Source organism: Macrosteles quadrilineatus, unplaced genomic scaffold (assembly GCF_028750875.1).
Source record: "Macrosteles quadrilineatus isolate MER2022 unplaced genomic scaffold, UCM_ALF_1.0 Scaffold_2__2_contigs__length_208266976, whole genome shotgun sequence".
NCBI lineage: Eukaryota > Metazoa > Arthropoda > Insecta > Hemiptera > Cicadellidae > Macrosteles > Macrosteles quadrilineatus.
The window spans coordinates 105,632,838-105,704,926 of record NW_026542595.1 but is presented as its reverse complement, the minus strand read 5'-3'; the positions used below and the strand labels follow the sequence as shown (position 1 = coordinate 105,704,926).

The following is a 72,089-nucleotide window of genomic DNA, read 5'->3' as shown; positions in this document are numbered from 1 at the left end:
ATTTACATTTTTTTATTTTTATTATATGTGCTAAGAGAAATTAAAAAGATACCTATTTAAATTCAACAAATAATATGAACAAGCAGTGTAATTGTTATGGATAGAATGAAGAGATTTGCCATATTTTTTATTATAAGGTATTTACTTTTTTAGTAATGTTTTTTATTTCATATAACTGTATTAAATAAGAATCTGTTACATAATCATATTGTAATAACCTAGAACATTATAATAATTAAAATTGGATTTGTAGTGGTACTGTATTATGCATTTGATTGCGGCGAAACCCCAAGTATTATATGTAGTTTGGAGGCCGTGTTTTACATTTTCAACGAAATGTATTCGTAATAATATATTTTTTTCTTATAAGAAAATGCATCTAGTTAATATTTAGCCGAGTAATTAAGTAATTACACTATTATTTATCAACAATCCATAGGATTTTCGAAAAAAATAGCTGTACGATGTAGATTTTGTTAAACTTATTATTGTTATAACTTTTTTATTAGTTAAGATACGACTTTTTATCCAATGACCTTTTCTATTGGTAATATTTTTTGGATTAAAACTACGTTTTAACCGATGTCCTATCTCGTACCGTTCTCGAGCTACAGTCATTTCGATGTATAGCGCGTTCCGCCATCTTTGCCCCCCTCCCCACAAGTTCTCGACCACCTGAAAAGTAGGCGACATGCGTATTTTGTATCACCACAGTCCAAATTACAACTATCAGCAAAGATATTTGATATTACTTCTTTGCGACACTCACAAATTAATTCTACTTTCGGTAAAAAAAACTACACGAAAAGTCCATTTTTACATATTTTATACAATAACTTGTTTATTTATAGAGATACGACCTCGGACTCAATGACCATTATTGTTGTCCACATTTTTAGGATTACAACGACGTTTTAACCGATGTTCTATCTTTTACCGTTTTCGAACTATCAGCGTTTTAACGCATAGCGCAAAGCCGCCATGTTTGCCCCCTCCCCCCCACCTTATTGACCACTTTTGAAATAGGCGACATACGTAATTTTGATCACCACAGTCCATATTACAATAATCAGCAATAACATTGCGTACTACTTTCATGCATGCTCAGCCCCCCTCAGCTCCTGGACTAGGAGGGGGTATCAGGATGGGTTCTCCTTGGGGCGCGCCACATTCACCTCCAGTAATCCCTGTCTGCAGTTCACCTGTTGAGCAGAACCATCAGCAATCTGGTGGATACACAGCCCGTGTTGGTCTCCCTATAGTGGATCTGCAGTCTTCAACAATCCTGTTTTCCAATGACACATCACATCACCAAAAAAACTCCCCTGTGAAGCCACAGGTACCAATTACATAAATTTTAAAAACTTTTGCGTAATGTGTAATTCAAATCATGGTTCTTATTTAAATAATAATAGCAGAAAACCCAAAAAGAAATCTTTTGTATGGCCTATCTGTGAGGAGGCTAGGTTAAGTAAAAAATATGCATGGTTAATGCACTTGAATATACAAGGAGGAATTACAGATAAAAAAAATGAATTGGACCTACTTTTGCTTGAGTCTAATATATCTGTGCTTAGCTTAAATGAACATTGGCTTAAAAAAGATCAAATTAATATTTTAAACGGTATAGAAAATTACACAGTTGCTGCTCATTTTTGTAGAGAAAATACAGCTCATGGAGGCTCATGTATATTAATAAAAAATAATTTGAATTTCTTTGAAAGAAAAGATCTTTGTATATTCAGTGATGAGTTAGTTTTTGAAATGTGCTGTATTGAGATAGTTTGTTTCAATTCAATTATTATTTCCATTTATAGAATTCCATGTATTTCAAATTTTAGAACTTTTTTAAATAAATTAGAAAATGTGTTTATTTTACTGCAGAAAGAGCTAGGTTTTAAGGATGTTTATATTGTAGGTGACTTTAATATTGACATTTTAGATACATGTACTTTTCCACAACAGAGATTGGATTTTTTGAATTTGTTAGATATTTTTGGTCTAGGTATAAATATAGAATCACCAACAAGAATTACGCCGAACAAAATTTCATGCATAGATAATATCATAACATTCAAAATTAAGCCAATTGATACAAAAATCTGTATGAATATTGAAACTGGTCTTTCTGACCACAGGTCTATTTTTATTTCTTTACAGGGAAATGATGAGGATAGACAAAAATTACACACTTCTTTTAAGCAAAGAATTTTTTCTGAAAGAAATATTAATAACTTTATAAACTCTATCAGCAAAATGAAATGGTATATTACAAAAAATAACGACCTTTTTCTAAATAGTAATAATTTTTTTGGTTCTTTTCAAAGAATTTTTGAGGAATCTTTCCCTTTCAAACCTGTTAAAATTAAAAAGAAAACAGTAAATAAAAAATGGGTAACACAAGGTATTCAAATTTCTAGTCAAAAGAAAAGAATGTTAAGCAACTTAGCAAAGAGTTCTACTGATGTTAACTTTATTGGCTATGTAAAAATGTACAAAAAGTTTTTAAATCTGTTTGTAACCTAGCAAAGAAAATGTATAATTGTAGTTATATAAATAAGGCTAGTAATAAGACTAAAGCAGCATGGGTTGTGGTTAAAGCCGAACTTGGTTACAAGCCAATCAATAATTCTTTTCCTGATTTAGTTATTGATAGCAAGTTAGTCTCAGATGGCACAGTTATTGCAAGTCACTTTAATTCTAAATTTATTGAGGTGGGGAAGGATTTAGGGGTAAATTTTTCCAAGAGTAAGGCAATGGAACTAGTAAAAAAATCAATCACACATAGGCCTGATATTCCAATTTTTAACTTTAGTTTAGTTACACCTCAGCAAGTTATCAAAATAGTCAAGTCACTAAGTGATAAAAAAACGGCTGGTTGGGATGGGATTTCAACTACTATGTTAAAAAAAGTAATTAAGTTTGTTGCTGAGCCATTGTCCATAATCATCAATCAGACTTTAACCAATAGCACTTTCCCTAATCATTTGAAGTATGCAGAGGTGAAGCCATTACTTAAAAAAGGTTCTAAGAGTAATTCAGATAACTACCGACCTGTTTCTGTCCTACCTTCTTTTTCAAAGATATTTGAAAAAATTGCATTCAATCAAATGTCCTATTTTCTGGAATCTAATAACTTATTAGTTGATGAACAGTTTGGTTTTAGGAAAAATCAAAGTACCACTTCCACTGTGGCTCATTTTGTAAATTCAATAACACAGAGCTTGGATGGGTCACAGAGCACTATTGGCGTGTTCTGTGATCTATCCAAAGCCTTTGATAGTGTACACCATCAAATTCTTCTTGATAAATTATCCTCCTATAGATTCTCAGAATCAGTTATTTTGTGGTTGAAATCATATTTAAACGATCGCTTTCAAAGAACAGTTATTATTAAAGAAAACATTAAGTATGCTTCTGAATGGGAAAAGATTGTTATGGGGGTGCCTCAGGGCTCTATATTAGGACCGTTATTGTTTTTGATGTACATAAATGATCTACCTAAGAATGTTAAACCTAGTTTGTTGTTATATGCTGACGATACGACAGCCATCATTAAATCAAAAGACAGTCATGAACTAAGTTTAGCCTTGAATCAAGCTCTTCAAGATCTGTCAAAATGGTTTAAAGTAAACGGTTTAAAAATGAACCACATTAAAACACAAATAGTAAAATTTCAAACTGCACAGTGTAGGGACGATCTTGAAGGCTTTGTTTATTTTGATAATGAAAAAATAAATCTTAGCAACACAGCTAAATTTTTAGGAATTGATGTAGATAGTTTATTGAATTGGAAGAATCACATTCATAACACCTCTAAAAAGTTAAATTCAGTATGTTTTCAAATGTTGGTCTTAAGAAATGTTGTTGATTTAAACACTAGACTAATGATTTATCACGCTTTATTTTCGTCAATTTTACAGTATGGAATAGAGCTTTGGGGCGTCACATCTGATTCGTATCAACTTTTTAAACTTCAAAAAAGAATACTTAGAACTATGACTTTTAAACCCGTAAAACATTCTTGCAAACAACTTTTTAAAGAACTAAAGATTCTAACCGTCCCTAACTTGTATATTCTTAAATGTTTATTGTATGTGAAATCAAATTTTGAAAAACTCCACAGTGAAAATAATCGACACAATTATAACACTAGATTTCATAGAGATTTTCAATATCCTATACACAGATTAAATCTTGTGGAAAGGACACCTTCTTATATGGGTAAAAGATTTTTTAACAATTTGCCTGGGTACTACAAATCTATAATAGGATTAGTATCTTTTAAAGAAAAAATTTTTGAATTTTTATTGGAAAAGAATTATTATAGTATTGGTCAGTTTCTTGAAGATAAATCAATGTGAATTGTTTGTTTTGTTACCTACTATGTATTTATTTTTACCAATATAAGCTAGTTTATTTTAGTATAGTTTGACAATGTCACCTGTTTTGTCTGGCTGTGCCAGAGCATAAAAAAAAACGTTTTGTGACAATAAAGATGACTTTGACTTTGACTTTGATGCTTTGGACATTCCACTTTACATTGAACAAAAAATATTTAAATAAGATGTTCAAAGGTTAAGATTAACTAAACCTTTTACATCTATGGCTTACCTATCTATGTTATAGACAATAAGCTTTGGTCGACCCTGCTTGCTCTTACAACATCTCAACTCAACATGTGTGCATCTCAACATAAATTACCAACTTGTAGAATATTTAGCTGAATAATTAAGGTAGGTGGTTTTAAGGAGCTTTTCAGATGCAATCCATCTTTAAGGTTACACCATAGACAAATAGAATGATTATAGACTGTCAAAGGAAGGATCTGTCATCTGTGATATGCCGCTAGGAGTGCTGTGTAATTAGGGCGCACACCACTGCAGGCGAGGAGCCGTATATTGCCAGCAGCGATACGGCACTCCTAGCGATGGACGCCGGAACATGATAACCGCAGCACTGCTTTCTGTCCATATTTATTCTATTTGTCTATGGTTATCAACTATTTAAGATGAGGACCCCACACTACATGTGCGTAATTTAACCCAAATATGAGTGAAGGATGAGTGGCGCGATCTTGTGGACTTGTTAGTGACTAAGGTCGACATATTCCTTAGACACAGCTGTTAATTAATAGCCCTTACAGCTACTGGCAACTAAGGGACCTACAGTTTATAGTGGAATCTAAACCACAATTTTGCCTTGGTATTAACAAATTGGTCTAATGATCAGGATAGTACTGCGGATAGTCGTAATACTCACTAGTGCGGACATTAACCACAATTCGTGACCTCCTAGTAGCTGGATTACAGGATGACACCACCGTCCTAGTCATAATATACTTTATCATAGCAGTATAGTAATATAGGGCTTTTTGTGACACCCCAGAGCGAATTCAAGGTGAGGATGGTTATAATGGTAAGTGTTGAATAAATATTATCACCTTTAGTTTTGTCTGATTGTGAAGTACGGTAAGTAAAATTACGTCTAATAACACTAAAACAGTATATAAACTTGTTAACTAACAAGACAGTAAATATGTAACTTAAACGATGGCAAGGGGTTATCAATTAAATTGATAACCTCTTACCATCTTTTATATGTATTTAGCATCTTGGGTTATCAATTAAATTGATAACCTCTTACCATCTTTTATATGTTTTTAGCATCTTATGAGGTAATATGAGTGTAAATATTTGTTTCAAGTGTTGTTGGACATATTTTTATTTACTTTCTTTAAGTTTAACCATAAACAAAGAGAATTAAATATAGACTGTCAGCCGTCCTGTTTGTTACCATAGTTTCTGGCGCAGACCGCTGGAAGCGCCCGTGTAGTTACATAGCGTGTATGCCGTAACTACATGGCGCTACCAGCGGTGTGCGCCAGAAACTATGGTAACCGCAGCACAGCTGACGGTCTATATTTAATTCTTTTTGTCTATGGTTTAACAAACCCAACATGCCCTGGATATTGGACAAAATAACTTCTCAATTAGCATAGTATAAGTATGTGTTAACGAGAGGTTATTTTATCTGATATCCAGGGCATGTCGGGTTTGTAGATGAATAGATACAAAATTACACACAACTACAACCTACAACCATCAAGGTTAATTGTCCTTCAACCATCAAGTGTATGTTGTTTACAAATTTGTTTGCGACATTTTCAATCACAGTGGTAAAAAAACAATACACAACGTTTCGGGATCTGGAATCTGATTAATACTTTTAATACTTGATCGTGTCCTCAGGTGAAAAAACTTAACTGACACATTACAACTAACAATACACAAACGCCCAACCTAAGTTGGAATACACTACAGAGAGTAGCAGTCAAGTTCGGTATATGCACAGTGTGTTTAACAACATCAACTCATTATCACCAAGAATGAACTTCAAACAAAGTATGTATGTTTGTCTTCCTACTTGACAGTCTTGGATATTATCAGACAAAAAAGGTGAGTGAAACCCTCGAAATATCTCACCCTGAAAAATACCTTGCTTAAATTAGCTTTTCATTTCAAAACACGATAGCTAACGGTAAACATTTCCAGTAGTAAGTACCCTTGAAACTAATCGACTAGTTAAAAGGTCAGCCTGTAAACTAGATTTCTTGTGCAAAGTTAGTGACGAATATGGTCTGCATCTAATGAAGCTTAGGTGTGCGAGTATGGATCTCTTACATAAAGTTGGTTAATGTTAACTAGTAAAGTTGCTGACTTAAAATGCCAGTAAAGTGATTACTCATTTCCAGAGTCGGCCTTAGACACGTGCGAAAGGTGCAGCGGCAGGCTTGGTGTAAAATACAAAAGAATTGTGAAAAGTCAGTGAATTTTACGTCAGTTATGAAAAAAGAAAAAGGGTGAGTATAAATATACATTGGTATTTTGTTGGTCTTGATGGGATAGTACCTTTTTGCTAGTACGTGTAAGGGGCCCGACACCACCTACTAGTATAGGGCTGGCTCCGCTCATTTCTCCAAAACAGAAATCAAAATTCCATTGTGTAAAAAAGAAGAAAAATAAGAAATCAATTGTGTAAAAACTCATCTTTTCAGAGGCCAACCTTAGAGAAAAAGTGGATTAGAAAAAATAACCCTATTCATCCCTAAGAAAGCTTAAATTATTTTTAATCTTATTTTTATAAGAATCTAGATTTCAAAGGGACAGTCCAAATATTTTTTTCTTATGCCAGAGTGAAGCTTTTAACACTTCAACGTCAGTATACAGGGTGTCCGGTGATAAGTGTTAAATAAAATTTTGCATTAAACTACATGGTAATGGTGACAGAATGTCGCAAATTTGAGGTTCCCAACTTCAACAGTTAGAGAATAACAAATAAATTAAGATTTTTCAAAAATTATTGTAGTTGTTATGAAAAAGGTTATTTTACTCTGTTAAAAATGCACTTACCGTCAACTTCAATGACATTTTCAGAATCCTCACAAAATTTTAAATAAATATAACACATAATCGTTGGGGTACGTAAAAATATTCTATTTAAAATTCTTCGTTAAACAAATTATTTTTATATCGACGAAAATGTAAATAACATTCAGCAGTTTATTTCTCGGTTGTTGAGTTCCGGCGAGGTTATCAAATATGACTAAAAATTTCCTTATTTAGAGGGCTTTACAATGGTGTATAATAGTTTTTACCGCATTTCAAATATCCTAATGTAATTCGATCATTATTGTGAAAAAACATGGTAGGGCAAAGAAAATCTATTGTGAAGAATAATACATTTAAGTGCAGGCAACAAATAATTTGTATTTCTTTCTCGCATGCAACGCTTTGTTTATAACTACCCAGCTAAGAAAAGAAACATAGTAGTAAAATGTGTTTGTGATAAAGTTACGGTTATCGTATAATTTTCATATAAGATTTAAATTATCTCCCGGAATTTCTATTTTGTTGAATGGATTTAGTCAATAGATTCAGGTATTTTACTGATAACAATACTTTATCCAAGCGATAAGAAAACAAAGCGAACCAGTAGTCATATTTTAAAACGATCTATCAGTCACATGTGGACAGTGATCGGTCAACTATGTCTTTTTCGATTCGGGAGTATGTTGAAATGCATTTTATTTATGGTTTGTGTAACGGTAATGCGTCGGCTGCTCAGAGAGAGTACCAGAATCGGTATCCTGATCGACATCCGTTTCAATCGCGGATTACTCCTCTCCAATGCACATGCGCAAACAAACTGTTCCATGGGACTATGGGAGCTGTAACAAGTGACACGCGTTCGATGACGATGGAAGGAACGGATACTGCAACCGGTTAACCTCACTTTGTTCTCCCAGTCAAACAAAGCCAACGCCAACTCACTCAACTAGGGTTCACCCATGGTGGAAGGAAAAAACAGGGTTCACCTATATAGATCCTATATACTAGATACCGTAATGTGGAATTTAGGTTATTATTTTCCTTAGTTGTAAAATTTCTATACATTTTTATTTCTATACATTTTTATTTCTACTTTTAACCTAACCAACCCATATTAGTACATTGATTTTTTTTTTTTTGTACAGTATTTATTTCTGGTTCAATGTAGACATTATACACAGAAGTGTTAACAAAATTAAAAAGAAATTAACTATAATAACATCGTGGGTTCGCCCAAACCTGGTACACCCTGTAACATAATTAATTTAGTGAATAATTTAATCGTCTTTAGGCTTCATTCATCCAATAGATCTTGAGGAAGCCTTCGACGTAGCCTCCTGTTCTCAGTTGCTTCACCAAGATGAAAAGTTAATGCACCAGGAACATCGTTTAAAGATTTTAGAAATTTTGAGGTGGTTTTTTCAATAAAGGCCGAGATAGACTCCACTCCTAGTTCTTCATGTATATGCCTGTTTCTAACAAACCAGGGAGCATTCACCGCTATTCTTAGAATTTTGTTTTGAATCACTTGAATTTTGAAGAGTTTGTTTTTTGATATAGCTAATCCCCAGATAGGAGATGCATATGTAATCAAGGGCCGAATTATTGATTTGTAGATTAGAACTGTACAAGCTGGCTTCAGAGTAGATTTCCTATTGATTAAAGGGAAAAGCTTTGCAAGGCGTGCATAACCTTATTGGGACAGTTTTTGATTAACGTGGTAGTTCCAATTAAGTTTTTTGTCCAGCCATACTCCAAGATATTTTATGGCCTGGTCATCAGGGTTCCAAGGTAGAAAGTTACCATATATTTGAATTTCATGTGGCAATGTATGTTTTTTCAAGGAAAATATTTTTGTCTCACATTTAGTTGAATTTAGGCGAAATTTCCACTTGTAGAACCAATCAATGAGAAGATCCACAGAGTATTGCAGGGAATACGTGGCCTCGTGGATGTCGGAATGTTGGCACAGGATAGCAGTGTCGTCGGCGTAGAGAGCTAATGAGGCGTCTTCTGGAAGAGGGATGTCTGCCATGTATAGATTGAATAATACAGGGCCCAAAATTGAACCCAGTGGAACTCCTGCATTGACTCGTCGTACAGATGATTTGGAAGAACTAATTTTAACAGAGAAGGTCCTGTGACAGAGAAACGATTTTACAATACTGGTTAAATATTTTGGAAATCCGAAATTAATCAATTTAAAGACAAGACCGTCATGCCATACCTTATCAAATGCCTGAGATATGTCAAGAAATGCCGTTACTGTGTGCTGTTTCCTCTCAAACCCTTTGACTATCGTTTCATATATTCGTAGGATTTGATGTATGGGCGAATGTTTTGGCCGAAATCCAAATTGATGAGCAGGAATTATATTTGCAGCATCCATGTAACAGGCAATTCGTTTCAAGATGATTTTTTCAAAGACTTTAGAAAGCGTAGAAAGTAAGCTGATTGGACGGTAACTCGATGGAGAAGACTTCGGTTTATTGGGTTTATGAATAACTGATATTTCCGCGTGCTTCCAAATAGAAGGGAAGTAAGATTTAGACAAACATGCATTAATAATTGATGTGAAATATGAAAAGCCTTTGTTGGTGAGATTTCGCAAAATAATATTAGGAATAAGGTCATGGCCAGGTGATTTACGGAGTGGAAGTTTTTTAATTACTGCTTTAATTTCAGATTGGCATGCAAACTTTATTGGTAGTTCAGCAGATAAAAATTTTCCATTCAAAGTTTCTTTCACCATCTCATCGTCACCATAATCAGCAAGATCAGTGGGTTGAAATGTAGTTTCATAAAAATCTGCCAACAGTTCACACTTCTGTGAATCAGTCTCACAGATTAGGTTGTCTTTTTTCAACGTAGGTATGATCGAAGGAGTACTTAAAAGACGTTTAGTTGCTTTCCACATATTTGGGTCACTCGGATGAATATCAGAAACATACTTCTTATAGTTGTCTATTCTAAATTCCTCGAGTTCTGTTTTCACTCGTCTTCCCAGTTCGTTGAGTTGCCTTTTAAAGTGTGGTAGACGGTATCGCTGCCAAAGTCGTCTAACTTTATGTTTTTCTCTAATCAGACGCATTATTCTCATCGGAGGATGATAGTAGTCGTTATTTGGCGTGGATCGTGAGGGATTTAAGATAGCTTTCCTGGCACAAGTTTTCAATGATTCGGTAAATATTTTTACAGAGTTTTCTATTTCGATGCAAGACGATAATTTAGGCATACCTTCTAAACATTTATCCAATTCTGCACTGAAAATTTCCCAATTTATCTTTCCATTAATTAATCGTTGAGGTGGACAACTAAATTGAGGTTGCGTGAAGAAGGTTACTATAACGGGAGAATGGTCAGAGTCCAGCTCGGGTAAAACATTTTGAATGATTGGAGCTGTAAAGTTTTTGTGCAAAACCAAATCTAGTATATCTGGTTGATAATTAGGTTGCCATGGGAAATGTGTTGGTTCTTGTGGCGCATCAATCATTACGTTTGAGTTATTTGTGAGTCGTAACAAACGGTTTCCATTTGGGTTTGTGGTTCTGCAGCCCCATATCTGATGTTTACAATTTAGGTCCCCCATAACAACAGTCGAACAATTTTCTGCAAACAGCACCTGCAAGTCATTATTGTGTAGCCGTTTGTTCGGGGGTTTGTAGACAGAAATTAAGCGAAAGTCTGCACCATGACTTAAATTAATTTTTACACCAACAGCTTCTACCGAAGATAAACGAGGTAAAAATATATTATGATGGTCCAAAGTTCTTCGCACAAAGATTGCAACGCCACCTGAAGCTATTGGATTAGGCCTATCTTCCCTGTATATAGAATACCCATTAATTTTTTGAAATTTTCCACATTGGTCAGGTGTGTCTCAGTAATGCACGCAATATCGATGCTATGTCTAACCATAAACGCGATAAAAGTAGCACGTTTATCTCTAAGCCCATTGGCATTCCAGTTAAAGAGGGTTAAATTGTTAATTTGAAAATAATTGACCTGATCCATTTGAGAGAATAGAGCAAATCACATTACTTATTATCTTTTTGAGAGTAGGAATGAACGATTGCACCACATCTAGGATTATTTGTTCAAAGTTTTGAAACACAGACGTATCAGGAGCATCATCAGATTGTTCTTGTGAGAATGAATTATTAATATTGCGGCGGCTCGTAGCAGCAACTTTAGCAAATGAAACTCGTGATGTGGAAGGTTCCTGAGGCGAAAGTTTGTATGAATCTCAGGAAAATGAGTAGCAGAATTCAAATCAGGGGGAGAAGGAGTATTTTCTATTTTCTCAGTAGCGTTGTGATGGCGATTGCGAGGACTACCCCGATTGTGATCCTTGTTGGTTATTTTCTGGTATACTTGACAGCCTCTGTAGTTAGCTGTGTGGCTTTCGCCACAATTAACACATTGAGGAGCTGCAGTTTTTTGTTTAGGACATTCAGAGTAGTGATGTTGACCAGTGCACCGCACGCACCTTGGGTCCAACTTACAAAAGTTCTTCGTGTGCCCATAGCGTTGACATCGAGTGCATTGGGGAATTTGCCTAGATTTTCTTTTCATTTCGACACTTACAACTGCAAAAAATATATTGTGGTTAAATTAAAGATAGCTTTGCCGTCGTCGTTGTTTTCCAAGTCTACCGCACAAAGAGGGAGTGGAAGTTTGTTTTTGTTGAGTAACCTAGTGACTCTAATGACAGGATAGTTTTGATCCGTTAGCTCAGTTTTAATTTCATTCTCAGATAATGATGTAGGGACGTTCCTGACAATCACTTCTAGTTTTTTGTCATGTAGGGGTTGAAAAGTATGATATTTAATGTTAGAAGAATCATAAAAGGCTGTCAAATTTCTAAAGTCATCTATATTAGACAAGTTCACTTTAAGGGACTGCCCTCGAACTTGAGTCGAAAAAGTTGCCTTTACCATATTTCGGACATCTTTAATTATTTCTTGGTGGTTGTTTACGTTGTGCAAAAATATAGGAGGGATTTTTAACTTTGGGTCATTTACTTGGTTTTCCAAAGTAGAATCGTCCATATCGCGTGATTGATCCACGCCATTGCCATTACCATTAGAACTATAAGAATGTTCAGATAGAATTTGATATTTATTGCCTTTACATAGTTCACTTGAATCTAAAACATAGCGTTTCGGTTGAGATTCAGAGGAAGAAAAGGTAAGTTTACGTTTTGGAAAGACAAAATCATCATCAGGATCACTTACATTTTCATCAAAAGGCATAGCAAGGAACTCGTTTGTTTGTTGCACATTATACTTAGCTTTGTTTACATTAGTTGTTGACATTCTTGTAACAGGAGGAGCTTGTAGGTTAGACCTATGTTTGAACGAAGTTTTATTGTTTAATTTAACTATTTCCGCGATACTATGAAACAAGTACAAAGAACAAACAAAGAATTAAACTTGTCACAACTTTAAAAGAGAGCCCGAGCTCAAAAATACGTAAAAAAGATAATTATTCACAGAGCAAAAATCAACACAGTCACTATAAATAAGAACCAGCTGTATCTTCAGTACATTGATGATGACACAGGTAAGGTAATATTGAAAATCCAATCCAATCCAATTCCACTCGCGGCCATTTGGATACATAAGAAGATAACTTAGATGCAGTAAAATGGTAAACATATACGTATGTATATTCTGAAATTAACATTGACAGCTAGACTGAAACCGTCCGTTAGATCAGGCCAACTTCATCTCTGTCCTCTGTGTTACAAATTTACAAAATAAAGGAACCTAACTTAACTTCTCACATTCCTTTTATTATTCCAAACGCTTTATTCCATTACAGTCAATGTCACTACATTTGTTAAACAAGAGTTTAATTTAACTTTATGCAGGCCTGACCCGAACATACAGTGTCGAGCGATCAAGTACTTAGTTTCAGCACAAACTATAAAATAAGTATCAATAATTTGTAAATATTTAACTGGCATAACTAACATAATATTAGTGTAGATATTTTGAGATAGGTCTAGGCTAGCTTGGTATACGCCTAATAATCTATTAATATTCAAGTTTAATTTACAAATTATGTTTCTAGCTTTAAAGTATGTTACTTTCAAGTTTTTATTGATACCTAGATCCATAATTTTTTATTGTGATATCACAGATATAGTACTTTAATGGTGATATAGCTGACTCAGAACATGGTGTGGTGATCTAAAATGCAGTAAGATTCTTTCAAACCAAAAGGCAGCAATTTAGGATAGTAAGTCAATATTAAAATTACCGTGAAGTGAGGGGGTGGACTTGCACATGAGATCCTAAAATAATAAACCAACATATAAGCAAGAACCAGAAAGTATACTAAAGTAAAAACAAAGCGCAGACTAGTTGGTAAAAGTAAAGGAACAACCGTGCTATATTCAATTCATTGTACTGTGTGAGTGAGACTGTACACGTTGTAGCAGATAAATCTGATATCTGATATCTGTCACAGTTCCACGGAACGGTTTACTCACGCATGCGCAGTATGTGAGGAGTAATCCGCGATTGAAACGGATGTCCTGATCGCACCACCCCCAGTACTCAGGTGTTTACTAGAGTGCATCAACGTTTGCTGGAAACAGGATCGGTTGAGAAGAAGAAGAAAGAAGTAGGACCTGTGCATGATGTTGCAGCTGAAGAGGGTGTAATTCAGAGAGTTATGGATAATCCTACTACTAGTGTTAGGCAGCTTGCCCTTGAAACTAGTATGTCCCGGTGGAAAGTACATAAAGTGTTGAAGGACAATAACTTCCATCCGTATCATTTTACAAAGGTCCAAGGATTGGAGCCTCGTGACTTCGAATCCAGAAAGGAGTTCTGCCGCTGGCTTCTTCAACGTGATATTGTTGAATATCACTTCCTTAAAAAAATACTATGGACTGACGAATCCCGTTTTACCAGAGAAGGTGTGATAAATATTCACAATATGCATCTTTGGAATAATGAAAATCCAAAAGCCTCCAGAGAAGCTTCTTTTCAAAAAAGGTTTGGGATCAACGTGTGGGCAGGTGTGATTGGAGATCGGTTAATTGGTCCTCATATCTTCGAAGGAAATCTGAACGGTGATTTATATCTAGATTTTCTTCAGCACTCTCTACCTCAGTTGTTGGATGAAATTGATCCTCAACAAAGAGCTGAAATCATATTTCAGCAGGATGGTGCTCCACCACATTTTACTGAAAGCGTTCGGTTGTGGCTATCCCAAAACTACCCGACATGGATTGGACGTGGAGGAAGTGTGACATGGCCTCCTCGATCTCCAGACTTGAGCCCGTTAGATTTTTTTGTTTGGGGTTACATGAAAAGTCTAGTTTACTCAACTGTTGTAAACTCTGAAGTTGAGTTACGGGAGAGAATCTTTGAGGCTGCTGGGAAAGTAAGGGAAATATTGACGTATGAGGTCACAGTTGGCGCAATCTGCAAAAGAGCTAGGGCCTGCTTGCGGGAAAACGGTGGGCACTTTACACCCAAACTGTGATTTGTGCTTCGGACAAAGTGTGTCATTGATTTGTTTAATGGGTTAACTATCATTTCATATTTAAATTGTAGTGTGTATTATGTTTTTTACTAATGTGTTGTGTTTTTTAATTACAAATTTTCCAAAGTCTTAAAAAAAACTCTTTAGTTTGATGGAAGTGTAGTCTGGTCAATCATAAATTATACATACCCTCATCATCAGTGGTCAGCTCATAAAATAGTAAGTAAAATTTTATTATTTTTTACAATATCTGTTTTGGCTTGACCGTGATTTTTCACAATAGTGCGTAAAATTCACCATGGATTTGACAGTAGGTAAATGTTGTTATACATCATTGTAAAGCCCTTTAAATAAGGAAGTTTTTAGTCATATTTGATAACCTCTCCGGAACTCAACAACCGAGAAATAAACTGCTGAATGTTATTTACATTTTCGTCGATATAAAAATAATTTGTTTAACGAAGAATTTTAAATAGAATATTTTTACGTACCCCAACGATTATGTGTTATATTTATTTAAAATTTTGTGAGGATTCTGAAAATTACATTGAAACTGACAGTAAGTGCATTTTTAACAGAGTAAAATAACCTTTTTCATAACAACTACAATAATTTTTGAAAAATCTTGATTTATTTGTTATTCTCTAACTGTTGAAGTTGGGAACCTCAAATTTGCGACATTCTGTCACCATTACCATGTAGTTTAATGCAAAATTTTATTTAACACTTATGACCGGACACCCTGTATATTCAGGGTAAGTATTGGCATGGATTAAACATACTCCCTTAGGGAGTGTTTAGTCTATGGTATTAGATAGATAAATTTCCATTTTGATTGAATAACTTTTTATAGGCTTAAGTCCAGGGAAATTTTAACTTACTCATTTTGGAAAAGTCAAAACCATAGACTAATATTTCTTATTTTATTTTGTTGCTCTATGATTTAATTTACGACAGAGATTATTTTGTCAGACTAAGAATATTTATTCAACTAAACTTAATCTTTATTTTAAAACTGGCTGTAGCTTAAATGAGGAATCTCTATTTTTATCAATAGTCAAAGGTAAGAACGGAAATCAGATAAAATATTTTTATGAAATTTCATATTAATTTTTGTTGAGCTTTTTCAAACTAAATACCGCTAAATTTTACACTTGAATTGTTTTAAAACTCTAATTAAGGTTAAATAAAAATTAAAAACCCACAAATTGAATTACATCCAAAGTCCATCACATAGTCAAGTTGCAGTTAAAATTGCAGCATTGAATACAATGTTACTTTAGTAAAACTACATTTGCAATTGCAATCCAGTAAAATATACAATGTAGTCAGGTTTCTGAACTGATATTTGAGTTATGTCTACAGCCAGCGTAGTTATATATAGACTTGGAATCCTAGGGTATATTTAGCTTGCCCAGGCCGGGTGTCCATCAATGAATTTTCATGTTGGATTGACGATCTGTTGAAAGAGTAGAATATTTTTTAACTATATTAAATTTAGTGTATGAACTAGTTTCCAAACATATGTAATGTACTGTGGGTAAGTAGCATACACTTTTACAAAATATAAGACACCAAAAGGTTTTACAGAAATATTGGTCTTGTCTAGTTTATATCTCCATTTTTAACGAAATGTTCTAAATTTTTGTGACAGCCGAGGTTTAAAACAATTTATTGTAAGATCACAGTAAACAATGTGTTCAAAAAATTTTGGAAAACTAATTTTGTGTTGTTAACTGTTGGAAAAAAGGTTAAACCTAAACCACAGACAAAGTCAATGCTATGACTTTATATTGACAAATAAGTATGTGTATGTAAGTAAGTGTATGTATACAAAGACATTCCATCCACATGTTAGAGTTGTAGCCAGTTTTTAAAAATCAAAATCATCGTAGTTCATGAGAGCCAGCGACAGATTGCGCTGATCTAACTTACAGATTTTTGTAGAATGCAAACACTTATTTATACCAAGTCTAAATAATAGAATGACTTATAAGCTATAACAATTGTTACGACCCATAAACATGGTCAGCGTAAAAAATAAGGTATGAAAAAAAGTTTTAGACACTAGCGCATTCTGTGACTGGCTCACACAACTAAGATATTTTTCAATACAAAATTGGCAAATCTGGTCCATATGGATATGGGATGTCTACTCTATGTTGGTATTATAAGATTAGGTACATTTCAAATCTAAGTTAATTCTTTAAGCACAAATGTTAAATTGTTGCACTTAAATTTAAGAAGGATAGTCTTTACTAGCAGTAAAACCATTAGGCCTATATTTGGTTATTGCTTAAACTCAATCAATTATTAAGTCTGAATTTTAGAGTTTTTTGTTTTCAATATGTAATTTTATGTTTGGTCATGCTTAAGTACACAACAAATGTTAATAAAGAGTGTGTTTCTCTTATTTCAGTGTTCTTTGATTATACATAGGGAAACACTCACAACGTTTAAATAAAAAAAATTAATTTCAAAAATCTAGTAAAATGTTTACAATCTACTATAAAAATAATTTACCTATATGTCTCTCACAAGACCAAGCAGTTTGATGGATTCATTAATTAACTCGCAATCAGCTGTTTACACATATGGTCTAGCAACAGCTGTTTAAATAAGCCTCCGTATTTATGTCAAACATGGTTTAGGCTGTGTCAAAACCTGTGGTTGTTTTCTATTGCTAAAATGTATTGCTATAGATTGTGAGCACTGTGAGTACGAGTACGTTGCTCATTTTGCTATGTTAACAATAAAAACAGGCTCAGCTGATCCATATAGATGAGATGTCTACTTCAGTAACCAAACAAACGTCAATAGGTTAAATATGGACATGAAGTTATAAATCGAAGATTGAGAAACCTATGCCCAAAAAGGATGTTTTCCAAAGCCCCGAGAGCACAGGGGGCCCCTTGCTTCCAAATTTGGAAACTTACCTCTCTTGACATACATCATTCGGTTTTAGCTCTTCTGGTTTTGTTTACTTCAATTAACAGCTGGCATTTGGCCAGAAACAGGATTTAAGCTTGGACAGTTTAATACTTGGGTATATTAGATCAAGTAGATAAATAGTAACGACACAGAATAAAATACAGTAAAGGATTGTCAAATGTAATAAAGGTAACATCGGTTGGAAGGATGGAATGGATAGGAAAGGGAATGAAGTAGAATTTTTGACTGTATTATTAATACAACTAGACATTCCATCCCCTCCCATGTTAAAATTGAAGTGATCCACCTACAGATGGATCCACCTACAGTTATTTTTTCAAACATGCTTCCTTTTTAACCAAGTTATACTGATAGGATGAGTTATTGGAAGCTAAAGCATATAACTATCTCAATAACAAAAAAAATATGGTAGAAAATGAAATTTTGGACACTAGCGCAATCGGTGACTGGATCAAAGAACTACGATTTTTAATATTAAATTTTTTGCGAAAGCTGGTTCATATACAGGTCTACTTTAGTACCGATATCCAAAATTAAATAATTGAATATACAAAAAGAAGAAATGGAAGAAGAAAATAACTAGGCATATTTTCAATTTGACAACGTGTCAACTAAATATGATTAACAACAAAAATAAGATTTAATTAGGAATAAGATTGTCTTGAAATGCAAGACTTTAAATTTTCTTTTCTGTAACTAAAACAACCACTTTTCTGCACTGTCAACTCAAACCAATTAACACTGACCTTTGACACTAATGACCAATTAACAGGTCGTGGTGTCTGGGGCCCTCGTTAAGGCATTAATTGACTTGACGGTTGAACTTAATTAGATCACTGAAGTTTTTACTGCACTATGATAAGCGTTGGACGTTGGAACAAAAAATGTGATAAAATTAAATAAATTTTTGAATGTTAGATCGTGGTTGCATGTGTTCCCAGATCCCATCACACTACACCCAAATAAAGTTGCTGAAATTTTGTACAGAGATATCTAACTTGCAAGGATTACGTAAATTCTAGAAATCAATCTAAGATTTCTACTTTTTTTAGTTTTACAATATAACTCAGATTCAAGTTGTTTTAATACAAAAAATGTAAGTTACATGTTTCAGTTATTTCATACAGGAAAACTTTTAATACTCAATCTTAAGTAAAAAAAAGAACAATTTTAAAACCAAAACTTAGGGGAACACAATTTTCCAGGCTAAAAAATCAAAATACCAAATTGAAACAATATTACTTTAATTACATAAAAGAACAAAAATATAAACACTAATTAAATCAAACATGTAACATAATTTTAAAAACCTGTAAAGCGTTTGGGCGGAATAAATAAAACGAGTTAACAAAATTCACTACAACATTTACACCTACATTAGTGTGAGGTTATTGTGAAGAACTTATAAAATATGGTTTTATAAAAATACTGATAAATAAAATTTCTTCTAAATTAAAATTTACAACATATAGTTTTGTGTACGCTGTACATCCGCATATAAAAGCACTCGTGGTAAGGTCTTAGCCGACCAGGTCTACTTCAATTTAAAATTTTAAAATATTTTACTACAACACAGTTGCAAACATATTTCAAAGATTTTGAATAAATAAAATTTAAAATTGTTTCACAAAGAATTAAAATTAAAATCTTAAATAATTTTAGCAGCAGACCTGGCCAGTTCTTGAAGACCTCTGTGATGTAGGCACGTTAGTTTTGCGCAATGGGAATGAGCTTCTCGGGTTGTCCCAGGGCTGGCAATGGGGCCTCCACCGTCAAAACTCCGTCCTTGCTCAAGGATGATTTGATGCTCTCGGGGTTGGTCCCCTTGGGCAGCAGGAACTCCCGGTTGTACTCCCTGTAGACGGATTTGCTGTCTGTCTTCTCCTCGTGTTTGGCGTGGACCTGCAGAAGAGAAATCAGAATAAGCAAAAGCTCAGGATATCAGTTATAGCATAGAGAAAAATAATTAAATATAGACTGTCAGCCGTGCAGTGGTTACCATAGGTTCTGGCGCACACCGCTGGGAGCACCGTGTAGTTACGTAGCGCGTAGGCCGTAACAACATGGCGCTCCCAGCAGTGTGCGCCAGAACCTATGGTAAACGCAGCACAGCTGACGGTCTATATTTAATTCTTTTTGTCTATGGTTATAGTGGATGAAATTGTGGACTAGTTCTTCTGATGCGAGGACCTGCTGAAGAGAAATTCAGTACTGGCCAAGGTGTCAGTTATTTTGGACAGCATCGTGGTAAAAAACTGAAAACCACCCAGATAACTAGATTTTATCCTATTTCAACAATTATTGTAGGCCTAGATATTTTGGATAACAATTAGTAAAAACCGATAATTAGTTTTCATTATGTTTTGGGATCTGGAATCTAATTCCCTGTTGTAGTCAGCTGAGAAAGTAATTAACACAAACATAGAGCCAGATTAACACAAAATCCAGTCAAAGCTGAAAATCACAATTAACAACCACACAGAAAACTGTATAATAGTCAAACAAAAAACACCAACCCTTTAATGGGTAGATTTTTTTTATTAGTGTAGAGTTCTCTGTGTGATTTTAATTGTGATTTTTCAACTTTGACTGATCACTCAACTAAACATTCTGAGAGGAAGAGGTCAGATTCCAGATCCCGAAACATGACGAAAACTTAGCTTTTACTCATCGTGATGGAATAAAATCCCGAAACAATCTACAAAATAACATAAACTCACTACCAACGAAGAAAATTTAAAACAATATCATTGAGTGATTTTTTTCTGAGATTAAATTCCAGCTGTCTTCTTCAAGACATTCCTGAATCAACACTTGATTTCAAATTAGTTTTGACTTGAGGAAATTTAAGTATCCACATGTGTACATAATGCATACAAAATTCTCCAAAGTAAAAATGTAGGGACCTCAATCATGAATCAATATCAAATGACTGAAGGATTAAGTAAAAATTAAAATTGCTTTTGAGAGCAATTCTTTGCTGGAATTAAGTTGCAAGATTTTACATCCAAATTGAAAAATGTGTGAACCATTCAGGAATGCAGGCAACTGAAATTAGATCTCAGACCCTGAAAGTCAGTCAGCAAAGGGTGGTTGGGTTTTAATTGGGTTTGGTAATGGCAGAGAAAATAATAATATACTGTATAACTTTCACAAAAACACAGGCAAAATTCAAATTGTACAGAAGCGTGAGAATTCTACTTGAATTCAAAGTTGATTACTCTTAAAGGGCAAAACAAAATTCCGCACAAATAATTGAGAACCATGTAGCCAAAGGTACAGAGAGATAATAATTTCGCCAGTTTCAAGGGCGATATTCTCTGAGCCTTGTCTCTTGGTCAGACAAGAAACAATGCGAGAACCGAGCCAACTCGAGCGCCTTGGAGGGTATTTTTGTCTCCCCCTCCCACCCAACATGACCTGCTTGCCGCGACCGACTACGAAATGGAAATGCAATACTTGACGACGAGAAGAACTCTTGCAAACTCTTGTACAGTTGGGTATTTACTCAAGTTGTTGAGGCATAGTGGACTGACAATTCGTCAAAGATAGAGACATGAATGTTAGGCCTACTCATTTCTGTGTCATGACATAACCTCAAAATTTGAAAAGTCTGATCATTACGTCTATGCCTGTGATGTGATCAGGCATTTCAAATTTTTGAGGTTAAGTCATGACAAAGAAACTAGTAGGCCTAACATTTATCATATAACAGACAACGAATGCATTGAAAAATATACCTCCTGCTTCTTGCAGATTTCAAAAAGAAATCACAATTAAGACATGGTAATATGAAATTTAAAAAAAGGTTTTTACTAAACTAGTATTTTTATTTTACAAATGTATGAAGTGGAGGATAAAACATTCCCCTAATTTTTGTTGGGAAAAATATTGTCACTCATTAAATTTAAAGAGTAATGAGTTATGAGTATTGTGACTGTTGTACTACACGATGATGATTTATGTTTCGTTTGTAAGTTCTATAGTATCATCGTCAATAGAGTTGGTTTATGTTCCATCCTAGTACAGTGAACTAGTAGTTCATTTCGATGACGTAAGAAATAATAACACGAACCCCTATGTACAATCCCATTTCACAACTATTTTGCTGATTATTAGCACGAAACAAAGAGGAATTCAGTACAAAACCAACAGTGCTATCATGCAATCTACACGCAACAACTAGAAAAAGTTCGAATGCGTTCTAGGAAAGGGCTTTGCCCTGCGGTAGTGGATAGGATCATATTACACAATCGTGCGTATGTGCGAGAACGCTTAACGTTTTTGTTTTGACGCGACGTTTCGATTACGAAGTCAGTGACAGTTGCGTGGCTGTGAGGCATTGAACGATATAAAAGGCCGTGGCATTTGCAGACGACACGCACAACAATAAAAGCTTTCGTGTTTAGTGATAACAGAAAAAGTCAGATTGGTCGTAAACGAATAATTTGTTTATGATATTGTCTAGCGTGTCTCTAACTTTCACAAGTAGGTACTAAAAATACAAAAGCCTATATACATCTAAATCGTAAACAGCCTGGAAATATAATACATTTTCAAACGTCGCCTAGTATAATAACCTAAATAATTCAAATGAGGATGTACTGTATCGTAGAAGTTTATAATATTTGTTTGCCTATAAAATCGATTAATCGTACTCCCTTTTCGATTTGACATCCTTATGTATCAAAAGAGACATTTGTTTAATGTAATTATTTGTTAATGGCTCTTCAATCGATTTAAAAATACATATTTAAACATCATAACCTCCTATACAAGACCGCGGCGTTGGTGTGTGGCAACGTCGCACCGGCCGGCCTGTTGCCATGGTGATAGCAGTAAACATAAACAATACGCATGCGTTCCATTATAAATTAGTACAACAGGTGGCCGGGACTGCGGCGTTGCCAATTTTCACCCTTACTTTTAGAAAACGCCTTGACAACATACATATACGTAAACTATTGCTAGTTCTTGGATAAAATAACTATAGAGTAAAGAGTGAATGAGAAACTTTATTAGCGAATTTCCCATATAGGGAATAAGCTATTACCGTAGTACTCATGGTAAGACCTGGACGCGGGACCGATTTTTTTTTCGTTTTGAGGTCCCTAGAGGCCAAAAACACCATCCGTTCAAATTCATATATATATATATATATATATATATATATATATATATATATATATATATATATATATATATATGTGTGTCCGTCAGCACGATAACTCGAGCAAAAATGATCCGATTTTGATGAAATTTGGTACAAACGTGTAAACGTACGTTTATTCGAACGAGTTCGCGATCCAGCATGATCGGACCATGGGAACGGGGGTTTACGGGGGGTTTTATGGGGTAAAAATAGGTTTTTCCCATTTTTGACCCAAAAAACATAAAATTTAGCAATTTCTTTCCAAACCATTTTGTAGAGCTTAAAAAAACAAATAATTTAGTATATTGAAGCGTTATTATGCGACTAATGGTTACGGAGAAAATTCAAAAAAATTGTAAATTTAAAATTCCCATGTTATTCTTATGGAGAATAAGTAAACTGTTGTAGTTTGCTTGTTTGTGAAATATTTTGATCAAATTTGGAAAATGTTTTCATTTCTTACTAACTATTCACATTTACAAAAAAAAAAACAGTTTTACCCTCCCTGATGCAGCAAACCTAAGTACTTGTTAAACTAATTCTATTTAAATCAAGAATAAATGTTATATTTTTAAGTAGACATTTCAGTATAAATCCAATCAGTCAAATGGAAATTCGCTTAGTCTGCAGGTTTGCTGCGGCGGGGGTATTTTACTGTTGAGGTAGTTGTAAATCATAATTTCAGTCCAAGTTTCGTTTACAGATGCTACACAGTTCACAAATCTCAACAAAGTTTGCGTGTGGCAAAGTCGTGACTTCCAAAAGTAAATCTTTCCAAGACACGTCATAAGTTACAACTCAGCTGTCTTTCACGCGACTTTATGATGCTGTTTAAGAGATCTTTTCCCGGGTGACATTTCTAGTTTGTGGGCGAAAACGTGTGGTCTGTTCCTAAATTGACAGAGGAAAAATACGAACTTGCGTAAAAACGTTTTGGAAATAACATTAACAGCTGTTTGATTCTTATTAGGCCTACGACTTTGTATTGGATTAACGATTTTCACATTTTCGCCTAGAACATTATGCATATTAAAATCATTGGTGCCAATAGGTTAATTAAAATATATTAATATCCTAATAAAATATATTGATGAAAATTCGTTAAAAAATATGAAAATACAACCAAATTTAGATGTAAAAATAAGCTGCAATAAATACCTATAATTACTATCGTTCTACCTACACCTACAGTTGTTATCGAAGAATGAATAAATAAACAGAAACGAAACTCCTTAAAGTTTCATAAATATAAAATTTCTAATTAATCACTTGGTATTTCATACGTGAATTTTTTTTTCATTTTTATTTCACACTTAGGCCTACGTGTATACTCAATTGTATTTCTGTACTGAACACTCTGAAAAATGCTTAACAAAAAATCCCAGCCCATACCTAATTTAAGACTATTTTAGGAGCTAACATCATCATTTAAACGAGCGGAAACAGCTGATTAGGACATGACGTGACGAAACGTGATATCAGCTGGAGCGCACCATATCGGTTGCAGACGACAGCTGGACAAATTGCGCGGGAAGATCGGAGATAGTGGCGGGAAGTCGCAGAGGCGCTGCCCATACATGGAGTACGAGGTCGCCGCCGACACAGAGCAAGAAACTGTGCTTTCCATTGCTAATGAGTCCTGGCAGTGATACCAACTGTTCGGTGACTCACGACTGCTGTATTGTTGTGAGGTTGGCAATATAGCACAATAGTGATTGAAAATACATCGATACTACAGATTACAGACCTTTAAGTGTTTTACTGTTTTTTATATTTGGAATTTTTGTTCGTGTTCGTTTGTTGATAAAATACGGTGTTTGGTGAAATATACATTTGTTTTGTTAATTTATAGTTAGTATAGTTTCAACTGACTAATAAACTAAACCAGTTTCCAAATTTTTGTGAGGTTATGTTTGTAATAGAACACACGAATAATGTTGACAGTAAAAGAAGGTTGTGGATTAGAGGCAAATTAGTGTTTTACTAATTTCATCAAAGAAAAAATATGTTTTGTGTTTAGTGTGTGGATATTTATTACAATTTCCATTAACCATGATAACACCCCAATAAGAGTGTACTAATCTTATACATTTATCGTGATAATATTTTGGGTGATGTTTCCAGAGAATCAAAATATTTGTTTACTTTAGTTTCAAACAGTAGTTAGGTTTACCTAGTGAATATAGTTGTTGGTGATATTTCGTAAGAAAACAACGAAGTGTATTTAATTTCCCAAAGCAAACAAAATGGTAACTACAGATTTCTCACGATGATGTAAGCTGCCTATTTATAGCTCAGTACGGTAATATGGCATATTTACAATAATTGACACCACTTATACGATAATCGCCAAGACAGTACGAGTAACAGCTAGTAGGAATGTACTGGAGTCGTAGCGCCGAGCGCGCAAACGCAACGGAATGCCAAGACAGCAAAATGCCAGCGACGACAGCTGTTTAGTTGAGAGGATTACAGGCGAATACTTATTACTTGTTTGAATGTTTCTTGTTGGCTTGCTTCGTTGCATCACGGGTAGAATATTACAGAGATTGCATTACAGATGAATTCTTATTAGTTGTTTTTGTTTGAATGTTTTCTTCTTAACATGGTTGCATCACGGATAGTACTACAGATTGAATTACGGGGGAAGTTGTCATTCGTTGTTTGGACGCTACTATATTTGCTTGTATAGCAGATAGGAAGATATTATTCTTTTAAGCGCTAGCTTGAGCCTTGAGTCAAAAACATAGAATAATATTTTGTCCGTTGATACATTGATAATTCTTTTAGATCCGGAGTTTTGATTTAGGGAATGGAATCTGAAATCGAGTACATACAGAATAAATCTCACTATTGAAAGAACACTACAGAATAAACTAAAATATTTATCATATTGTCAAATTTAGATAAAATCTAAACTTATATACCCATTATATTTTAATGGACATATCAGTCCTTAGGTCGGACGGTGGTGTGCCAGGAAATTTTATTGTAAAGATTTAGATTTTCAACCCTTAAAGATAAATGATTTAAAACAGACCCAATGGATTCACGCAAACGAATTTCAAGGGTTAAATTATTTACAAATTCTAATTTCAGCTTCTGTTTTTTTCTTTGGAACCATTATTTTCGTCATAATTTCAATTAACAAAGACGTAAAAGGGTCAAACAAACCTTTTTCGTCATACAAACATGTAATAGATATTTTATGAGCCTGGTTAGGTCTCTGTTACATTAAATACTACCAGACATCTAATGAAACTCGAAGAAAAAAGGTTGTCTCAAAAAGTTGCACAAAAAGGTTTTCTTTCAGTATCCACAGCCCACGCTGCTAAATGGTAGAAACTCGAAAAAGCAGTTGCACACTAGGTTTTCTTTCAGCATTCATAGCCAATTCTACTAAGTGGTTGAAACTCGATGAAGTACTTGGATAATTTTTTTTTTCAGTAGGCCTATACATAGTATATAATAATAATGGGCTAAGGAGCAATACCATGACAACACTGTCAAGAACAAAGTTGACAACAATGAAGATGAAGATGAGGCATTTGCACAAAAAGGTTCTTACTTTTCAGTATCCATAAAATGATACTATTGGCACAAAGTGGAAAGAATTCAGCAAGAGACCTACCAGGAGTTTGTTGTCCACTGTTTTGACGACGATCTCCTCAGGGGCGTATTGGCTGACGTCAAACCTCAACTTGAGCATCTTGTTGTCGCCGGTGTCCTGGATAAGAGGAGAGTTGAGGCTTTCAAGCCACGTGCTGGAGCCTCCTCTGGGAGCATCGCTAGAGCTGGTGGAGAGGGAGTTGGACGTCGTGCTGAAACAGAACAAGAAGACTCGTCAGAACAACAATATTTTTAAGAACATTGAGGCAAAGTGGCTATAATGGTCAGAAAGCCTCTGAAAGCTTCACTAGACATGGCCAATCGGACAGGCAGAATGCATCGATCCTTTTCAAGCTGAAGAGGACAAAAGTCCTATACTAGCCCTGGTGAATTCATCAACTGAAGTTTCACGATCACAAGTAATCTTTTCGGCATCAATCATGTCAAATGCAGTGCACTGCCAGAAGTTTCGCCTATGAAAAGAAGTGGCATTGATCGTCATAGTTTGTTCAAATAGCGAAGGTGGTAAAGGTGGGGATGTTAAGTTACGACTAGGAATAAGGTTTGTGTTCATTGGCTACAGGTAGGGGTAGTCCAAATCCCCGAACCCCTTCGCTTTTTGAACAAACTCTAGACTTATTTGCAATTAAGTCAAGTTAGATTCATAATGGGTCGAAACAGTACCCAGTTCTTGGTAGGATTTTAAACGACCCTAACTAATAAACAACTGGTCTTAGTCTGTAACAAAGCTACACGTGTCTCACTCTATCATATTCGTATTCTGGTTTAAATAAGCCAAGTTTCGTCCCCATCTCAGTCTGAAGTGAACTTCATCTGACGATGCGAATGCCGAAAAGATCGATGTATTCGGACACTGGCCACAACATTTGATGCGTGAAGATTAATACCCAAGGAGTTGGATGACAACCGCGACAGAACCAGAAGCTACGCGAGGACATCAATATGGTAGGTATCGTAGTACCTCATGCAGCCTAAATTAAAACCAAAAAACTACATATATTCTGTAAATATATGCCTATGAGCGACCTTCTTAATGCAACCTAAATAATATGCCTTGCAAATCGACCAGTACTATAAGTTTTAGTTTAGTCCAAACATAATCTTAGCAACTTAGCTATATATCTTAGCTATATATATATATAACCGTATCTAACGTTACAATTTATACATCTATCGTTGGCTAAGCAGTCGTATATTTTATAAGCTATTCCAAAAAACCTATATTTTCAAACTTTGTACTTATATCAGTAAACCCATTCAACATACGATTGTTTGCAACATAGTTTGACAGAACTGTAAATCAAAAACCATAACCAATATCCTTCTAACTTCAACCTAACCTACAAAATTACCTCACTCACCCTTCCCACCAAACTTAACCTAACCTTGGCCTAACGTAACCTCATTTTATACTTTCAATTATGACAAACATAACCTCACTTACATTACATACCACCTAACATAACCTCAAAATAACCAAACTTCCTTTAAATCCAACCTAACTAAAATGAGTTCACCCATCCTTCCAACCAATCTTAACTTATCCAAACACAACCTCACTTATCCTTCCAAACATAACCTCACTTGCCCTTCCAATCAAAACAAACATAACCTCACACACACCAAACATAACCTAACCTAGATCTGTTTCAAAGTGTCAACAACAAAGAACTAACCTAGATTAAGATTTAAAAACGAAAAATCCTGAATACCTGTAGCGATACATTGAGCTGTCTTGAAGCAGAGCAGTGACTGGATGACAATATTCTCTAATACAGTGGGAGGTCGTAAGGATGTATAAGGAGCGACGAGGAGGAAGTTTATGGAGAGACAAGTCCTGAGTGTGCAAGGTAAGGTCAGTAAGGATCCGAGGGGAAAGGAAACTGAAGGTTTGAATATGACCGGGTTAGTGGTTCGTGGTTTTGTACGATTCAATGTTATCTGGACTAGGGGGAGTATCATCCATAAACCTTTGACCTTTGATACGTGTATTTACAAATGAGTCACACTGGCTGCAGATTTACAAGATTAAGACTTACAACTATCTTGTAAAGTCGCTTGGTTTATGTTTGATCCATGACGTAAAAATATGTTGCATGTTTCTCTATGATGCAATGTTCCATTTTTGCCAATACTACACGCCTTGATAAATTTCTGCCTAAACTCTCAAAACTATGTATTTCTGCACCAATATCTTGCACCAATATTATGAACAGGAAAATGCTAGCCAAGAGTATCGAGGTTCGATCGAGAAATGGTAGCTTCTGGTGGTTTGAAAGTAGTTCTTGATGATTGGTTTTGTAACAAAATTCCGAGGATTAGGAACCAGTCAATCATGAGTTCAGCTATAAGAAGAATTATAAAAGAGTTTCAGGAGATAAAGTACCTATTCATGTTAAATTTATGTATTCCTGATGCATTTTTATTTAACGTTTGAGGAGAAAAATTCATATTAGAGCCAACCAAATTGGAAATGGAACACGGACACCCACAGAAACATCCTGTTTTCCCAATTTTGGACACACAACCAAATCTCAAGGCCTATTTTGTTTACTAATATTCATCAGTTGCTCCAAAAGGAAATACGATAGGAGAATAGTAATTTTCAAAATATAGGAAATAACATTTAGAAAATTAAGAAGCTAAAAATCTTTGGCGAAAAATAGAGTACAAAACCAAACAAGCTTAAGCCGTTATTTTTTCTCAAGACAAAACATTTCTGCATCATTTTTTGACTGAAATATTGTCTCATTCTTTGTAGTTTATGGGTTTTCAGCTGCTTCAATCCTAGTGTCAGTATTTTTAGCTGGATTCAACACTAGGATAGTCTACAATTTATACAAGGTTACTCAATTCTGTACTTATATTTGATTTGAAAACGCCCAGACGCTCCCATTCTCAATTGGTAAAAAAATAATAGTTTCTTCACACACCAAGATGTAATAGCTTCAAAAACGAAGTGTTAAAGAGTTTTTATTTCGAGCTTTAAGAATAATAGGAGTAATTTTATTTCTGTAATTTACATTACCACAAATAAATACAAAATTATGTTAAACATTTAAGTAAATATTGTACGGACTGGTATCACAATGTTATGACTTTGCAGGCGTTTTACTGGAGCCAGACATCGTTAAGATCAAATAAATAAACTTTATTTACACAAAATTATTCTCAAACTAACCAAGTACAAGTAAACAAGGTAAACAGATCATAAACTTGTGAAGTGGGTTAAGCAAACACATAAACCTAGCTTTACAACTATAAAATAAAACTGCCCACATAAACTTTGCCATTCCATGACAGCATAGAGCCTCTTGGACTTGGAATACAAAGTTTTTCACAAATTGTTGTTTAACCGTTCTCCTCAGTTATTTATTAGTCAAAAAGGTACAATAGCAATATTCGAAGCAACAAACGTATTTTAAGGTTAAAATACAGTAGTCGTATTGTATTTATTCGGATTCAATTATTACTGTTGAATGAACAATACTAGTGGTCGAAAACTCGACCAAAAATATGTAATGTAGGCCTACTACAGGCTTCTCTATTTTCACCCTAAGCAGTAAATATAACATGTGATTGTAATTTATTCCATTTGTTTTGATTTTTTGCTTATCTTTTGTTGTTATTTCGTCACCAGCATGACAACCCATTAGGTTCATGTTAATTTTTGAAATTTGAAATTAATTTTTTGTGCTTATTTATGAGCCTATTTCAATTTATGAAGGTATTCTGCACATCTACAGCAAAATATATTTCCAACAGTATGCGTAGATTTTCCCTGCTATAGACACAAGCTGAGAAAAAAAGTTTTAAAGAAACATACTTGCCTATTAATATATTTATTATTGGACTGGTTTCATTAAAAACAAATAAACATACTTACACACTTTGCACATTCAAGCGTTTTGAGATAAAATAATTATATTAAAATATGTCATTTTTAAAAGGAAAAATTTTACTGGTTTATCTATGATAATTATTTTATTTTCTTTCGTATGTTTTACAAAACGATTTCCCATTAAATCTATAACTTTTAATCCCCTTATTTGTGATTTCCCACGCCATTGGCTTTTTAAATTATTTCAAAGGAAACGGCCAAAAACTAGATTTTTTACTATCTAGGTGGATTATTCTGTTAGATAGCATCATAAAATTATATCCTTACTAAAAACCTGGGCCGAAAATAGATTTTGCTAATGCTAGGATCGAACCAGCAGCCTTCACCAATAACATCATAACCACTCACCAAACAATATTTAGATATGGGGGTTCTCATTGTAAATGTTTATTTATTACATAAACATTTAATAAGTTTATTTACTTGAACATCAAATTTATTCAACTCATATTTCCAAACATTTCCAAGATGCAACACGTAAACAATCGCAACAGCCTTTTCGATCATGTCGCTGAAAATAACAGCTGCATAAACAAAATTATTGTTGGCGCCACTGCCTCCGATTGCGACACGCCTTCTCGATATTACGGCCGTGGATAAGGTTTCGTGGGTAGGCCGTGGGTTGTGGTGGGCGATTTCAATATAAATTTAAGAGGGAGAGAGGGGGCGTTTTATAATCTGTGAAACTACCTATGAATTTATCGTGTACTTATTTAGTATTGACAGCTGATTTGATGAGATTTTTGAAAGTTTAAGTGACAATCACTCAAGTTTTGAGAGGTTTCATTAAAACTTTGATTGCGAGCTTAGAGACTTTGATAAGATACTCTGGAGCTTTTTCTATAGGTCATTGAACTGTATAGTTTAGAAAATTTAGTCCTTAACCAGTAATTGTTGAATAATAAAATTAAATAAATTTACCAAGTTGTGTTACACCGATTGTATTGTATTGAATACTAAATATTAGAGATGAAATATTTTGTTGACTCTTATATAATGTTCCTTAGTATAATATGCCATTTTGTTGTTTTACAATAATATTTACACATTTTAATAGATTTTTAATGGCACAGTAATACTTGAAATTGGATATTGGGAATCAAATCGTATAATTTACCAGTATATGCTTTTCATTACATTCCAAAAATCTGTTTAATATCTTAGACAAGATGTAGAAAAATATTGACGGAAAACTCTTTTCAAACCATACATTTATAATAAAATTTGTCAATTAACGGCAGAAAACGACAGATGATGGATGAAATCAACTCTCTATTGGATTTAATGTTGCTAACTATATAACAAAAGGCCGATGTTACATAGTAACAAGACCAGAGTTTGGACCATTTCCTTGCGAAAAATGTAACAAATTGCCAAATGCGTCGTCGTACCCACAAAATACAAAAAATATTACTTGTCCTCTCGTATTAGAACCGAACAGTAACTCTCACATTGTAAAACTAACCCTAAAAAACACTCCAAAACTCCAGTTTCAGATAACGACAAGATTAAAAGTTCCCTCGCAGTTTCTAAAGTCAATGAGGAAACAAACCAATTGCTTAGCGTTGCATGTTGAGAAGCTCACGCGACCAGGTCTTTTGACAGATTAATTTTCGCCGGCTTGAGGTATCTTGAGGGGGGAGGGGGATTAATTCCCCAAAAGTTTCTATCAGCTGCCACGCGATGAGCCAATTGAGTTCAATTTGTACAGGTGAATAGATTTAATTCAGTTTCAATTTTCTCTGGTCGCTACGCCCTGTATAGTGGCGGTGAATGAGTTCACACGGTTGGTTCTGAATGGACCACAAATTTCGTTAGTGGATATGATTTTTAAATTTTTACCTACTGTTTACGATTCTTGAGAAATATCTGGACATTTTTTAAGCAGACAAAATGGCTGAGTTTCCGTTTGTGATTTAGCTTAGAGTAATATTTCGTTTAGCTGCCTTAACTTTTCTGCCACCTTACTACCTAGTTGAACAGTTTTCCCATACGTGTTCCAATACTTTGAAATCAAGATTTTTTTTGTCAAATTTGAGCATTTTGCATTCTAGTTCAGGAGCTACGTCATACTTTATGATCTACATTATAATAATACAAAATGGTAATGTCAGGAATGATAATAATTTTGCAATCTTAAATATGATGGGTAGGCTAGAACAGTGTAAAATTATAATAATTGAACAATGATAATCGTATATCTTTGCCCGAGATAAATATATTTTTTGGTTTCAAGATGGTTGGACCTCAAAGTCCATAAGGGATCCGAAACCCATTGTAACGGGATTTCCACAAATAAAATCCATTAGGGAACAAAAAGATTTGAACCCTAACCAAAAGGATTGAAAAGTTAAAAAACTTACATAAAACTTTGAATTAAAATAATTGCTAAGAAATATACTAAGATAATAGAATAATTTCATACGCCCCTAATACCACACCCGCTTCATAAATGTCCGCTTAAATTTATAGCCCCCCTCAAAAACTCCCCATTGTTCTAACCGGGGCGCCCCCCTTTGTTCATAATTATTACTGTTAACGACGTTCATTGTTAATCAACAAAGAAAGTGTTACATCACTAAACTAGGAACACGGTTTGAATTTATAATTAACTAGCAACTGAGCGACTACTTGGCTTAGGAGGTTTTTTAGATGGAAATTTAAGTTTTTTCAACAATTAATTTTAGTTACAGCCTTTTAAAAATTAGAAAATACAAATTGTAATAACATTATTAATATTGAATGCAAGTATAAAAATATATTAAATAATACTTATAAAGGTTTAAACTAGGTTACTGTCTTTGATAGGTAATTTAGTATTTTAGTAAGTTTAGACAATCCAGTGGCAATTCCATCACATATTAAACATATTATTTTTATAAGTTAAAAGCTTGTAATTCTTATGGATCAGCTAAGAAAAATTAAGGTCTGTTTAAGACGGTTATCTATGATGTTGAGTACATTTAAGTGTGCTGATAACGAACACATTTTTTCTAACAAATTTGTTAAAATCTTCTCTTAATTCTGTAATTATAACACAAAATATCAAGAAAACTTTTGTAAATACGTTTTAATATTGTTTTTCTAAGTTTTCTTTATGTTTTAGTGTAATAGTAGAAATAAATACAAAAAATACAGGTACCTTTCAATATTCAGTATATAGAAGTCAATTCTAATACTAATAACTAATAAAATAATAAAAACAATACGAGAAAAACAAAAATCAAATTGCCTTGTTAAACACAATTAAATAATGTACAGGATAGTATGTTTAGTCAATGATAAAATCTCAATTTTCAATTTAATTTAATTTAATAAAATCTTAACAATTTTTAAATTGTGCAGATTAAACTAGTTAAGTGGTCTACGCGAAGTTCCCAACAAAGATTTATTTTTGACTGACGTCGGTCGATAGAGAAGGGTAGAAGGGATGGATTTATGCCCTACTTGACTTTATCGAACTCTGTAAAGGTTGAGATTAGATTGTGGATCTTCCTTCGAAAGCTACAATATTGCCTCCTTACTTAACAAAATTCCTAAAAATGAGCTAAGATTTATACAATTTTAAACATGGAATTAGTGTATTTAAAATCAATGGAAATAAATAAATAAGAAATTAAAAAAATATATATAATGTTATTATTATTTGGACATAAGTAATTACAATTTTTAATAAATATATAATTATAAAAATAAAATTAATGCTTGAAATCCAAATGTATTAATAGTATAAATATTTTTATTTTTGCAAGTACTCAAAATCAATTTTAAATAATATAGTAAACCCCAAACTGTGGTATACAATAAACTATTATTTTATGACTAGTCGAAATCGATTGCCATTCAAAACAAAGAATAAGTTGTAATAAAAACGTTCTATTGAAACAATTAGTTCCGTCCCATTTAAATAAAGAAATAATTATGTTGTTTTATATAACCAATTTTAAACCTATGCCAACATAACCTATATGTATTTGAAAGTTGGACGTTTATTCGGTGTTAAAATCATTCGATTGTAGCTGCTGTGGGATAAGATACAGTAATTGTAATGATGATATGACAGTATAGTGATGGTTTTCATAATTAGTGTTGTCATGTTGGTAGGACTGGTAATGACAACACCACTTGAAGTATGTAATTGCCAGTGCTGCCAACATGTACAGTTTCAGTGGTACCAACTTATAAAAACTATAAGATATAATTGCGAAGATGTCCTAGGAGAACAGGGTTGTTTTGGTACACTAGTCACACTCGCACAGATTATAAAAAGTTTTAAAACTAGAAAAAATTGTTGTTTATAACGAAAAACATTGTCTGTTGATGTTTATAACGAAAAACATTGTCTGTTTATGTTTATAACGAAAAACATTGTCTGTTGATTTTTATAACGGTAAAACCATTAACTGTTGATGTTTATAACGAAAAACTAAAATTTTTTTTTTAAACAGATTTGTATATACGTACTGTTATTACCTTATTTTACGAGGAAATCTCATTCCGAGGTATTATAATACTAATTTAGACAAAAAGCTGTCAGCAATAAAACTCATTACACAATAAAAACATTATTATAAATTAATGTTGTTACTGTTCATTTATGATAACGGGGTTTACTTCATAAAAGTGTTTTAATTGTAAAATATTCATTTAATTATTAATTACTGTTGTAGTGACGTTTTATTGTAATTGAATTAACTTAAATATTTTAGTAAAATAATCTAAATCATCAACTGATTAAATTTCAATAGTCACCAAATTTATTTTATATCGAATAACCAATAAATGTAAGAATGATTGATTTCTTCGTTGCTCTTTCTATACTTTTTCAGGTAGATTTAAATAGAATGGTTAGTTGTCAGCATTGATAAACTTATATTCTGTAAAAAATATTAACTTCAAGTTATTAAAACGACGTTTTAGGCATCATACGATACGATTAGTAAAAACGTTTTCTCGTGGTTTAGACTTCTTGAAAATTTTGTTTCTTACTCGTCGAGGAGAAAACATGTCCGCAATAATGAATACATACACTTAAAACAAATTCCATACATTTGAGTTATAATTTCGAAAAACTAAAAACTTCATATTATGTCTGAATAAAGTTCAGTCAATATACAGTAATATTCATAATAATACATCTGGACTATTACAGTATATAGATGACAAACAGTAGTTTATTGGTCGTGTCCTATTATTTTTCCCCTCACAGTGTAAAAACACTGTTTACACACCAAACGGTAACCTCCACGGTAAATAAGATATGGAGTTGGGACGTGAAAAACCTAATAAACTAAATAAAGAATACAAATTCTTTATTTAGTTTATTAGGTTTTTCACGTCCCACCTTCACATCTTAGGAAGCTAGGTTCTAGTCTGGAAAGCTGTTTTACACATCACTTCAGGCTAGTCCTAGAGGGTCGCGGCATCATCACATAGATAAAATCCATATTTGATTGGCTGGATTTGAACCCGGGACATCGGGCTTCGAAGCCCGAGCTACCACTATCAGCTCGCTCCCCTCAATTATAGTGTTACTGTAATGCTGTATGCCTACACTATACGGATTACGGAAGTGTAATTCTCCCGACTGACCCCCATAAATCCCCCTCCCATTCCACCCACTCCCATGATCCCCCGATGACTCATGATGACGTCATCCACCGAGTCACTACAATACTCAACAGTCCGCTACAACCTCGTCTCTGTGTTTGCATACCCCACTTTCTCTCTGAGAGCTCACAGAGAAGCATACTATATAAAAGTGTACGAATTGGGTTTCATATTTTGAGCCCCAAAGCATAAAATATTTCAGTTTATTTCCAAAGCATTTATAGAGCTTGAAAACAAATATTTGGTGATTTAGTTGTTGTATGCTTAGCGATTACTAAGAAAATTCCAAAAAAACTTTAAAATGAAAATTTTGCATTATTGGATGATTAGTAAACAGTTACCGGTTGCTTTTTATGGATATGTTTTGGTCAAATACGACAAAGTTATTTATAAAATTTTAAGTGACATTTCACTAAAAAACACTTAGCCAAATTAGTTTCTCTGTAGCAGCAGACCTAAGTGTGCCAAAAGTAGTCAAAAGAGAAACTAAGCCCTATTGTTCAATTTATTTTGTTATACACTATTGTAAATGTAATAGTCGTCTTCTACAGTAGGCTTTTTAAGAATTACATTTTCTATTTCACCCTCTCCCCTATGGCAAAGCGATACTAGTTAAGTAAGATAAAACACTACACTTATTTATACTACTGAGAAATTTTATCAAGAACATACATAGCATAACTGTTTTACTTTTAGATAAGCTTTTAAAATTACAAACTCCTATATATTAAATCTAAATTTAAAAACACGTATTGTCTATTAAAATACAAACAATTTCCAGTCTAAAGCAACCAATAGGTCTTATAAGACTATGTCTTACCGATGCCTAGGTCTTATAGATAGATGCATTACAAATGCATCTAGTACACATTCAAACAATTCACCATTGCAAGGTCACTGAAGCATACACTCATGGTCACCAGCTGTTAGGTTCTCCCCTCTATAGCAAAATACTTATTACTTACAGTCGTATTAAGTCTAGTTGACTGACAAAATATGCATTAGTAACGCAGTTATTTAATTTTTTTTTTAAATTCCAATTAACATTAATTTTAGCACGATTTTTCGTCTTTGCTTTCTTTATTATATTACTGGTATTTATCTGTCCTTTGCACAATTGTAAGTATCTTTTTACTACCAATGATTTTAGAATGATATACTAAATATACTAATAAATATAATCAACGGCATGACATCGTTACAGAGCTGTTAATTTTATTGATTTTATTGGTTGATTTTGACTTGCTTAGGTACATTTCTCACCCTCTGATTGTAATACACGAGAATACTCGATAACTTATTTTAATAAGAATTTTGAATTAATAAAAATAAACAAATAGTAAACAACAGTCGATTTTAAAAGTTGAATGAAGCATGCGTAATGCTTAAAGGGTTCAAATCTTTGGTTGAACAAAATATTCCCAAACTGAAAAAGCAAATACAAAATAGTCAACAAAATTAACAACTACTTGGTGCAAACTTCAAAATTGTTACCGTAGCTGTTATTTGTGAAACTCTGGTTTCAGTTTCACTTTCGATGGAAGTTTACCCAGAGAATGCGTTTGGAAACAGAATTAATTGCTTGCCAGACATAATTCCAAACTGTTTGGTAACAATGTGTTTGTTTATCTTGCAAGATAAGGTACAGACACACTTATCAGCGAGGTAATCTATTATCAATGAGATAACATTTGCCACACACCTCTCAAACGCTGGGTTAGAATTAGTAGTACTGTACCAGGCAACCGTTCCAAAAAATCATTCGATAATCAAGAATGTAAACAAACTGGGACACCAGCATCGAAGACGACTTATTATAAAAAAGGTTTAAGTTCCATGTTTATAAACATCAATAAACTATATTTTTGGTCTTATCATGAAAAGGTCCACTTCTCCTTACAGTGCGCTGCAGCTCTGATAGGCAAGGTTAATTTAGTTTTAGATAATGAAAATAAATCAAGGTATTATAGGTAGTATTTTCTAAAACATAAGTTTCCTAAGCTAACTAAGTAAGCTTTTTTATGTGGTGTAATTTGTCGAAGAGACGAATTTAAAACGATGTCATATTGTATTTGTACCGTCTTTTCAAAATGTGGCATTGTTTGTCATTATCATAAATTAACAGTAAACTAAATTTTATACATTGCTGTGTTATTAAAAGATATATCATGAGAAGGAGGCCATGAGCTAAAATTGTAGGGAAACGGACTTTCGGCCTGCGCTGCCCCTGACTCGGCCTGGGCTGCCCCTATTATGTGGTGTAAAGGGTAGGTTTCTCGGGAGTAGGTACCTGACCTGAGCTTGCGCTTTACCCACTAAATCCCAGGAATCTCCCGGAAATACCTGTGGGGTGGTGGACAGGGTCGTCGACACAGGAAACAGGGCAAATAGCATTGGAGCCAACCTTCTAGGAAATACATTACTATTGTATTAGAATACTGCTGTAATCTTTGGCATTAACGACTCAGGAAGTGATGGTGTCTACGGGTGGTGGATATCCGCCCCAAATAAACCTATTTTTGTTTCAAAATTTTAGATTCAAAAATACGCAAATTCTTACTACATATAATAAATCTTTTATGCTTCTTTCAATCTATATAAATAAAATTAGAGTTTTGTCTGTACATTGCTCAGAATCATAAGCTTTTAGGTTATTTTTACGTTTTATACATTAGAGAAACCGAAACAAGTCTCATCTAAATTTCTGTCTGTCTTCCTGTCTGTTACGACCCAAGAGCCATTTTACGCGGCCTACTCCTGAAAAACGAGAGTACCTATCAAGTTCCAAATCATTTAAATGTATTCACTGGATTGGCGAGATTGTCTTTAGCCATTAAAATATGGCGTCACCGCTTTATAAATAAAATGACGGACGTTTAAAAACACAATTTTGTGCGATTTTTTGTACAGTTTTCTCCCAATGTTTAGCACATTCTTCTATGAAATAACGAACAGCTGTTCAAATCAAGATTATTTTTCTTCTAGCTGTCACTGATATGTATACATTGAATGTTGTTTACAAATACCGCAAACATTTTCGATCACGTTTTGAAAGCGAATCCAAACCAATTAAGATTAAAAACGTTTTACCTTACATAACGGATTTAATTGATCGCAAGTGCAATAGGCCTAATATGTAGGGTAACAGTAAATGAAAATAGAGATTCTTTGTGTATAAAATTGTTCTTGAGTTTTGATAACCGGGAAATAGACCTTGAATCAGTGTTGTACATTGCTGGGAAACTTACATTTTTTAATTGGGCGTTTTCAGTCGAGATTCGGCACATGACCGACGCGCGTCTACTTGTACATAGTAAAAATACAAGTAGGCCTACCGTGTATTTATGTTTTATTCGTCATGTATATAAGTGTACAGTTCGTGTATGTGTTTCAAAAACTCCAAGACGCACCTAATGGGGAAGCTCAAGACCTTATATTAGGACTGATGATGGCGATTTAATTTCGCCGAAATGCATCTCCTGTAATTTAGGATCGGCCGGCGGACACAGGTAATTTAGCCTATTGATTGTCATACCGATCCGGAACAACAACAAACATCATAAAATGAAGTTATGTATAATAAATAGTTTGGCCAGCATATCTGAAAATATGCAAACCAATTGCTGTTCTTTATATAAGAATGTTTCAACTGATTACTATAAGATCCCCGTGCGTAGAACGGGTACACAGCTAGTACTGTATATGATAGTGGTTTTTAGTACTGTATTATGACAAATTTAAATGTAAAATACTTGCAGTTATTTGAACTTGAATTCATTATTTCTTAGGCCGCGAACGCTAAATATGTAACATATGTTCGTGAACAGTAGTTAAACAATAAAAAATAGTGCATTTCATCACTAGAGGGTACCTATTTAACAGTACTGTATTACGAAACATTTATATGTAAAATACTTGTAGTAATTTGAACTTGAATTCTTTATTTCGTTGGCCGCGAACACTAAATATAAAAGTAACAGATGTTTGTGTAAGGTAGTAAAACAATACAAAATAGTGCATTTCATCACTAGAAGGTGTCTATTTAACTTTACTGTATTACGAAACCTTTAAATGCAAAATACTTGTAGTAATTTTAACTTAAATTCTTTATTTCGTTGGCTGCGTACGCTAAATTTTGGCCGTAAAAGTTTAATTTTGATACTTACTTGTTCTGTGTTATTTCACCTAACAACAACAGTACATTTAATTCCATCCAACATAATTTTTGTTGGAAATGCACAATGTTGAATTGTGTGTTCCAATTATTAAATAGCAAATTACATTAATTAATTGTTGAATGAAATGCATAGGGGCATTTAATTCCATCCAACTAAATTTTCTGATTTTGTATATAACAAACTGTAAATTTCTTTTATTGATTGTAAATATCTACATCACTAGAAGCCTTTTTGTAGTAATTGATCATTTAAACACTGCAGTTACAAGTTTAATTTTAATATTTTGTTGTACCAATACACCAGACTGTTAATTAATATATAGGATTATATTTTAAACGCATTTTTATAACATACTTGTCTCTTGTTACATTGGTTTAGTTTTTAATTTCGTATTTTATACTTAGTGTTTATCTGGTTTTTACATAACAAATTGTTATTTACTTTCACTTTGTATTTGCTTGTAAATAGGACACTACCAGAAGTTTTTTTAGGTAAACATTATTTTAAACACTGCAGTTTTTTGTTTACCTTACACCAGACTGTAATTTAATTAAAGTAGGCCTATCATTATTTTTATACTAGCCTACGTCTCTTGTTTAAATTATCTGAATGAATGTACTACGAATGTACATTCAGCTGTTAAACTACAATTCACACTTTAAACTGAAACAAGAGGTTCTAAACGTGAATTCACGGGTGAACAGAAACCACCATTAAATTAATTTAATCAACTTTGACTTTATATTTCATTTAAAGGGCCCAAGTTCGAGAAATTTTCATGTGAAAGGATGTTAAAGGCAGTGGAACCTTCATACCTTACGTCCTAAGGTTGGCCGAGGTTGTACCTGAACACGCAGCTCTCTTTCACGACATCTTTAATACTTTTCAATGAAATTGCGATCTGTTAAAGATCGGTGACAACCTCTTGGAACGAACAACATACATGGTTTGTTAATCTCATAGTCATCATGGTTCGAACACCTTTAGTTACTCACTTGTAACAAACAGCTATAAATAGCTTCACTGTCCATTCACCGCTCTTTTAAGAACGTAAAAGTAAATAATAAAATAAGTAAACAAAAATGTAAACAAACAAACTATATTGTCGATTGCATTGGCCAGCTGTTGTTCACTAAATTAATCAAATAATAACTTCCAAAACATGCAAGGCGTAGCCTTTTGAAAATCAGCCTGTGGGGCAGAGCCCTTAGGGAGTTCGTCCATATCAATACTTTTCGGCAAAATCTACACACTCTAAGCTTCATTTTGATATGCCATATGCCTATATTTTTATTTGGTAAATGGCCTTAACCGTTTACATAAAATTTGATTGTATCACTGTAATAATATAATATACTGTTGTATGGATAATATTTTTGTACTATTGAGTGGATGGATTCTTATGTAAACAAGCCTTGAAATCATATTAAGTGGGACTAATTCGTCAACGTTTGTGATTTATGAAAGCTATAGTGACAATAGGCGGATGGTGGCCCCACCTTCTGCAGTAGCCTATCTATAAAAGCTATAATGTTTAACAAAACTATAATATCTATAACTAATATTATGATGGTCAATTTATACATATCCACTGTTTTTGTATCTTGAACTGAGGTGACACATATGTCGTCAAATCGTCGTTAAAATTGGTTAAAAACTGTTTAAATATACAACTTTTGGCACGGTGTTTGTAACTAAACTAGCCCAAACTTAGATTTAAATCCTAATACCTGCTCTTGCTCTGGAGTGCTCTGGGGCTCAGGTCCTTCTTGGAAGTACCGTACCTAATCCTATTCATAGTTTTTGGCCAGCTTGCTGTGTCAAACACCCCATATCACCCCTTCCCTACTTCACTCTTACCCAGAAAATCTTTTCAATTTACCTATAGGGAATCTTTTGGGGACAGCAGACTCAGAGCTACCCACGTTCCCTATTGTTTGTTGCGGAGGGTAAGTTTCTCATAATCACCCCAGGCCGAAAGTCCTACACTCAAAATTGTAATCCTAGTTGAGCGGAGCGACCTAGCTCTTCCTACTACCTTTGAATATGTATTCAACACCTACTCCTGAACGGCTGAATCGATCCGTATGTTTTATTATAGTTTTTTTGTTTTCATAGTTTTATAGTTTTTTTATAGTTTCCCTTTTCTTTGAAGTACCCTTTAGTTTTAATGTAATGCTTTTTTAATAAATTAAACTGCAACATCAACAAAAATAATATTTGAATTGCTAATCATATTACGGGTGTGTTTCCGTAAAATTCTCCATAATATATTTCATCAATGATAACATTATCTATTGCACGTACAATACAAATACAGTACCACTACTCAGTATTGCAAAACCAATGAAACATGATCGTTTTCAAACATGATGTCATGCATCAGAGGTAACAATGTCAACCATGTGATTGACAGCTGCAGGGGTGCCAATTGTTGTGAAAGAGGAAATCTAGTCGTGAGGTTGTCTAACCTGCCAACAGGGAAATTCCGCTGCAATTTGCACTTCAAACTTTGTAATGCGATCTTGGTTGCAACTTGCAATTGCAACAATATTCAGATAAAAACATTTTCAAAACGTTTGCAATGCTAACGTAGATCATTTTATTTTGCGAAATGAATCAGCTCGATTAGATATCTGCTGTATATTTTTCTCACCTAAGATTTTGCAAACCATAATAACGATTGGCGATCATTGACAATATTATTGTTATTGGGTTTTTTTTTGTGTGCTTTTCTTCACATTGTACATTGCACAAGTGGAACTTTATTAACAAGACCTTGATAACAAGTCGCCCTTCTAACAAGTGTAATTTCAAATATGCCTACTCTTGATTTCGTATTACGCACCTAATCAGATGTTAATGGCAAACATCGATAAGAATTCTACCTCGATAACAGGTCTATTTTGTTGATCCCCATTACCTGTTACCTGGGTACGAGGTTCTACTTTAAATGCACTCAGAATAATTGAATTGCAGAAATTACCATTTTGAATTTGGAGCAGTAATAAATTCTACATTTACTGTATTTTTGAATTTTTAAACGTCCGAAACAAACCAAATGCAACCATTAATAACAGTGGAACCTTGATAACAAGTGTCGATTTTCAGATCCCCTTGAGTTTATACTCCCAATCACGTCTTATTGTAAACTTTGATAAGAAGTCAACCCTGCAAACAACCTTTGTTATTTATTAATAGTAGTAAAACGCAAATTACGTTTTTTAAGGAGTGTAGTTGACGTCGTGCAACAGTCAAATATTGATTGGACGTCGTGGCACTTGGACGTCGTGCAACTGGCAGAGGCTTTGGACGTGGTGCAAATGATACTTTTTTACAATTCTACAGTGCGCTGTTTCACGACGTCCAAGTGCCTCGACGTCCAAAGCTTGTAGAAAGACTATATTTTTGGCAGTTACTGTACTTTTGGACGTCGTGGCACTTGGACGTCGTGCAACAACTCAAAAATTATGTTTTGGACGTCGTGGCTCTTGGACGTCGTGCAACACTCCCGGCCTACCGACTTTTCAGAGCCAATGACTGAAGTAACACAGTATTTTTCTCTATTTTACGCACTTAGACAAATATAAAGATCAATTATTTGATAACATTTCTTAGTTACTCATTTGAAACAAATAGACTTCTGTCGTCAATAGGAGTGGCTTGTCTTGACAAGTCTCTGGTCAATTAACACTTCATTTGTGCCAAAACACGCGTCAGCCTGGCGACAAAGCCTTCGGAATTTGGCCTAAGGCCACGTTATTAAGGTGGAAAACGTTGGTCGTTATTAACTTAGTAACACAATGGGTTAATTCACTTCAAAAACTGTAATTTAGTGTTGGAAATGTGCTAAGGTCAAGCTAAATGTGTACTTTGAGTCTATTCGGTTGAATTTAAAATTAAAGTTAAAACTAAACTTCGAATTTTTAAATTTTTTTACATTAAACGTTTAAAAATTGTTTCTAAATCGGTTTATGTAGGCATAGTGTTTAAATATAAAACTTTCCCAGAGTTTTTTTTTACATTCTTAATTATCGAATGATTTTTTGGAAGGGTTAATTGCTAAGAGTTGCCTAGTACAGTACTATTCATTCCTACCCAGCATTTGGGAGGTGTGGGAAATGTTATCTCATTGATAATAGATTACAACACTTATAAGCTGATAAGTGTGTCTGTACCTTATCTTGCAAGATAAACAAACACCTTGTTTCCAAACACTTTGGAATTCTGTTTGACAATTTATCTGCAATGTCTCTTAAACAACGTGTAAAGGAAAAATTTTATAAAATAGTCGACATCAGTGCTAAATATCACCAAAATGAAACACTCATCAAAGATTTTATATCAGGATGAGGGTATACTTGCAGCATCCAAAGTCAATGATATCACAAGTATAGCCATAACGCAATACCATGTCAAAGTTCCAAGGTCTATGTTATCTATGAGGCTGTGTATTGATGGTGTTGAGTCATCTACATGCAAATCCACCTTTTGTAAGCGCCGACACGACAAAAACTGGCTTATCAGTTGTTATTGTCATTCGTGTTAATGAATAAAACATGTTTAAAATCATGTTTTACATGGTTTAGTGTTTCCCTGTTTTTAATTGGTTATTTGCAAGTCGTATGCGTGTTTTAACCAATGGGTAGGCCTACGCTGTAGGCATAAAGTTGACTTGAAACTTTTCTAAGTGGTGCAATGTCATTTCCGCAAATGTTTAAGTTGTACAATGTCATGTTTATCAAAATACACTGTATTAAAAATACGACACAGTGGTATAGGCGTAACTATGATGACCCTAAGGTGTGAGGGTTACCCCGTGGGGGGGGGGGGGGTTAGGGGAAAACTTTTGAAAATTATACCTGTTTTAGGCTATTTAGAGACATATACAAGATTTTTTTAATGTAGGGAAAAATAATTGTAAAAAATCACGTTTTAAGGTCAGGGGGGTTCAATCCCCTAAACCCATTGGTACATTTGGTTCACGTCAACGGAATGTTTACTTGCAGTATCCAAAGTCAATGGTACATTTGGTTCACGTAATGAGTTGTCTACTTGCAGTATCCAAAGTCAATGGGGCATAAGCCTATAATTGGTTATTCATTTTGTAATAAATTATACCCAGTGGCAATAACCCGATGATTGTTCTTCCGTTTTGTTCTGTATTTGTAATATGCTAGATTGGATGATTTGTTGGTAAACATGTTCCGATTCTTGTATTCGCCTTTTTATTATTATCTTGCAGTTACTGTCATGGCGACCAATCAACCGAAGGCTCGTGTTATATATTTCTAAAGGTTTAAATTCAATTAGGAAAACGTCCTCTAGTCCAATTTGTACCATTTCAAATTTAAATCTTCCCAAAGTTGGTGAAAAAACTGTGCTAAATAATTTCGTGCGGATCGCATCAGCCGTTCAGGAGTATTTGTATAACAATAGCAGGAGTGTACTACCATTGAATATATAACACTATAGTGTGATATATTCAATGGTAGTAGGAAGAACTAGGCTCGCTCCGCTCAACTAGAATTACAATTTTAGCTAATGGTCGTGGTCCCCTTCCCATGATATTTCTACTGAGTACTGATAACACAGCAATATATTAAATAAAAAAATTTTATATGTGACGCCGACTACCAAACGCTCAGTTTATTATTAATTTAATTTTGTTTTGAAGTTTGGTAACTAATAAACTCAATACATTCAGTAATAAACAACCCCGGTAAAAGCTGGTTGTCTTATATCTATATACCTAACCGGCGCACAGCTTATCTGGAGAAAGTCCTATCACGCCTAATCTAGCTGTTCCCTTATCTAATCAGACATAACCTCTAACCCACTGGAGGAATTTTTCGACATTAAATCCTATTAGTACCAGTACCTAGAGGTAGCTAAGCGCTTAATAGTCTGTACAATATCTCATTATCTGAATGAGACTACCACACTCAAGCATTTGGCCGCAACCACACAATCTAACCTAAAACCTACAAGTTAGTTTATTCGAAACATAACCTAACCTACCTGGAGGTAGTTTTGAAGAAGTTGCTCTCGCGGTTCATCAATTCCGATCTGAACTTTGTCATTTCGTCCTCCATCTTCCTCATCTCCGCATCAAACCGTTCCCGGATGTTGGAGAATTCTGTGTCGATGACGCTGAAGTCGCCCAACTTGATAGGGATGTTTCTCTTGATTGTGCTGTCCGCCATCTGTAAATGCACTTGTCACTCGCTGCAATATACACGTCCGCGCTTCTCGCTTGCCGCACTCGATATGGATTTAAATAGAGACAGTCGGCGTCCGGCGACGGTAGAGCGCGCCTACGCGCACGCGCGTCACAGGTCGGCCGCGCACTCTGCCGCCAACACATGCGAACTCACCTTCCAGAACATACGAGATTGTGAATCATGTGTTGAGATGTTGAAGAATCATCTGCGATTATTGGTACGATGATGAGGTTTTCTCAGAATATAATTAATTGCCTAAAAATGGACGATTGGAATCGTATGGTCCACTACGTTGAATTTGACATAAATTGTTGTCCAAATATATGTTTGTTGAAAGTTGTGTAGGTTGAACCTTGAAACATATGATGAAAAGTGATGTACACAACTAGCATCCATTTTAAATCATTTTAGTGGAGTGATAGGTACTTAATTCACATCAGTAAGTCAGCGACAAACCTTGAGTTCGCATGTATTATGAGTGAAGAATGGACTGAGAATGTACTGAATGATATCAGTTGTTTGGCTAAGGAAACTTTACCACTGACCTCGACTTCTTTCTTGTACAATCTGGACTCTGGAGGTAGCACTGAATAAGATAATATTGAGATAGTTAACCGCCATGTACTAGGGGTATATTACATTGTAGACATTATACACATAGTACATTGGAACTAAGGGCTGAATGGCTGAATAGAGGATTTTAGGATTGTGATAAAGCCATGAGCCAATCAGCTGGTTCCTAGTGGATCCGTCTAGCTAATCTAGTTGGTGCCAACATAACAAGATTGTACAGCATCGATTTTCTAGAAGAGATGCTGTTCCAGTTGTATTTCAAGCTCAAGCTCAGTGATTTAGACAAATGAAAGCCGGGTTTATTTTTGAACCATGAAAATACTACAGACTGGGCTTTTCTCACGATTGAATCTAGATACCTAAACATCACTCGGTTATCAAAGCAACATAAATATAGGAACTTTTTAGCAATCTTTAGCATTATTGTGGGAAAAGAGCCATGTAGGGTTTTACGTAGCTAAGGGCCGTACCATTAAAACAAATATTTACAGAATAAAATGTTCTTGGAATTCAGTACAGATGTTGGAAACAAAACCTGCCCTGCAAAAGTCGCAGAACAGAAACAATGGCATTTGGCTTCTGTGGGGGATGAACCATAAACAAACATAAAAATCGCATCAATATTTACTGTAGAGATATACGAGAAATTGTATACAAGATCAATATACTGTATTTAATCATATGGTGCACACTGTATTATCAGTGTTTTTCCATCACAATGAAAAACCCCAGTGATTATGCCGCATTTCAAAATAGCACGGTGATATATGTTGGCCAACATGCTGCCATAACATGTAATTGTGTACTTTAATAAACAAGCTACCCGAAGTTGGCTTCAAAATAGAAACACGTAAAACAATGAATCACTGAACGCGAAACGTAGAACCGTGGGTAGCGCCAGCGGGACCGGGATATGACACACCTCCAACCGGCGAAGTGTTGCCAACTGTAGCTCGAGAGAGCACTAAATATCCCTTCTTTTCCCAAAAAAGTCCCACCCTTTTTCAGTTAGATTGTTGAATAAGGTACATAATAGTCAATGATAATACCGTGAAGTACAAGGGTACCTGTCCTTCTTTTCGAGTGGGGGGGGGGATCAGAATCTTCTTCTATGGCTTGAAGGTAATGGACTTCCCCCGCAAATAATTTTCATTCAAACTCCTGTCACCTTATTTATTTCTACAATCTATGATTTAAATAAAGATGAATATTCTTGTCAATCATTCATTGGAACAACAATGCTGAGATTTCTATAAGTTCTTATTTAAATGGTTTGGAGTCTGTTTTATCCAAAGATAAAATAAATTCTCTTAATTATTGTCACAACAATAAAACATCTGGTTCTTAATTATTGTCAATATTCAAGCAATATATATTGATGCCAATCTAGAAATCTTGAAATCCCTCCATCAATACCAGAAGTTCACGGAGGATATTGGCAATAATATTGAAGTGCATGCGTGTGCATGCTAAAACATACTAAACCATTCTGTATAAACTTTTATCTTTCATTCAAGTTTATAACAGGAAAGAGTATTAACAAGGAGTAAGTGTATGTTAACAAATAACAAGACAAATAACAAACAAATAAGAGTCTAGATTTAAAGTATAATTGGTCATTTTTAATCATTTTTAATAAAATTAGCCTACTGCTTGCAGAGTTTTGCTGAGCCAAACCACTATTGATGCCGTTAAGGGGTTCATAATATAATTTTAATTATAATTAGATACAATTAAATTAGGCAATTGTCTACTATTAGACACAATTAGGTAATAGTGATAATATCCAGGGTCACTCAAACGAAATTTCTTTCAACAACCTCAAGTGTGTGTATTATTCACGTATTAGTAACCACTCCTTTACCCACTTCCTAGTTCTTTTTAAACTCTTCTTTTACTCTTTCATCTTCTTCTTCTTTCTCTTTCTTATTTTACTTATTTTTTACTCTTAAAAAAAACAATGTAAAATAATGACAAGAGATGCTTTCTTCTTGGAGCCTATTTTAGTACAGAACTACCCTGGATCCAGAGCAATATAATCCTGGATTGACATAACATATTGACAATATTATTGACAATGTAAGATGCAGCCCGAAATACGGCGGTTTGTCTGGTTTGATAATATTATTGAGTCAATCATATTGTCAATAATATTGATAGTGTAAGGTCTACAATAGATAGAGCCATAGACAAAGGAATTAAATAATTCTTTTTGTCTATGGTAGAGCTAACAGCAGTATCTGAAGTATTGGATTTCTTCCTTGAAAATGAACGAGCATTGACATAAAACCACATTAGGACAGGACGACGTCTGTCGGGCCAGCTAGTACAGTATACAAATCGTGATTTTAGTTTGAATACAGTCTTCACTAATCACTATACTATGCACTAGTGGCCTCTGGTGGAGAACTATGAAACTACTAACGCAGATAATCACACCACTCCGTGAAATACCAAACGCTACACACAGCTGTAGCTGTAATATAACATTAAATAATAACAGTTATAATAACCGTTATAAATTAAAATTATATTCGTATATTTGATAAGACTGAACAGATAATTGAATATTACGGTTACCCGTTCGTAACAAATATGAATTTTAACAAATATTTGTTTTTACAACAAAAAAACTAACGGGATCATTAGCTCGATACATTTATAATGTTGTTACATTTTAAGCGTTACTAATATTTACTTCTAGTAAAGTTTTAATTTATATTCATAATACTTCTTTCAGATCACGTGGTGTAAAATAAATTTTACATTAAAAATGCTCAATACGAAAATGTTTGTAAAACATATCATCCTTGCCATTTTCATTGTTAATTTTCTCTGCGAACTATTTTTATGTTAAAGGTGTACTGTGTAGCATATCAAAACGGTCTAACATTATCGCCTAAAATTCGAAGTTAGAGCGATGAAGGTTTTTCAGCAAAAAGTTTGGTAACCTCCGGAATAGGGTGTGCCACAGGGCAGTCGCCTAGCGCCAATCTTCTTCACTCGCACCATCGCTTCACACCATCGGCCGGTACTCGTGGCGTAGTACTGTAATCCAGCTACTTGGAGGCCGGGTGTTTAGATCTCTTAAGTCCCCGGGGTTGTCCCAGTTAATCGAAATTGGTATTGTAATGTCCGCAAGATGACCATTAACAGGGAAAGTGGGTTCCCAAAGATAAAGTCCCACACCTGACACAGTTAATGTGTAAATATGTCCAATCGAGATGATATGTCCAAATGTGTGAAGGTGGGTTCACACCAAGGACTGACTAAGTTGATAAATGGGGTTTAGCTCCCCACTGAGTAAAGGAGAAATGTCGTACCCTAATGGATAAGGTGAACAATTCACCACAATGATGAACTATATACTATAAGCCTCTGCAGAGCAACAAAGAAAGCACTGATGAAACGCGGAAGACAAGACCTTTCGAACTGGGAAAACCTAGGCGACTAAGAGAGACTCTCACCTTTTTACTTTTGTAAAGTTTAATACATGAAGAACTCGCACGTCCAAAAGTGTTTTTGCTAACATATCATACAAACTTACATTTTGTTCACTTGAATTAGTTTTAAAAACAGCTGAGTTTTCATTTTCTCACTCCGAAATCAGAATGACTACTGAAAATATGTGAAGTTAGTTAATTTATATTTTTTTGTAATTATCAAACTATAAATATATAAAATCATATGAAAAAATCTTTTATTGTTTTTTTTTATTTTATTCAGGATTTAATCCTTGGAATAGTCTGTATGTAGATTATATTAATCTTATAAGTGAAAGAACGTTTTAAAAATGAATAGGGCTTAGTTGAAAATTGTTATTACAACATGATCAGTGTGTAAAGCCCGACTCAACAAAGCATAGAAACTGCTGGTGCTATGATGAAACAAGCCACATTTAATACAATCCTGAATTTAAGAAAGATTGCTGAGCTCACAATTCTTCAGTTGTCATGTGTTAAAAACTGTAGACAAAATATTACGTGCGGTTTGTGATCAATGTGTTTTTGAACTTAGTAAAATTCTCAATATTTTTCTCGTGTGTAAAGTCTTCGCTCACTAGTTGCACCACAAATGATAGAGTAGTAGGCCTACTCTCTTTTTAGTAGAGAGTGTACTTCTTTTAGTAGACAGTGTACTCGTTTTAGTAGACAGTGTACTCGTTTTAGTAGACAGTGTACTCTTTTTAGTAGACAGTGTACTAGTTTTAGTGGGTAGTGTACTCTTTAGTGTACTATTTTTAGTAGACAGTCTGACAGTGTACTCTTTGTAGTAGACAGTGTACTCTTTTTAGTAGACAGTCTGACAGTGTACTATTTTTAGTAGACAGTCTGACAGTGTACTCTTTGTAGTAGAACGAACTGAAATGAACGCACCAACATCATTTAAAATAGAAGTTCTAACCTAAAAAATTCTATTATTTGTTCCTAACGGTAATAGAGAAAAAATCTAATGTCTGTTTTAAACAAAAATCACTATTTATAGAGTAGCGAAAAGTAACGATAAACATGAGTGAAATAGTGTCATTACAATATTCACGACTATATTTTAAGTGATCTAAATCTCGCATTTCAAACATATGGTCTCAAAAATGTAATTACTCACTTTCTACTCTTGTGAAATATAGTATTGAAAAACGCCCTGTATGTATCAGCTGTACAACATTTCAACACTAATAATACAGTATACTCGCATTTGAGAAAAGTAAAAAATTAAATACAGTATAATCACCACCAGTTTTATATTTGGTAGCAAAGCATAAACAGGCATCATTTACTTCACCAAGTCCTTTAAGGGAAAAAAGCCTTAGTGTTAGTAAATATTATTAATTTTAAATATAATATATTAATAATACTCAGTAATACACAGTAATATTTGAGTATTGCACCACATTACGCAATTGCTTGGTAATGACTATTAATGAAGAACAGCCATACTAAGATTTGAGTCAGCTGATTAATGAATAACAGATGTTCATTAAAACCATGACTCATAATAATAATTGTGTCTCAGCATTATTTGGAGTAACCTTTCTTACCTGTTTCAAATTTGTATAGCTGAACAAATAAATCAAGATATTAGCCAATGAGTCGTTTACTGCTTAATACAATTTAATCATCTTTAAAAATAAACTTGGATTACACACCACATTTTCTTACATTTTCAAATATTTCATACCCCAGTTCTGCTATAGTTTGACACTATTCTAATAATAAGCATTGTTTATAGACTATTCTGCGCTATTCTTGCCTCAGAATCAGTTTCGAAAACCAAAATGAGTCACAGAGGCGCCATAGCTTGGCCGAGTTACAAGCTACGATAACACATCTTGGGCCTTGGTCAAGGCTGTTACGTCACACTACGTCACAAACATAACCTCAAATGTTGTGTCCAAACTCTCACACAGGAATATAATGCACGAAATATCACTTTAGTTTCATACATAACCTCAAATTTAGTGTCCAAACTCAGGGCTACAGATATACAGATTGACAAAATCTGTATATATCTGTATATATATACATAATGTACATGTTTATATGTATATATACATCATTTACATATACATATGTATATATGTCAGATATATATGTATATGTACATATGTATATATGTCAGATATATATGTATATGTACATATGTATATATGTCAGATATATATGTATATCTGTAGCCCTGGTCCAAACTGACACACAAGAGTCTACATACATACGGATTACGGAACATCACTTTGATATCAAACTTAACCTCAAATTTCATGTTAACTGACACACAGAAGAATGGAATATCACTCTGGTGTTGAAAATTGAAAATATCACACAGGGCGCACTGATTTCGAGCACGAAAACCCAAAACGCGGTGAAATCGAGCATTGCACTGAAGCGGCAATAATGGGTTCTCTAATACTTTGGTGATTTCGAGCATTTGGCCTTCCTAGAACTTTAAGGATGATTAAATAGGGGAAGATGAGGAAAAACGTTCAAATCAAACTACCGCATTTATTTCCTGACCTTGTGGCCAACACACTTGACAAAAGTTAACAAATTAATGTGCGAGTCCCTCAGTTCTTTTAGTTTCACATCGATAAACTTTTACCGTACTCGGGTGTCCTTCCTTTGCTTCGTTTCTTCTCTGCGCAACGCACTGTACAGTCGTATGTACGTTTCGGTTTGGGCGCTATTGAAATGAAGTCACAGAATGCCTCGTCTTATCTTGTCATAAAGTCATACGCTGCATACCGCTGTCGTTCCGAGTGCGTCCCTTACAATGTGCGTGCTGTACCTCTGAAACCCTTCTTTGCTTGAATCATTACTTAAAATGCAATACGTGTATAAATATTATGTAGGCTACTCCATGTTTTTTTTTATTTACAAGGTTTTTTTTAATTCCCGGCGGAGCTAAGCTGTATGGAGGTAGTGGATTTTTATCCCCCTGGGCTAACGTGACGTCACAAACCAGGGGGTAAAACTCCGGCCGCGAACTTTTGAGTTTCGCGACATCAGTTCGATGGATTAAACGCGGAATTAAATGAATATTTTCACGGTTGTGAATTTAATCAGAACACATCAAATTATTAGAACCTAGAGTGTACGGGCCAAAATTTTACCCCCTGGCCGGATATAGAAATTATTAGGAATTATTGATTTTCCTATTTCTGTTTTTATTTAATAGTAAACATGTTATTATGAAGTAGCCTATCTTAATTTATTTGTAACATCAACTAATCGAACAGGCTTTTAATTAAAATTTTGAAATTTGAGTATCAGGATTCGATCTTTGAAGCCAACTGTTGGTTAATATGACGTATAAACAAACATCAGAACGTTAATTGATTCGAAGATTTCTTTAACGATTTATTATACAAACGTGGTAAAACAATGTTTTCCGTTTGTATTGTAACAATAACAAAATATGTCTTATTGTTTCTTCACGAAGAAATGTTCACCCAATTATCATTTAAATGAGCTACTCAGTTTATTTTACATACATATTAACCAACAGTTGGCCCCAAACGCAAATCCCGATCATAAAAATTAAACAGTGAATTCTGTTTACTTAGTTGAGATTACAAAATAAATAAATAAAGATAGGCTACTTAATAATAAAATGTTTACAATTAATTAAAAACAGAAATACGAAAATCAATCATCCTTGATAATTTCTATATCTGGCCAGGGGGTAAAATTCCGGGGGTAAAAATCCAGGCCGTACATTTTGAGCTTACCTCATGAAGGGGGTAAAAGTCCGGGGGTAAAATTCCGACCCGTACAATCTAGGTTTTTATAATTTGATTTCATTTTCCATTGTTAAATAAACAAATATTTATTCCATCCATACTTAAATATCTCCTTAAACATGTCAGATGTATTCTCTATTTAGATACCATTACGTTTAACGCATACTTAGTACTTTTCTGACACAGGAAAGGTCTATTTAGGCCTAAAGGCCTAGTTTAGACTGTTTTATAGTAAAAAAAAATAAAAGCTTAGGATGAAATAAACAAATTTTTCAAATGTGATGAAATATATAAAAAAACTAATAAAATTACTTACTCTGCACAAGAATAACTTGAGTGTTTTAGATTTACGATGTTTTGAATTTTATTTCGTATAGATTAAATTATTTGAATCAATTTTCAATTTGTTAATTTGAACTTTTAACCGTACAAACATACTTTCGAAAATTGTGTGAAAAGAAATCGGGGAATCCTAAGTTTTGACGCTCAAAAATAGGGAAACCCAAATTCACCCTATAAAACCATCATAATTCTCCGTCCCCATGGTCAGATCATGCTTGTTCACGAACTCGTTCGAATAAATTTTGATTTAGACATTTATACAAAACTTGCAACGGGATCAGTATGCAAAAGATACAAAGTTGGTTCTTTGAAAAAGCCTTAAAATGGTTTCACACCCATAATTTAATTAAGAAACAAAATTGAACTGTATAATACAGTAGTACGTTTTTGTTAACTCAGACTGTGAACACCTATTTAGGCTGCCTAGGATCCAAAATCAATGATATATTTTAAGGTAGCTATTTCATCAATAAACAGATAGATGCATTGTCCTTCCAGACCTGGAGGTTCCATGCTCGAAATCACCACAGGATTAGCGATCCCATTACTGCCGCTTCAGTGAGTGCTCGAAATCAGTGCACCGATCACACACTAGGTACCATATAGTCAACAGTGGTAAGTACATACAGAACAACGTAATATCACACGTTTGGTACAAATCTCAAAGGTAATAAAAGAGTGCAGATTTTAAAGCGAAGTTTTGAATGGAAGATTATAGCTTTGTCGTCACCAACCACAAGGTCTACTGGATCTTTAGTCAAGAACATTAAATTGAAAGTCTTAATATTAAACAGCTGGGTCCAGTTGTGAAACATCAAAAAGCTGTCAAAGCTTAGGACTGCATTTTTTTTATTCTCTGCAAGCTCAAGCACTAGAAAACTACAGTGGTAGCAAAACGGGAGTGCCTATGGAGACCAGGTCAAGTCCCTTCAAACGCACGCACCCCTACAGGTCTCCATCGGCACTCCCGTTTTGCTAACACCGTAAACAGTTTCAAATAAATTCAAATTGCATCACCAAATTGACACATAAGTTCTTCCATAAGCTTGTCAAAACCTTAATGAGCCCCGTCTCCTTGGGTGGAAAGAGTGACGTGGACGTGACCGACAAGAGCGGAGAATGGATGAGCGGTGGGAGTAACAAACACATTTCACTGATAAAATCACAACAAATACAATTATTAATTTTGAACTGTGATATTGGATATTTACAACAATAGGGTTATAGCCTACACTTTGTTTTGAGTAAAAGGTGACCAAATTTTCATCAAAATCATTCAATGAGTTTTTGTGAAAATCTTATTTTACGTTAAATCAGCATTAAAAATCAGAATGTCCAAATAATAAATAGCTTATTCCCTATGTGGTAAATTCGCTAAAACCCTGGATATACCATGGATTAATACATACCGAATATCATCAAAATCGCGCCACATATTGTGTGTAAGGGTAGCACAGAATAGAAATCCTGTGCTTTATGGTGGTCCTCTACACAACCAAACATACTCACACAGATATGATTTTGAAAACCACTTTTTGGTTTAGGGGGTCTCAAAACAGATCTTTCCCACCAAAACTCAAACTCGGATATTTTCGTAAGCAATAGCTCCTCAATAAAAACTATGAATGAAGAGAAAGTAATAATTACATATTGATAATCTTGTTTTCAAAGTTGTCGACACAGAAATCAGGGAATTCGTTTTCGTTCACAGCAAGGTCTAGGAGGAAGAAATCCTTGTATGCACCTTGCCATACAAGGAGCGACACCCACGCAGCAGCAACCTGCGTGCTCCTACCCACTCCTAACCCACACCTCTTTGACGTCACTCATTCACCTACCTGGACACCCACACAAGGTCCTTCATCTACCATGACTGGATGAATGAGTGGCAAATCCTTGGAATCCTTGAGGACACTTCTATCACTGGCTGGATAAAACAAGTAGACATCCTATGCGAATCAGATGTACCATAGACGTCCTCTGCAGGATAACTAAAATTTAAATTTACCAAAGCTGTGTAAGGTTTCAGACAAAAGGGACCTGCCTTTTTTGGGGGGGGGCGAACCCACTTTTGTTTTAACAGAGGGCCAGGCTTGCAAGTAACCATGGGATTGCATCGCAGCTGGAACAGCTTATTGTGCACCCTCATTCACAAGTCCTCATTCTACGTCTAATGCCAGGCCCTTACGTGAACCGTGAGATCCTTTTGACTATGGTGACCCGTTCTTCCCTTTGATCTCCAATCGATAGGCCAAGGGATCCATACCCAGACCTTGTAGGGCTGGGCACATAACTATCACGTGGAATGCTGTCTCCTCCTACTCACCACATTTCCTACACTTTTGGTTTCGGGCTGGTAAAACACCAATCTAGGAAACAGTATTGGTGCCTTGGTACCTATAAAATGTTTTGAATAATTTTTTAGGGGTGATCAAAAGTCGGAATTCTCTTGTTGGTTACAATTATATTTTTGTTCCTGCAATCTTCATGGCGGATTTAATTAATGCAGTCAGCGTAAGAAAGGGAAACAAAGGCACAAATTAAAAGTAGCACAATGTTAATGCTAGACAATTTGTATGTAGAAACATCCATCTGAAATTAAAAAATTATATTTACTTTTGGCGAATTCCCTATAGGGAAGTAGCTATTACCGTAGGTAGCACGGTAAGACCTAGGCCCGGGACCGATTTGCTTTTTCATTTTGAAATCCCCAGAGGCCAAAAACACCTTTTGTATACATATTTATATAATATAATACCGGTATATATATTATATACATAATATATACATATTATGTATGGTATACAAATATCCATTTATATATGTGTGTGTGTGTCCGTGAACGCGATAACTTGAGTAATTTTTATCTGATTTTGATGAGATTTGGTTTAAAGATGTAAGGGGGGATAAACTTAAACAAGTTTGCGAACTAGCATGATCGGACCATGGGATCGGAGTTTTATGGGGTGAAAATGTTTTTCTCATTTTTGACTGATTATCAGCTGATCAGCAATGAAGGAAAAACATGGTTGCCAACATATGAGCTTATTCCTGCCGTTAGTAAGTATTGTACTTGTAATTTGAGTGTTGTAATTATTCCACTGTCACAAATGGTATTTATGCTTAAGCAATTCAATATGTTAGTAGATATAATGCCAGAACCATCTTGATTGTTTTGTTTTTATTTTGACGATTTACATGAACTTTGTAGTTTTAATGACATTAAATCATTCATTTCAGATTTGAGAGGAGCCTACAATTTTTACAACGCAATTCGAGTAATATACAGCGTTGCAGGTTGCGTTAGACAATTGTAGGCACTTTTGACAACGACTAAAATACCTTAAATTTAACCTTTTCCTTATCATTGAGCTAATTAGACCAATCGGTCATTTATAATCTAACATAGGAAACCAAACAGTGCCTTAATTATAGTCCTCGCCACCTTAAGTTGAGGCAGCCCAAGGCCGCACGGCGTATATCTAGTGCGGCCATTGGCTGCCTCAACTTAGGGTGGCGAGGACTATAGTAAGCTTTTCTATGAACAGAAATTTTTAAAATACAATATGGATTTTAAAATAGTGGGTACATTCAAAACAGCGGGAAGATGTGTCGAGGAGATATTTATAGTTTCCAGATGCATCAAAGCATTTAATTTTTAAGACTCGTGTTGTTCTGTATACGAAATAAAAATTCTGTTTATTACCTTTACGTGAATTCTACTATGCAAACCGACGACCTCTGTGGTTTTAATTTTAATTCTATGGTCGCTGATGCCTTATTTTACCTTTTAACCTTACAAGCCTAATTTTACAAAATAAAAGATGGTCATTATCGACTGTGCTTACCATTTGAGCCTGAATTTGCCGAAATGCTGCCAAAATCAGAGAGGCGCGTGTAAATTTTGAAACGCATTTGGAGTTTTGTGTTGTGGGTTGCGTTAAAATGCTCGAAGGCGTTTTTGAAACATGACCAAAATCAATTCAAGTTTAGGCTAAGTCTGCGACCATAAAAATTAACAGATATAATAATGGGTTAAAATATACAATTTAATAAGTTTACCACATTATAATGCATTAAAATACTCTCTTGTTGATTTTATTTCCTAGAATAGAAGTTGAAGATAGTTTCTGCGCATTAGAATTTTTATGTTCTTAAGGAAGCAGTTTAAATTCTGGTTATATTACTATTTAACTTAATTTTTAAAAAGTAGCAAAATTAACTGAAAGCTATAAAGGCAAATAATAGTTTTGTTTTGTGTTTAGTTTATATTAATTGATGTACATTTAGTTGTAGATTGCATTTAAAACTTTAAAATGCTCTCAACCAAATAAAACCATTTGATTGTAAAGTAATGCTTTTGGTCTACAATGTCTCTGATTGTAATTCATTCTGTGAAGTTCACCCCAAAAGAAAGAGTCTTTAGTTGAAATCGAGGCACTCAAAGCCACCTAAAATGAAGCATTTAATTGGAATAAATTCATACTTTAACCTTAAACCTTTCTTTAACCCGCCAGTGTGGAGTTTTTAAACCAATGATGAAAGAAATGTGGGAATTGAATGGATGTGAAGTGCTTCATTACTAATCAGCTGATCAGCTGTTTTATTAGCCAGGACCATTTATCAAGGACAGCTGAAGCTGAGCACAGTTTTGAACTATTAAAGTTACTGGGTTTTCTCAGGATCGAACCCGCGACATTTCTATCTTCTTCTAAACGCCACCACTGAGCTACCTTGCTATATATTTCTGGAGCGAAGTAAAAATATGTGTTTCAGATTTTCCTCAAGAATGAGAAATTTATTCACAGTTTATGATGTTATTTTTGATTGCCATGGGTTTTGTGTGTCATAAAGTCAAACATTGGTTTTTAATGAAATTTATCAATAAAATCCTATAACTGCATGGATACATCGTACAAGTATGTTTTTATTTTAAATCTCATTCATAATAAAGTTGTCAACGGCATTAAATCAACATAGCTGTGGTAACTGATGACTATAAGGGGTTGGAATAAAAGCTTGAATAATACAATAAAATATATTCATTATGTACAAGATATACAAAATATAAACATATCACATAACGTATACGTTAGTATACTATTTAACCATAAAAGAACACAAAAATAATACTAGAATATGAACCTCTTATAACATATGAAGTCATTATGTTATTATAATGCACAGTTTATAAAGTACCTACATTTACGTTCAGTTCTACATATCCTACTTCCTACCAATATTTTGAAGTGGAATTGACAATCCCAATAACCAGGAACAGCTGGGATCATTTTCGAACCATCAAAAAGCTACTGGCTTTTTTCAGGATCGAACCAGCGACCTTTCAATTGCTAGGCGAGCACTATAACCACTCGGCTACCCAGCCATTCCAGTTACTGGACAAATCGAGATGAATTTTTGCAGAAATAAAACTAATATAACAAAAATGAACATTTACACTTGGGCTACGTTGATTTTAATTTTCCTTTGTGAGTTTCCCGTGTAGTTCAAAATTCAAATCAAAACTAGAAATGCATGGGCACGATTCCGGTTTTTTACTGTCAAAAGGATGGGCTGAAGTTTCCAAGTTCGCAGAAAACATGGATTATTGAATTGCAGTTGATGCGGGTTGATAAAGATAAAATCCAATTTACCACGACTCAAACTGTGGATAAGCATCTAGATTGCCAGTGCAACTCCTAGGATCGGTAGGATCGTGGATCAGATCGAAAAACCCCCCACCACCGCTCAGTGCTGATAGCGTGGCGTCAACCATTACTGCAACGATACGGAACTGAGTCATGAGCCTTTGTGGTGTAGTGGATAGCGTGTCGGGCTGATAATCTGAAGGTGCCGGGTTCGAATCCCACCGGGAGCACTAACTTTTTGTCAAAAATTTTTTTCTTATCAGCAAGTTTGGTTGGTTTGGTTAGGTTATGACAGTTTAATTTTATAATTAAAAGATTGTAAAATTGAATTTGAGACATTTATAATTTTATTTTTAGAACAGAGCTATTTTTCGATTAGTAAACCTTCATTCGAGTTTATCATTATCAGCAAGTTTGGTTAGTTTGGTTAGGTTATGATAGTTTAGGCTAATTATATTTAATTCAAATTCAATCTACAAATTATACGTTTTGAAAGCGACAGTGATACCGATAACAATTTTCCGCGAACAGTTAGATAAGCTATGCTGATGCGCAGGTATGATTCGGAAGCGTACGACATGGTGCGGTGGTGGGGGGTGATCTACTGATCTGATCCACGATCCTCCGATCCTCGGACTTGCACTGGCAGTCTAGACGCTAGTAAACTGTGGTTTCCTTAGGAACATGCTAAAACCAATAATTTAAATTCATGCAAACAATTGTCAAACGCTGATCTCCCACAGTTTCATATGGTTGTTCAATATCTCTGAGAACCACAGCTGTTTTCTCTTGTCTGAGATGAACGGAGTGAGTGACTTCAGCTCCATTTCTAGAAGAGCGTCGTTACCCATCATCAGATCCAAAACTTGGAGTCGCTCCGGAGCGTAATGGAGCTCAAGGAGACTGGAGTAGTCGAAGACGAGCGCCTTGTTGCGAAGGTTTTGCTCTGCCCATCGCTCCACGGAGTAGTTCCCACTGAGACTGACGATTCGGCCAATATGTTCTGTGTGCCAGGGAGTGAAAAACTCCAACACCTGTGCCAAAAGATCCTATTAACTCTTAAAGCTCCTAAGTTTAATATATTGGACGCGAGAGTAAGCAAATCACATTTCAATTTACTATTAGCTATGGGAGTATGGTTCAACAAAAATAGCTTGACGTATGCTGCAACCGGAGAGTCAGTTCTTTGTGTTTTTTGTTTTTTGTTTTTGGAAGTTTAAGTTATTTGAGGGATTATTAGATTCAATAACAATAGACGGTATTGGTAGATTATTTTTGAGTTGCACTTAAAAACAAGCTGTTTCCCTAACCTTACTGTATGTATTGTGCTCCAAAAACCTGCTAAAGAATAATTTGGATTTCTGTTTTTAGACACAATTAATTTTGCAGCCATCATACAATAAATACACTTATTTACTAAATTTAGGCCGTTTTATGAGGAGAAATCTATCCCCTCCATGTCTTGATCCTACCATTAAAACATAGCTTAACAGCTGAGAATTTTTTAAATTTTATGTACCAAATCTATGTCTAGCTCCTTGAGCTTAAACCATCAAATCAAATACAGCATTAGAAATTCTTTTGAAACTTGAAAAAAAATTAACAATGAATAATACATATTATCAACACTTGCCTGGTCGAGGCTTTGTCCAGTTTCCTCGTAGTCTCTCATCGCCTTGTGAAGATATTCATACACCGTTGGAGCAAAGACAAACACCTGTCAAACAAAGTGAAAAGGTGAACAAAGTAGTTCCAACTATTTTATAGCAGACTCCCTTTTATGTGGAACAGTTTGGCTAAGACTTTGAATGGCACTATGTTTATGATCACATTAAAACAGCACACTGTCATTACCCTGCGGACAATCAATTCACATAAGTTTTCTTAAGGGTTGATCATTCTGTACAGATTTAATAGGTGTTTCCCCTATTATCTAGTACCATGGATAAAACATACTTCCTTGGTAGATTTTTTTTAAACATAAAATTATCAACAGTTTTATAAGAGTAAATTATTTAAACGAAACATAACATATTTTACAAACCTGATACAGCGAGTCTCCCGAAACGTAAGAGTTGACGTAATGAGATCCAAATTTGTGGATGAAGTTGAACACAGTTTCGGGGAGTTCAGGAACTACTTTGCTTGCCCCTTCTTCAGTCCATTGGTTGAAATGTGGATCATCATCTGAACTTAGCATTACCTGGAAGTTGAATAATACAGTAATTTATTTCTGGAGAAAAAAAAATTATAATATATTAGTTTTATACTGTAAAAAGGGTGGTTTCTATATGTGTATATCTATTTTGGGTACAAACCGTAGTCTTGCAACAAGACCACCAAGAATCCAACTTACTTGGAATCTTACCAGAAATCATCGGATTTGAAGACGAGCACACCCCTTGGATGGTATTGGTAATTTTAGTATGTACAGTATGACGTATCTCCTACAAGACCTATTTTGCATGGTAAACACAATTGGACTATAATTATGGTAAGTATTTTGGCATAGATGTATCCAAACAAATTCTACTACAACACATATCGATATCATATCTTTTAATAAGTGTTCAACTGCCACAAACAATAAACGTCACCAAAAAGAAATAAGGTACAGAGAAAACTTACTTGAGGGACGAACGTGTGCTTTCAGCTCTAGTATCTTGTGCTAGAAATATTCTTGTGACATGCAAAGAATAGCCCGAGCGGCAGGTCTTGTGTTGTGACCAGTGGTGGATCCAGAGGGGGGCAAAGGGGGGACCGCCCTCCCCTCGGGCATATATTTTTTACTGTATATATTTTCAAAGTTTTGCCGCGACCGGCAAAGATGATGATAATTATCCGTTACCAGGAAGGTTATTCAGTGTTTTGCTGTGACCACGGGAGACAATGGCGATGTCTACAATGCTGCGGAAAATGATCAGAATTTTGCCGTGATCCTGAAAGACGATGATGATGATTCTGTTACCTAGCAAGACATTCAGGATTTTGCCATCACCGCAGGAAACAATGATGACGTATACTAAACCGCAGGAAAAAATTTTGCTTCGATCGGCAAAGACGATGATGACGTTTCCATGAAAGAGAGAGCGGGAGATGATCAGAATTTAGCCGCGAACACGGAGGAAGACGATAATGAACCATAATATCTACAGGTGAGTTGTTCATGATTTTGCTGCGATCGCGGAAGACAATGATGACAATCAGTTACCACGGGGTTTGGTTTATTCAGGGTTTTGCATGACCGCGGGAGACAATGACGTCATGGTGAGGTAGGGGGGGTAGAACACGATGGCAAAGGGGGCGGTGTTGAACTTTGCCCTAGACAGCGGCAACTATGCTAGGCACCACTTAAAAGTGTACCATTGAATGTTTCTTCTGTATTATTTCATTCACATTAATTACTTCTGCATTAATTTTTTTTATTACTTCTCTGTGACATAATCGCCTATCTTGTCTAAACTCCAACACAAACCTGTTCGTGATGACGAGTGAGTTTCACCAAGACATAGCCATGACTGCCGAGCAGATAACTGGAGTTGATACCGAGGTGTGCGGCAGTCAACGATCTACTCCAACCTCCAGCAAAGGCTCGCCACGGCCTCTCTGCGCCTTCTAGTTTGTGTGAGAGGAACAATGCGGCCTTGAGTTGAGTGACGTCATCGCACAACTGCAGCAAAAAGTCTCCGTTGAACCTTGAGTCAGGAGATACAATTGGGCTGGAACAAATAACAATTTTAGTATACATGTATTGTATACTCAATGGTATAATTGCCTTAACCCTTTTCAAGTCTCATTTTAGGGCTCCGCCCCCATGCCCTAGGTTAAATTTATGAAGCAGAGCATTAAGCCTACCAGTATTTTAACTTCAAATTATAGCCTTAATGTGATACGGTTACGAAACGGCCGATGTCAGTTCATGGCTGACAAGAGAGGTGAAAGAGTTAAGACAAAATAATATTAGAGAGTGTAGCAACAAAAATGTTAAATCCATTCTCACGTTAAAACTGTTTACCTAACAGACTCTTTGAGAGATTTTATTTAAATTTTGAGCCTCACGCTTTGACACCTTTCATCATGGCCTTAAATTACGCACCCTAGGTTCTGGGCAAAATGTAATCTAGTTTAGTATTCTAATATTCAAATAGTTTAGACAGGATTAGACAATAATTTTCATTCTTTAACTCACCTCCTGGTTTCCAGAACTTGCTCAAAGACATCTGCAGAACGTAGGTCTGAATACCAAGGATTTTCTTGACCTGAGATCTTAACCTCTGCTCCAAGGTCGCCAAACGATGTGAAGACATTTAAAGCTGCACCTACATGGACGTCTCCTAGAGACTCTGCGTAATGCCAGGGAACCATCCACAGGATCCATCGCAACATCATCTGAAGAGCTTCTGACGAGGCTCATTTATTGCACTTTTCTCAGGGGACTAAACAAAAACATTGTTGCATTCTTTTTAATCACGTTTTAAATGTAGGTTTCTCTTGAATAGCTTGGTCTTCAAATATTATATTGTGATTTTAAGGAGACTACATTACAGAAGAATAACAGTGCAACTTAGTGGTTAAACGCTCGCATGGTGGGAAGTTTGCTAGTTTGCTTCTGCAAAATCAATAGATTTTTAATGGTTGAGCATTTTTTAATCAAGGGTGGGACTAATCATAAATTTTCTTTTAGAACCAGTTAACCATATAGAACCAGAACTTAACACGTTCACTGCTAATGACGCACTTGTGCGTCATAAGTATATTAGCAGATATATAATACATGATGTATATAATTACATAATATATTTTAATCCACAATTTATAGTATAAAATTTATTTAATTGAAGATATATTGTCACTCAATAATCATGATCATGTTAATGTTTATGTTTTTTAGCCATTTATAAAAGTATTACATATCATTAGCAGTGAATGTGTTAATATACCTGGAAATCTTAAGCAACCAGAATTTTAATTATGCAGGTTTTCTGTAAGAGAAGAATTATTCTAATTTTATTTTTTTATGTAAGAGAAACATTTTTAATTCAGCAATTTAGCAATACAATTTAGCAATGTCCCTTTATTCATTTATTTTTTAACATTGTGTGTTATCCTAAAAAAACTTTGAAATAAAACATGTAGGGATGGAAAAGTTATAAGCACCAGCATTAAACAGCCACATTATTAGTATAAACAATATGGAAAAAGGAAAATTTTATTCTTCATTTGTTTATAAAAAAGAATATTCTTAACAACACTGATAAACGATCCATAAATAAACAACACTGGTCAGAAAATAGACCAAAGATCAGTTGTTTTTATACTCCACAATGAACATAAGAGATTGTTTAGTTTCAGATAATGAATTCTGGTAACTCAAAATAGACTCTTTCTAGGTAAAATCACAAAACGAAACAAAAATGTCGAATTGAAATACTCTAAAACATTGGCCAGGCAGAAATGTTAACACACAATCTATATGATTACATCAAGATAAGATGTTTGTACTGATAAGAAGACTGATCATTCCTAAAAATACTAAATTATACTCTGTTCACAAAATTTAGGCAGTTTGAGGGGAAGTTCCCCCACTACTTTTTTTGCTCAATATATATGTTGGAGCTGATTTATATTTTGCAAACCCCAGCTGTTGAGCTATTATTTTAAAAAGTAGGTTTTCAAATGGAGGAAATAGATTTCTTCCCCTAAAACAGCCTAAATTTTGTGAACGGAGTATAATCAAGGTACAGTAAAGCTATATTTTTACTTCCAAACAAACAGTATATGATAAACTTTTATGGAAGCTAATTAAAATATTCAGGGTGTTTGAAAAGTAATGGATCAAACTCTAAACAGCTGTAATTTTTCTGAATACCTTTATTAACACAGCTGTTGATGTCAACGGTAAGAGCATGTTTATAAATTTGTTTCGATTATGCTTTGTCTTGGTTACTTGATTAACTGTGACAGACATATGAAATACACAGTAGTCAACCAAATCTAAACAATCTTATGAAAATGATATTTTCATGGTTTTAACCGACAGTTGCTTTAATCAAGGCATACAGAAATTACATCCATTTAGATTTGCACCAAATTATTATCAAGCATAAATTATTGAGATGGAGCCGTCACCTAGGTGTGTATGTATATAGAAGGATGAGTGTAGAAGGGTGTGAGATGACCTGTAACTTTGTTACTAACTAAGAAGATCAGCTGTTTCATCAGTCAGGATCGTTCATTTAAAGCCCAATGATCAAGAACAGCTGGGTCCAGTTTCATACCATCAAAAAAGCTACTGACTTTTTGAGGATCAAACGGTGACCTTTTGATTTGTTAGGCTATAACCACTCGGCAACCGAGCAATTTACTTGAAAACCCCTGTATTTGGTCAAAAATGTCTCTTCAAGAAATGATTCATCTATGTCCATTGTAGCATTTGCTTTTAGAGCACAAACTTTGAAAACGAGTTTGATTTGCGCATTCAAAACTACATGAGAGAAAAGACAACTAGTTGCTTACCCTGCATAAAAGCTGCAAATTTTACCTGGTGTTTTCATAACCTATTTTGTAACACATGATTGTAGGTTGTTTTTATTCAACGGTCACAGTGAAATCATTTCGAAAGCACTTAATTATCTACTTCACTGCACTAATTGTTGGCCACCAAGCATGGAGAACATAATTCCTAGACCATAAAATGGAGTCAAACTTACAAACGTGTAAACACATCATTTCATTTGCGTTAACATACAAATCGACAAATCCTATGTAAAAGTTAATCTACTCTAATTGAGGTTACAATTAGTAAATTTTATTATCTCTTGACATCTAAGTTTAGAGAAACGAAAGAAAGTTTTTAATAATACAAAATATAACAAATTAACTTTTTATAGGCAATACGTAGTTATCTAAAGTGGGCTACTAGTAATGATTTTAAACCTCAACAAAATCTATTCTAAACTTTTTGCCTCGTAGTAAAGAGTGTGGAAATTAATATTTTATATGTTTTTGTTGTGACTAATAATAAAATTAGACATGAGACATTCCGTCCCAATTTTAAAAAGTAACCAGTTTTAATATAAAAGTAAACTTTAGTTTAATTGATCCAACAACAGATTGCGTTGATGTAAATTACTTATTGCAACCAAATGCGCTAGATTTTAAATCATGTCAAATCTAAGCTCAAACTCAAACATCTTTATTTATTTGACAGTCGTTATAACTGCATAATAGTGTCAACAAAATTGCACTTACAAATAAAAACAATATTTCTTGTAAATAAAATCTAAAAACTAAAAATCATTGATTTCTTAAGAAGTCCTCTACACTGTAACAACAGCGTGACAAAAGAAGACTCTTAACCCCTTTGCCAAATTTGTCCACACTATTTTCCATCTTCAGGGGAGCGGGCAGTACATTGAACAGTTGAATGCCATTGTAAAATAAATGATTTTCAAAAAACGCAGTTTTGTGCTTTGGAATATCCAAATCGGACCGGCTTCTCAAACCATAGGAGATAGGGCGAGACTGATTTTGAAAAAGGTTGAAATTTTTCTTAAGGAACGTATTGAAAGCAATAGCGTATCTGTGTGTTAACTATCAAAAGAAAAACTAAGAAAAAATACCCCCGCCGCAGCAAACCTGCCGAATAAGCGAATTTCCATTTGTCTTAATTGATTTTAGTAATCTTAGGCTACTAGTAATGATTTTAAACCTCAACAAAATCTATTCCAAGCTTTTTGCCTCGCAGTAAAGAGTGTGGAAAGTAATATTGTATATGTTTTTGCTTTGACTAATAATAAAATTTACTTATTAATTGCTACCAAGTGCGCTAGATTTTTAAATCATGTCAAATCTAAGGAACTTATATTCTAAGCTACTAACTATCAAAAGAAAAGCTAAGAAAAAATATAAATTTGACAATTGAAACTCAATCAATTCTATTTTAATAAAACACATTGAATTATTTTCTAAGGACCAGTTAGTAATTAATGTCTAATATTATTAATTGTACAAACCTTGGTAAGAAGTATCCTTAACGAGTTGAGAGTCTATAATCCCTTCTGGACTCTTGTTATAAGTTTATAATAAGTTATAATAAGTTTCCAAAAGTTTATAGTTCTGAAGTATTTGACCAAAACTCAACACTTGAAAATCACATAATTTATTAATTAAATTTTTTCTAAAATATTTTGATTTCCACACAAAATAGTTTTTTATTTGTCCAAACCAAGAAGACACCACACTGCACTAACACACACTGCAAGAGTAACTAACTCAATTTCTCTTATCTGCCCCTATGTGTTGGTATGAGTGTGTGTGAGTTTCTCAATGGTGTGTGTGTTATAGTTTTCTCTGTGTAATCACGTGTGTTAATATCTCTTCCTGTATTGCGCAGGATTATTCCAACATCCTCTTTAACCCCTATTACTTCTTTTAAGCTGGAAATGTATTTATTGTTGTCGATCATTAATCCATCTTTTAATTAAATAAATAAATAAAAATGCCTTTATTTCCGAGCGTCTCTCAGTACAAATATAACTGTTTTACAGAGTAACTCAGGTCAAAACTAACTAAAAATACAATACTATTATAATACAAGACATCGTGTGATAGAATAAAAATATTAAATATATATACAACTATTTTACAATATTAATATGTTTTTTAAGTTTCTTTTAAAAGCCAGGATCCCCAGCTGTTTTAGGTCCAAGGGGAGATCATTGTAAATCTTCGGGCTAAAGTATGAAAACCCTTTCCTACCCACTTTTTGAAAGTGGAGCAAGGCGTTGCGCCGGGTCTCGCGTTGGGTCATCTCCCCACGAGCCACAAGCCTTTCCACCAAGTACTTAGGCTCTTGCTGAACCAAGACTCTGTGGATGAGGCTACAAGTCTGCACCCTGCACACGGCTTCCATTGACAGCAACCCCGCAATTGATGAATTAATGGTACTTTCTATTATATCCTCCAGGTCGATGCAATTGCTGAACTGACCAAACTGGAATTTTATTCAAAGGTAGATTTGTGAACTTGATCAAAATATAGTCGTGTCGAGTCCATGTCATCGGAAAATACCCTCGAACTGACTCCTATAGATGTTGAAATGTCAACGTCTAGATCTTACAAAACTAAATAACTAAATGTAATAGGCATAGGATATGTTCATTTAAAAACGTGCATTAGAGAGAATTTTGATGAAAACAAACATTTTTTCAGATAATATGTGTATGGAGAGAGTTAAAATTAAAAAGAAATGTTTTTCAACTTATTGGATTGTTTAGGAATTCAATTACTTCTGTGTTTATCAAATTTGTTTTTTTACCTTACAGATTCTAAATGATTACACAGAAGATTTTAGATAACACATACATACACACGGTATGAAATTAGTAAATAGGAAAGGTACAAGTTTGCAACAAATGCATTTCCTTTATACTTTGACTAGCAGAGTACCCGTCCTTCGTACGGGGTTGGAATATAAGTATAAAATGATTATTGCAGTTATACTCAAGCTTTGCGTTTGCAATAAGGGAGGACACAGTTTGATAAAATTTGCTTTTTTAAATTTACAGTATTCTATAGTATTACACATCCTACCATAGCCATAATGTTCTACCACTTCACCTAAACAATAGAGAAAAATAAATTATCAACAATTCGCAAAATATCACAAATTATTCATGAAATGAAAAACATAAACATAACAGTAAACAATCCTACTTTGACAGTTCTCATTGGGAATCACAGTTTTTTGTTGCTGCTTAGTTCAAATTAGCTGTTTTCATAAATACAAAAAAAATATAGTGCTGTACCCTGTTGGTAAATCTTATAACTTTTTAATGCTTTTCCATATCATAGAACCAACTTTTTCAGTTGAAACAGCTGACTAAATTCTTTAATTCCTTTTAAATGTGAATACTCATAAGGTTAACATGGGGAATTACAGAGCCACTGGGGCGGAGCCCGAAAGGATTTTTGAGATAAGAATATGCCTATATGTTAATCGGGAATGTAAGCTATCATCATGCCAAATTTCAGCCCAATCCGTCCAGTGGTTTATGCGTGATTGAACTTCAAACAAACAAACAAACACACAAACTTTCACATTTATAATATTAGTAAGATTATGAACTATCTTATACTAAAAAACTTTTGCAAAACTTACGACAGCTAGCCTGAACTACTGGACCGAATTAAACACGGTTGGTACCAAATGAAAGACATTTTCCTGTAGATGTGCAAAATCCCTTTATAAATTAAAATAAGCACAAAAAATGAATTAAAAAAAATAATACTGTATGGGCCTTATGGGTTGCAATGTTGGTGACAAAATAACAACAAAATATAAACAGAAAATCAAAACAAATTAAAGAAATTCCAATCACATGTTTTATTTACAGTGTGGATTGTAAATTGAGAAGTTTGCAAAATACATAATTTTGGTCGAGTTTTTCGACCATGGGGCGAGCTCTAGTTTATTTCTAAACTAATTTTGGGCTGGAGTCTGTTGGCATATACAACAGAATCAGTCATTTTAATTCAAAGTACATTATAAAACTTTCTACGGAAGAAAACTAGGACAACTTTCACATTAAACGTTTTCAAACAAAGTGTTTTTATCTTTTGTTTACTAGTGTGAAACAACCAGTCCAGAAAGAAAACTAAAAATAACGATAAAAGATAACGAAGAAATATTTCTAGAAAGGTTATCATTGAACTGGTTGACAATAAGAAGAATCAACACATAAACAGTTCTTTGGTAGGAAAAATTACAACCGGCCACTAATTTAGATAAGCATATAAGTTATGTTGATGAAACTGCAACACGAGCATAAAATCCTTAAAATAAGTTTGCAAATTATTTGTGAGGCCAAATGCAATTGTTTTGGAGATAAAATCTTCTAGAAGACATAGGAACAGTATAGCTGGTTTAAAATGTTAGAAATCGGCTGTTTACAAAATTCCTTGTGGGGCTAAAGTACTTATTTTAGTGAATTTCCCTATAGGGAACAAGCTATTACCGTAGGTGGCACAGTAAGACCAGGACTCAAGATATACTTACTTTTTGATTTTGATGACCCTAGAGGCCATAGATACTTTTTGTTATTTTTTTTAATATGTGCCCATTAATAATTTAGGTAATTTTGGTCTGATTTTGATGAAATTTGGCATGAACATGTAGAACTGGATACAGTTGAAAATTAGTTTGTGAAACTGCAAGATCTAGTCCTGAAGAATTTTAGCTTTTCCAAAAAAATTATTTTTTTCAAACTGTTACCCTCAAAAGAAAACAAAATGCCCAATTTCTATAAAAACTATACAGTAGAGCTTAAAAAATGAATAATTGTACAGAGTGGTCCAAAAAAAGGTACTCATCATTTCATTGCAATTAATAATTATTTATTAGCTGTACACACTTACTCTATCTTAAAAGTGCTCTACATGTTTTCCACCATTGTTTATTACACATTCTATTCGTCTTTGCATGCTTTCAACCATTCCTGTACATTGTTGTGGAGTGATACACATTGAAACAGAAGTTTTTAAGTTAAAGCAGCAATTTAAATGAGCATCTTTTCTTTTGGGCCACCCTGTACATTAGAGCATTGTTGACCAATGAAATGTTACAGTGAATATTCCAAAAAATTGTACATTGAAAATTCCAAACTACCTTAAAAATTCCTATATTAAAATTCAATTTCCTGCTTTGGTGTTATAAAATGTAATTTAATATTTTTCCTTTTTTTGAAG

At 34.3% G+C, this 72,089-nt stretch overlaps 2 protein-coding genes across 2 annotated transcripts; both read right to left on the bottom strand.

Moving 5' to 3' along the window:
* Positions 1 to 19,073: 19,073 nt before the first annotated feature.
* On the bottom strand, positions 19,074 to 46,597 carry LOC128986168 (alpha-crystallin B chain). Its single transcript, XM_054406351.1, has 3 exons — positions 46,339 to 46,597; positions 26,630 to 26,819; positions 19,074 to 19,748 (listed from the first exon to the last, which is right to left on the bottom strand). The coding sequence occupies exons 1-3, from the start codon at positions 46,521 to 46,523 to the stop codon at positions 19,554 to 19,556; spliced, it is 570 nt and encodes a 189-aa protein (XP_054262326.1). The 5' UTR covers positions 46,524 to 46,597; the 3' UTR covers positions 19,074 to 19,553.
* Positions 46,598 to 59,717: 13,120 nt separating this feature from the next.
* LOC128986316 (torso-like protein) lies at positions 59,718 to 68,585 on the bottom strand. Its single transcript, XM_054406633.1, has 6 exons — positions 68,357 to 68,585; positions 64,531 to 64,777; positions 63,817 to 64,060; positions 62,386 to 62,544; positions 61,975 to 62,058; positions 59,718 to 61,375 (listed from the first exon to the last, which is right to left on the bottom strand). Exons 2-6 carry the CDS (start codon positions 64,728 to 64,730, stop codon positions 61,064 to 61,066), a joined length of 999 nt encoding a protein of 332 aa, XP_054262608.1. The 5' UTR covers positions 64,731 to 64,777; positions 68,357 to 68,585; the 3' UTR covers positions 59,718 to 61,063.
* Between the last annotated feature and the right edge of the window lie 3,504 nt (positions 68,586 to 72,089).

What these genes read in the sequence shown, in the direction of transcription:
- LOC128986316 (XM_054406633.1), bottom strand. Translation starts at nt 64,730, where the DNA reads ATGATGTTGCGATGGATCCTGTGGATGGTTCCCTGGCATTACGCAGAG. An exon ending in CAAGTTCTGGAAACCAGGAG is followed by an intron (nt 64,061 to 64,530) that starts GTGAGTTAAAGA and finishes TATTTGTTCCAG; the next exon opens with CCCAATTGTATCTCCTGACT. An exon ending in CGGGAGACTCGCTGTATCAG is followed by an intron (nt 62,059 to 62,385) that starts GTTTGTAAAATA and finishes TTTGTTTGACAG; the next exon opens with GTGTTTGTCTTTGCTCCAAC.
- LOC128986168 (XM_054406351.1), bottom strand. Translation starts at nt 46,523, where the DNA reads ATGGCGGACAGCACAATCAAGAGAAACATCCCTATCAAGTTGGGCGAC. An exon ending in TTCTTCAAAACTACCTCCAG is followed by an intron (nt 26,820 to 46,338) that starts GTAGGTTAGGTT and finishes GTTCTGTTTCAG; the next exon opens with CACGACGTCCAACTCCCTCT. An exon ending in CAGTGGACAACAAACTCCTG is followed by an intron (nt 19,749 to 26,629) that starts GTAGGTCTCTTG and finishes TCTCTTCTGCAG; the next exon opens with GTCCACGCCAAACACGAGGA.